This window comes from Perca flavescens, chromosome 8 (genome assembly GCF_004354835.1).
Source record: "Perca flavescens isolate YP-PL-M2 chromosome 8, PFLA_1.0, whole genome shotgun sequence".
NCBI classification, from domain to species: Eukaryota; Metazoa; Chordata; class Actinopteri; order Perciformes; family Percidae; genus Perca; species Perca flavescens.
The window spans coordinates 15,905,193-15,977,281 of record NC_041338.1 but is presented as its reverse complement, the minus strand read 5'-3'; positions in this window follow the sequence as shown (position 1 = coordinate 15,977,281).

Below are 72,089 nucleotides of genomic sequence, written 5' to 3'. Positions count from 1 at the left end.
ATCTCACAATTTGAAACTGCCTCTGAAAACGGGCAAATCTCAACGAGCCGCCTATTTGACGTCAACTCGGCGGCTCCTCCTCATTTGGCTCTAGAGTCTATGTTTGTTCTATTCTATTTACATAGGCTACACAACTGATCTGAGGTCAGCTTAGTCTTCTGAATAGGTCGTGCAAATCTCAGAAATTGTATACATTGTTCATCTGCTATTTTACCATTAAATTCACTTCTGAGACGTTTTTATGCGAGAAATCAACTATGTAGAGGTCAAATATGGGCCGTTTTCTAATTGCAAATTTTGTCCGACTGTGTGTCGGAGTTCAGCGGCCGGTGCTGCCTGTGTTGGTGCCTCGCTGCACGGCCTGCCTTCCTTCAAAGACACCGGCCTGCTGTGAGGTAGCTGGAGCTCCGTCACGGCTGGCAGCCCACAGCACTCCATACCCGCGCAAAGTTACAGTTTTTTGGGTTAATGGACTACCAAATGCCGCTACCCTGACAGAGCTCCAGGGCCTGCAACTCCCCTCTTCCTACTAAATGGCCGGTGTGTGTGAGTGAGAGCGCGGTCAGCGAGCTTGTTAAGCCAGCAATCTCTTAACACAGGTTCCAGTTAATCTTTTAATGTGTGTAATTATAATGTGTTGAGTTATTTAAACAAACGATCGGGTAAATAAACGCCTCTTGTCCGCGAGTCTCATTGATAGAGCCTGAGGCTGGATGGAGCTCTATTAATGAGAGCTAGCTAGCCTCCTCTTAGAATTCCTCTGAAATTCACAAAAATTCATTAAATTGAAATCGGACACTGTTGTTAGCTTTATAAGACCTTGAGGTAGATGTTATATAAGTGGCGTGACGAAATTCAAACTGTAAATATACTCTAATTACGCCAAAAATTAAGCTAACTAGCCGCGATTGGCACACAAAGCTAGGATTGAAGGGACAGTCGCAGCTAACGAAACCCCTAATGTTCACAAAAATTCATTAAATTGAAATCGGACACCGTTGTTAGCTTTATAAGACCTCGGGATAGCTGTGATATAAGTGGCATGACGAAATTCAAACTGTAAATATAGCTACTCTAGTTATGCCGGCAGCTGGCAGCCAGCCAGCTCCGCGGAGCTCCACGGAGCCCCGAGCATTCCAGTAGTCCAGTACCCAGGGAAACAGTGACTTTCACTGGGTATGGAGGTTGCCGCTTTCTCGTCAGACTGTGTGGAGCTCCTAGCTAAAGTCCGACGTGTCTTACCAAATTTGCAATTAGCCATACATTTTCATAACACGGCCCATATTTGAGCTTTTTTAGTTGATTTCTTGCTTAAAAAAGTCTCAGAAGTGAATTTAATAACGAAATAGCCCGACAAACAGTGTATAACTTTGCAGTGTCTGAAATATGAGACCTGCTGTCAAGTCTCCATTATGTTTCTATGGGGTTTGCTCAAACCAATCAGCGTGTAGCTTATCTAAATATTCATGAGCATACCATATTTGGAAGAAAAGCTCTTGTTCCAAATAGAGCCATATTCACAGGGTAGTTAAGGGCCTAATACAATAGCATTCGGGCAATTTTCAGCCCAACCAATGTTACATACCCTATTAGGAGACCTTAAGGAACAATGTAAAATACCCTATATAATCATTCTATCACCCCTTTAAGCAGCATTAAGCTTTTTCTACTTTGGCCACTTGGGGGCATAGTGTAACTTTACATTTACAGTATCTCACAAAAGTGAGTACACCCCTCACATTTTCTTTTAATGGGATAACACTGAAGGAATTACACTTTGCTACAATGTAAAGTATTAAGTGTACAGCTTGTATAACAGTGTAAATGTGCTGTCCCCTCAAAATAACTCAACACACAGCCATTATTGTCTAAACCGCTGGCAACAAAAGTGAGTACACCCCTATGTTAAATTCCCATAGAGGCAGGCAAATGTTTATTTTTAAAGGCCAGTTATTTCATGGATCCAGGATACTATGCTTCCTGATAAAGTTCCCCTGGCCTTTGGAATTAAAATAGCCCCACATCATCACATGCCCTTTACCATACCTAGAGATTGGCATGGGGTACTTTCCATAAGATCATCTCTCAATGCAAAACTAACCAGCTATTAGGCTAACCGACATAAAACCATGCCATACCATTGCCTTTATGTTCACCAGCTAGTTGCTAAGTGTCGAAACAACTACATTAGGATTATGCATTATGCTAAGGACAGGAAAACACGATAAAGTACATCACGATCTCTGTATATGCTTTTTTTCTCTTTTTTTTTAATAATACACCCACCTATTCAAGAAATGGTTTTCTAAACTTAATGTCCTGGCTCTTTAAATATAAAGAATATACTCTAGGTGGCCTGAACAAGCAATGTTATTTAGCAGCTGGTGCCTTCTGATATGATGTAAAAAATATTTAATGCTGCAGTGATGCTGTCTTTTTTCCTTCTATAAAGATGGATGAGTGAGCATCTCATCGCTCCCAGTTAGAATCTGAGGAGACACGACTGTCCAATAAATACAGTCCGAGGGTGTGAATTACATCTGTCCTCATTGTGTCTCATTAAGCCATGCTCTCTTGATTGAGGGATACATGGTACCAAATTATAGGGGAGAACTGTTAAAGATAAATAATGTTAGCATCTTGAAGGTGAGCACAATCCATCAGTCTCCTGTGGAAATGAATGCAGTTGTTTCCGCCCCTCATAAGAGGAATAAGAAAGCCAAAGACCAGACAAATCACACACTCCCCGGTGACAATAGCGAATAACTAAATTAATGTTCAATCACAGCAAAATGGCATATAGCCCTTAAGTTAACATTTCAAAAACTCTTCAATGACAAGTCATATACTGTACAGTGGTTGACGGCAAAGAATATGTTAGCGTGGACGCCACTTAAAATGTCTAATACAGTATCTTTTTTTTAAAATAATTTCAGCTTCTTTGAATGAAAGTTGAAATATCTGACACACTCATTCTCAATAAAGTTTGTGCTAACAAGCTTCACCGGGTGATTTCTTACTCAAATAAGCTACCTGTCAAAACTAATGAAAATTATTTAAGATACCAGCATGTCTGACCTCTTTTAAGACAGGAGTGTCACATGGAGACGTTGTAGATTTAAATTTAGATCATGTTGAATAATGGCACACAGACCATATCCTAGACAAATACATAATTGAAGTGCCGCTCAAGAGCACAAGATGAGTATGTGGTGTTTTTAAATGATGTTCAGCTTTCCCAGAGTTCATTAGTGCTGCCATTTTAGAAGAAAGCAAACAACCCGCACAACAAAGGCATCAGCACTCAAAGACAACAGACTGCACTTAAGCTTGCTTGCTGAGTTTCTCAGCAGGAGGCGTAAAGGGAGCTGCTCTCAGTGGGGTCAAACAACAACATCAGGCATAAAGGGCTGCTCGTTGAGAACGTATTTGGATTTTGGCTCTTGTCATCCAGACTGTTCTCCGCTCACTCCATGTTTGTTATGTCGTTGGATGTTCCATCAAAAAGTCATTATTCAGAGATATTATCTGACATTGCACAGACACACAACCCAATTAGTGAGGCAGTTCTGGGATCTTCTTTATTAAAATTCTCTCTAAAAGGAATGTTAGAGACTACTAGCCAAATAACCTTTTGGAGACCCTGCAGGGAGAATAATGTAGTCAATATCCACTGGCACATTGCTTGGTGAATGTGAGATAATGAGTATTTGCGGGTTATCTCGTGTGCTCATTTACATTGTGTTCATTTGAAAGCCAGTGGCTCAAAGTGAGAAGATAAGCATGCTAGCTTTGTAATGGCCAGTTGTCCTGCCCCTATAATTGATCCTCATCTGAAGCCACATGAACATTACAGTAATGAGCTGAGTAATCGGAATGCCAATTTGATTCCAGCTGATGAACCTGCTCACCTGACAACTCGTCTTGGTCTTTAGTCAACAGTGCATGGTGTTCAGATACAGCATACAGCATACACGTGTGCACTTCACTATGAGCATGTTTCCATCTAATTGTCAAGTGAATTTTAAGCAAACTTTTCAAATGTCGCAAAGAAAAAAGAAAATGCTAATTAGAAGCGTTTCCATCAACTGGTTTAGAGCGAATAAACTAGACTACGCAAAGCGTAGTTTTGTCACAAGTTGACGTTACGCATGGTTGTAGACTGCAAACCGGCTTGCCTAATCAAAAAGTTAAGAAGCTCTTTGGCTAAATGGAGAGAGGCAGCATTGTACAAGTTGGCCACCTGTGCAGAGTACAGGGTTGTGGCAGAGAAATTTGGTGTCAGCGAGACAACCATTCCACGGTGTGCAGGGTCATATGATTCTAGCTGTTGAACCAATTCGCCAATATACCCTACGTGTATGAGGCATAGGCTATAGCGCACTGCAATTCCACTACGCAACTTGTGCCACAAGTGTACTGTGCACTGGATGGGACCCATCTTCTGATCCTTCCCCCATCTGATGGATACCAGGACTATAGTCATGTGAGCTACATGTTCGCTACGTCACAACTTATTCTGCAAAGTAGTTTCCATCTTCCATTTTGCGCATTAACTCTTTTTCGAAAAAGGCAAATAAACACCTTAAGCGAGGGTGTAAAATCATGCGAAAATGCGAAACAAATACGTTGGTGGAAACATGACTTATGTCAGGAAATGAGGCTTAATTAAAAATGCGTTTACTTCACCAACAGCACTGTCTGTTTAGATTGCTTTATATCCGAGAAATATCAAAAGAGCACAGCTCACTTCCCTGCTGTGAAGCCATTTAATGGAAATCCTAAAATTAAAAAAACAACCACTAAAACAGTAATAAATAAATATAAAAAATTATAACCACTTAGATAAATCTGAACAGAGCCAAAAGGCAATCATATTTGACTTTTTTCATGCTTGACTGCCAAGCCTGAGCTTCCACTTTCAAAATAAATGAGAAAAATACATATTTGAAAAACATGATGTAAGGTCTCTAAAATCTGTCAGGCAGTACTGTAAATCCATTAGCTCTCCCATGGGGGAGACATCCACTGACAGTTTCCTCTTCCTCCTCACCCTGATAGATGCCACAATTACACATTTAGCGACAAGTCGGATCAAATTTGATCAAGCTCCTCTTTGCTGTCAATTTTTTAGGCCCTGTCAGTCATTTGAATAATGTTGAGGCAGTTTAGGGTGATGTAGTGATAGGATGTGCTGCTAACTTTCACACTATTCCATCGTATGAATCATTTCTAGGTTAAAAAAAAATTCTCTACCATCGTTATTTTTTATGTTTTTCTTGTAAGATGACTGGTTTGAATAATGAACAAAGTGTCATGTTTCTATTCCAGTTAAAATATTTTTGTTCACCTTTGGAGCTCAGTGGAGTTCATTGTGAACTAAAATCCTAATATGGAGCTTATTTAAAATGTAAGTTGATACAGCACTATAACATTGCTGGGGCGACAGTTCCCATTTATGATTTTTTTCTGCTATAGGTACATTATGAGAGAGCGTGATTCAACTGAAAACATATTATGTGTGAGAGCTAATCACATTAATGTGAATCGTTTGCCACATCATATTTATTCAACAAACTGCCTCTGACGCGCTATCTATCTCTTTCACTCACTCACTCACTCACTCACTCACCCACCCACTCACTCACTCACTCACTCACTCACTCAAACACACGCAAGGGCACGCAAATGTCAGCAGTGAATGTTTTAATTGCATTCCCACAATCAATAGAACACATTAAGTGAAGTTTACCAAAGTCCAATAAAGTACTTCGGACCCTGCTGACCCTCACAGAGATAATTTGCTTTCAGAGAACAAACGTCCAAATTACTCCAGGACTGCCTTTCTCTGTCTCCCTCTTTTATTTATTTTTATTTCAAAGCTCAAAGTTCACTGCAACTCAACAGTTTGACCCGTCCAGCAGGGGTCACTGTGGTCTTTAGAGAAGTCCTGCAAATCACATTCTCTAAGATGCTGCACTTCTGCTCTCATATTACACAAATACACCTCCTCAGTCTGGCATTACAAGTCACCCCATATGAAATTATTCATTAGCTAAAGAGCTAATTTTCCTGCTAATTGTGGCATGTATTGCATATATACCTTGGAATCTAATAGCTCAGGGACATTGGCAGCACCAGACATTTTCCTGTAAAAGGGTTATGTGTGAGAAGGGGGTAATTCTTTAATAATGGTGTTGGCCGGAGAATTGCTGCTGGTGGTGAATAGCGGGTGTATGGTGTAGATGCTCAGCCATGTTTGATGCTAAAAGTAGATTTAATAATGAGCTTTTGTGGACTTGACAACACTGTCAGAATAGAACTACTGACCAAAGGAGAAAATGCATTCATTAGGTTAAACATGAATGTCTTGCAACAACATGGCAGCAGCAGTACTTTTCGTTTTTGTTTTTTTCTTTTCAGTATACAATTTTCATTTAAATTGTGCATGTGAACCTCTATCATATTACCTGGATACAATTTAACTCAAGGTAATTTTACTTGAAGCTTGCAAGATGAAGAAACGAGACGCAGGTTATGGGGAGAACCCCATTGTCACTGTGAGATTCAAAAAGATTGTTCTATTACTAGTGTCAGATGAATGGCGGTGTGCTACCTTTTCGTAGCTGAGGTTGTTATATTATTTGATGTGTATTGATTTGCGTTGCCTATATATATGTGTGAACGAGAGTCATTTTAACACCGGCCTGAAATAACCATACATAAAACAAAAAGTGTGCTTCAGTTGAGCAGCAGAATATTTCAGAGCATGTGCGATAGAGTGTTTGGATTTGTTTTTTATGGGCAATCTGCAGCCATATGTGAAGGAGTTCCACAGAAAGACAGAAGAGAGAGCCACAGAGATGGATTTTGTGTCCTCAAACAGCTGTATGATCTAATGATGTGATAACACTTACAAAAGCCTGTAAGAGGTAGCCGCTTGTGTGTGTGCATTAATGTCTATGTATGCCCATGCATGTATGTGTTCAGGAGCATGTGTATTCATTCAATGATGAATAGATATTTGCACCTAATAAACAGGAATTTGTATCTGTACTTCTGCCACACAAATACTGGAACATCCAACACATACCTAATCTTTTACAGTTATTTTTTTATTACAGTTGCACAACTGCCAGTGTTTAATTGGTGCAGATCAGAGGCAAATGGGCTTTAGCTTTCTTTTTCTTTTTTTTTTAGGTTTTTTTGTCAATCTGTCTGTGTCTTGTTGATCTGGAAAGGTTGTACCGAGCTGGAGATTGGGACAACATAAGTCAACACCTTCTTACTGATGACCTGCTGTACAGGAACCTTGCCTGAAAGCCCTTTACAGCCCTGTCAGCTGGTGCTATAAGGGAGCCCTGTCAATGAGAGAGCAGGACATGGTGTAAGATCTGCCAGGAAGAGATGGTGAGGGCAGTAAGAAAGGACAGGAAACGAAGGATGGAGGAAGAGATAGTGAACATCAAACCAAAGAAAATCAATGTGGCCTGTTCTTGTCGTGTTTCTCAGGCATTGGAATGATAAGTTAATTGGCTAACGATCCTCCAACGTAAGCCTATGCATAATCCCCTGGTGCACTGCTCTGAGACCCCAGTGAGACTTTCAACTTGATGAGTACATATTCAGTAACATGCAGTTACAAAACGTGGGTTTAAGCTAAAAAATACGAGTAAATAAAAAAGGAACGGACCAAATGTAGCACTAATGTAGCAATAACGTTCAACTACAATTAATAAAGAATAGGACATGTTTAGGGCATTGAACCATATGTGCACAAAGTAAATGATGCAATAATAATATTTTGAGATTTATTGAATTTCATTTTTCTATGACTTAGTCGGTTTCTGTCACTGTTTTACTTACTTTTCAGGTTAACTTAAATGTATTAAACATTACACATCAAACATTACATGTATCATTTAAGTTGAGTCTAAGACAAGTCCAAAACCAAGCATAGTAGAGTCAGAGTTATGAAATGCTGCTGCTGGTGACTGCTGGTGGTGACTGCTGGTGGCTGCTGGTGACTGCTGGTGGCTGCTGGTGACTGCTGGTGGTGACTGCTGGTGGTGACTGCTGGTGGTGACTGCTGGTGACTGCTGGTGGTGACTGCTGGTGACTGCTGGTGGTGACTGCTGGTGGCGACTGCTGTTGGTGACTGCTGGTGGTGACTGCTGGTGGCTGCTGGTGACTGCTGCTGGTGACTGCTGGTGGTGACTGCTGCTGGTGACTGCTGCTGGTGACTGCTGGTGGTGACTGCTGCTGGTGACTGCTGGTGGTGACTGCTGTCAGCGGCTGCTGGTGCTGATAGTGGCTGCTGGTGGCTGTGCTGTTAGTGTTTAAACTTGCGTGCATGGTTGGGTTTAAAACATTACTGCCAAAGTCTAAGTAGCCTGTTTAACATCCAAAGTCATTTTACTTCTCAAGAGTTAATAAACAGTACAGACTAGCTCGCCGTTTCATTAATAATCATATATTTACGTTGTGTTTTCCTTTTCTGTGGGCGCATCTTTACGGAGCCACGGAGGTTACATGGAGGAGAAAAAAAAACGCTCCGTACATCTTGAAGTGTACAGACAACTCTTTTACCCGTTGGCCTGAAATACTCCCATACTTTGGAAGCTTTTGCTCTAACTCTCGGAGTCATCTCCCTCTGCTATTTTTCAAATCGAAGCAGTGAAGGCGGGGGTAGGGGGCGGGGCAGAATGATAGAGAAAGACAAAGAGGAGCAGATTAACCAGCAGGGCGCAAACAGCGCACAGACTGGGAGGTGAATTACAGTGAGTTTTAATGGAATATTGGGAAAGTTTAATAACAATAGGACAATTGCAGTCCAGATTATGAGGCCATTTCAGCAGAGCCAACAGCTTCATATGCCATGGACATGTGAATATGGTGCTGAATTTGCCAGTATTTTAAGAAGACAAAAGGTTGGGTTGATATACTTTATGTGAAGCACAGTGTCTGGTGTCAGCAGAAAGACTTCTCTTAGAAAACGGTACAGTGGTGCCTCTGTCTCCATTTCACCAGACAATCTTGGACGAGCAAGACCAAAGAAAGTAGAGGTGTTGAAATTAATCAAATAATCGATGCATTGAATCATGGGGGGACAACTGCCAAGCAAGGCCCACGTCAATTTCCAACAATTCACGGCAGTTTTTGGTGTTGCTTGTAAATTGCCGTGTACAGTCGTAAACCTGAAGTTCCTCAACAATCTACAGTGCCGCTTACTGACGAAAATCCCACTTTTCATGCAGTAATAGCAAAATTACCAAATTAAAGGGAAACACACCTAAAGTCTATCTTTCAAATGTCAAACACTTCCACACCCTAAAGGTCTCTGTAGGCTTGGAAACTTTGTAGTTTTGTCACAAACAAACATACATGTTTAATTACACTGAATTCTAATAGAGAGAAAGTTTTCCGTCTGTCCATAGAACTCTACCTTCCACTTGTATGCACACATGTTGTGTTTCTAACAACCATTGTTCTGCCAAAACATGGCAGTGATCTCTGCAATACTCCATGTTTCTGACTTGATGCAGGTTCTCTTCAACTGTTCAATTTGTCCAACAGTTCTGAGTCATGGAACACATTAGCCTTGGTGGACACATATTTCATATTTTTGAATAAACCCAACTTACCCGATGACGGAGCATTCTTAAAAAAGAAAAAGTCCAGAGAGAATTGTGAATATGTTGAATATGCATCTAACAAATTTCACATATCTGAACCCCTGTGGACTTGTAAGATAACAAAAATACTGGAGAAATTGTTTATTCTCAGTTCTGCAGCACAAAATATGCAGGTGTATATTGGTGTAAAAAATGGTGCAATATTCATGTAAAATTTGCCATCCAAACATGTAGCTGCACAAACCGTATTGGTGCATACTGCACCATTTCCCATCATCCTCCATTTATATTAGGACTGTTAAGACGGAAAGGTCTACTGACACCTTCTATAAGCCTCAGGAACGGATCAGATTCTGTGAAGAGGTTGTATGTAGTGCAAGAGTGCATACTATTTCCCAGCTTACAGCCTGAGAGATACTGTTGGTTCCAAAGTCATATTTACTATGGGATTTCAAACATCATGCCATGCAATCCTAAGGAAACATACCCTTCATTCACATTTAATTTGAAAGCTGTGTAGATTTCATGGGGCTTGGTATCACGGAAGGCAGGGTGAAGAAGTGAGGAAGAGAGAGAAAAAGGAGGAATAAACAGAGTTGCTGTTTGGAGGCTGATGCTTTTATGCAAGTAAAGCTCTCCTTTCAAAGGTGGGCGAGGGGGTCAGGAAATGAGGCGGTGGAGGTGGGAGAGTTCTTTGATAGATGCTTCCTCGTCCTTGCACGGGCTATAAAACCAAAAGCCCTACAGCCCACCACACATACACACCATCACCACCATCCTCATCATTTTTCTTTGTAGACTTTCTCTTTCTCTTTTACAGACACATTGACACTTGGATCATTCAGTATTTGCAAATAGTTTTGCTATATATCTATTTAGTTTCCAGATGAAGGAGTTTTGTGTCACGTATCAAAGTAAAAAGAGTTCCAGAAGAACTATCAAGTTTATTTGAAAGGTTAATTTTAATAATAAGCCAAATTTAGGTCAATATATCACTAACACAATACTACTAGAATGTGTTGGTATTTGTGTTTATAACTATATGATACCACACCAGAAGTATTCTTAGTGTGGCTGTTATATGTGCTGATAAAATAATTCTTCATCCAAACCACAGCGGAAAGTCGCTTGATTAGTAACACTGTTACACACAGGCCAGTTTTTGTGTGACACAGGGTTGTTATTGTGTGACATCCTAATTATTCCAAATCATACTATCAGTAAAACCTTAATTACATATTGGTTGGGTGAAGAGTTGTATTTTAATTCAAAATTATAAATCAGCTTCCAGACCAACAGAGTACAAAGCAGCTGGTTCAGTGATTGTTTGTGGCAACTGCAAATAATGTTAATAACTTGCATTATTGTACTAATAAGTTAAGCACCAGTGCTCATGCAATTTTTCACCATAGAAACATCAAGTACTGCTGCAACACACATAAGGTAACTATGGTTTTTATTTCGTATAGGCTTCGCCCTCTAAGAGCTGTCGCTATTGGGTTAATCCCAGTCTTGAAGATTTCTGTTGCGCCCTTGTGCCCTGAACGGGCCTCTATTACGTCTGCAGTTACTGTATATCACAGTTGCGTGACCATAGAACTGCAACCTATTTTTCTTCAGCGAGGACGGTTCCCTTCCCGGCTCTCCCTCCTCCCTGTTTGGAGGACTGGATCTCGTAACGATGGAGGATTACGGAGTCCCCCGCCACAGCTAACTACCGTTTTTCACAGCGGTGGGAGGGTAGGATACTCACTGCTGTGTAAACAGCCAACACACAGGCATGCACGTGCCGCTCTCTCAGTCACGCTCTACACATAACAGTGTACACAGACGCCTCGCTGGCTGGGGAGGCATGTGCAAATCACAGGTGGTGGGAGGGAGATGGCCAGTTTCTTCCCTCCCCCACATAAACTGCATGGAGCTATCCACGGTGCCGAAAGTGTTAAAGCACTTTGCCCAAGTTGTAGCAGGGAGACATGTCGTCGTGGGGACAGACAACATCACAGCAGCAGTTTACCTAAACCGTCAGGGGGGCGTGCGCTCGGCTTGGCTGTTAGAGATACCCAAGAGCCTCCTACTGGGACCCACATACACCTTTTGTCTCTCAGAGCGGTCTGATGGTCAGGTCCGCTTTCCAGCGCTGGTGTATGGAGAAAGGTGCAGAACCCACATCATGCCCTCTGCCGCTTGTGTTAACTTATCCTCAAACATTGGTGGATAATGACTTGGCTCCATCTACAGTCAAAGCCTATGCGGCGGCCATTTCATCCTGCCACGAGGACTACGGAGAGAGGTCAGTTTTTGCGCAATCCCTGGTCAAGCGTTAAACAGAAACCCATTGTGCGGTCTCTCACACCCCAATGGGACTTAGCCCTGGTGCTCCGAGCTCTGGGAAAACTCCTTTTGAGCCTCTGGCACAAGCCCCTTTCAGGATGCTGTCACTGAAAACAGCGCTTCTCCTCGCCTTGACGTCGGCTAAGAGGGTGAGAGATTTATGGTTTCACCGTCCTGCCTCTCCATTAACGGGGATGGCAGCGTGGCCACTTTACAGCCAAACCCTTCTTTTACACTGAAAGTTTTAACTAGCTCCTTTCGGTCGAGGATGTTCTCCCTCCAGGTTTTTTTCCCTCCGCCTCATAGCAACGACGCAGAGGAGGCGTCTCACCGACTCTGCCCGGTACGCGCGTTATCTCAATATGTTTTACACATAGCAGACATCAGACGAACACAGCAGCTATTCGTTCACTACAGAGAGCGCTCCCAAGGTGCAGCTCTTTCAAAGCAGCGGCTGTCCCACTGGCTGTGCGAGGCCATCACCCAAGCCTATAGCATGGAGGGAGCGGAACCCCCTCTACTCTACGAGAGCGCTATAAGCGTCCGCAGCACTTTTTAGGGGCATGCCGCTGGCTGACAGTGGCTCTCAGTGTCCTCCTGGGCATCCCTGTGCCCATTCATCCGCTTTTATCTGTGCGATATGTCAGACTCCATGACTCACTTGGTCCTATCCACAATTGATGGCGAATGAGGCGCTGTTGATGTGTTTTGGCTGCTGTCCCCATCCCTTCTGCACTTGGGTGGCTGTGAGGAATGCCAGTGTTCTGCAGTGTGTCTGCATGATCAGACATGGGCCTTACAATCAGTATAATCATGACAGGTTTTTATCAAAATAATATATTATTTGAGTCTATGTTCTGCTTGTGGACCTTGTGTCGCAGGTGGCATTGACTAAATCAGCTTTGCCCTTGACCCAATAGTGACAGCTCTTAGAAGGCTATGCCTATACGAAATAGAACGATAGTTACGTATTGTAACTCCAGATTCTATGAGTATAGGCGTAGCCCTCTAAGATTCAGGCCACCTGCTTCACCAACGTTGGCTGAAGAAAAATGCTGATGTTGGGAGCAGTTCTGTGGTCGCACAACTGTGATATACAGTAACTGCGGACGTAACAGAGGCCCATGCAGTGTACAAGGGCGCAAAAGAAATCTTCACGACTGCGCATGAGCAAAGGGATTTATCCAATAGTGACAGCTCTTAGAAGGCATAGAATCTGGAGTTACAATACGTAACTGTTGTTTAGGTAAGTAAGCCAACAGTAATATAAAGAAAAGTCCACAAAAAGCCATTGTCTTGGGTTTGATTGGTGACCTAATGGTTTTCCACCCATGGGTACTGGTTAAAGTTACCCCGGTAATGCATTTATTTACAGCAATTTCCAGTATGTGACACACACACACACACACTTACACACACACACACACACACACACTTACACACACACAAATGTATACACATAAGCATGAACAGAAATGATTTATTCACAGAGGTACAGAAAGATGTGAGACAAGAGGGGATTGACAATGTGCATTAACTTAATATGCTATATTTTTCTTTTAGTGCTTTCCATTTAAAGAGGTGAGTGTGGAATGAGGAAGATTAGCTACCATGCTTATTCTCCCTATCAACCAAAACCAGGATTCTGTTGACGTGGAGACACACTCCCACATGGCATTAGCCAATCACATCACTTGAGGGCACATCTAAGCATGCATTTTTATCAGGTCCCTAACATAAGTCCTTTGACTTGAATAGCGTTTGTCATATCACCTTACTTCATTCAATTTATCCTCACAGAGTCATGCAGTGTTCTTCAAATATAGTGAAACGGAACGACAAACAAACCGCATTTAAAATCAAATTGACCCTCAAGAGCTGATGAGACTTCAAATCTGTCGGTCGGAACTCGCCAAGCTTCTCCAACTGCTTAAGTCTCTTTCGTGCTCAGACTTTATTTGTCGGCTTATTTTTAGGAGGAAATAAACCACAGATGAGGGATGGGGCATGCAATTCACCCCAGCACCACAAGCAGCACAATACCTCAACATGATAGATTTATCTGTGTATAGCTGTGTATCTAGGTACTGTGTGTGCTCACTGACTAAAGCCAGCATGTGCGCTGTACAGTATGTGCGTTTGTGACTGTAAGCGAGTGTCAGTGTGTACTCTGCAAAAAGAAAACGCTATCATTTTTTTTCCCCCTCAGAAGGCAGGTATCACATTCCTCTTGTGCTTGCAAGCAAATGGAAACCTTAAGACCTTTCTCTCTCACTTACCAAGATGAGTCTGTTTGACAAACAGAAGAGCAGACATGTAAATAGCAGTATCCTTTAAATGTCCCTGTAAATTTGAAGTACAGCTATGTTGGTAACACTTTACCTATAATCTTGTTATAAGCAGCTATAGCAACATGTTTACATGTTTATTAATGATAGCATTTGTCAGCAATCGTAACTTATTACTTATTACATCTATACTCTCATATTCTAATACAACAGCCTCCATTTGTAGATGCCCACAGGAGTTACAGTTGTTGCCAAATAGATTAATAGGTACACATATATCTGCTTAAAATTATATAATATTGGGTTAAAAATAAGGGAGAATTAATGAAAAGTGTTGCTGCTATATTAAGTAATAGGTAGAAGCAAGTGCCTGTTCTTTTTCTATTCTCTTATCTGTGCAGCAGTCACTCTCAATCCTACAATACGTAGGGGTGATTCCATATGATAATCCAGACTGATCTCATGAAATGCCGTATGTAAGACACGCCAATTCATATGCCATTATTGGCGTGTTATAAAGATGCATACTCATTTTTTAGCGTGTTTATCAACGCCATTTGGCCTTCATTAACTTACATTACCTTGCGTTTGCATGTGAATTTACGCCATAGGGCGTAGTATGTTTACATCCGCTGTATACAGCATAGACATACAGTACACACGGATAGCTCAAAATGCGGACAGATAACATGCCACTTGGCTTAAGAAAGTCGGCATGTATATTTACGTGAAGTCATGATACCACGTTGGACAATCATATTATCATGTCAGCCATATGAGACACATTGACAGAGCATGGTAACTGAAAACACAATGTTACAGAGCCGTGTGTTGTTGGACATAGTTTTGTGTGTGCATCAGATTGCATGTAATTGATTTCCCATGTAGTATATAAGGAATAAATCAATGTGGATCATTCATATCATTGCAAATCAGGTTTCCTCTGCTGTTGTGATGCTACACAACATATTAGGCTTACAGGCATATCTCTATTCAAAGTGTGTGTGAGGCGTGTTGGCATGCACCTAAATGGACACGTGCAGAGGTTGCAGTGCAAGAACAATGGCACAAGGTGTGTTAATCATGAACTTTACACACATGCACAATACACATTTACCCAGGGAACCAGTGTCTCTTACCGCCTCCTGCTCTATAATAACCACAGTCTGCTTCAGATGAATTACAGCATCTGTGAAACAGCAGGGTGACTGAGCACACAACACAGACTACTATTACAAACGGACCACTGCACAGTGGGCCTGATCTTATACACCTGGGTGACCAGATAAGACTGAGAATACGGGGGTGGGGGTTGGGGGTGGGGAGATTAACCCATCAACCAGTGGAAATACTAGGCAGGGTTCAGTGAATCAGGGTGGTGGTAAGGGAATAAATAATAATAAAATAAAGAACAGAAAGTAGATCTACAGTGTGTAGATAGACAAATTGAGAAGAAACATAAAGCAGGAATGGTTTTTTAATCTGTATATTTTCATATATATATATATATATATATATATATATATATATATATATATATATATATATATATAGTTGCTATAATTGTTCCTGGCTGTTAACTCCTATGTTATTCTAGGTTCAATAAGCCAATGCAGGCAGGGAGGGAGAGAAATGAGTCGAAAAGATGAGAGGAGAGGGGTGGAATGCACGGTAAATCCTCTACCCTCTTTATCCTCTTACAAACTCCAGGTTGCACTTGTGCTTGGAGCTTTAGTCCATAGCTCTTCTGTGTTTGTGGAAAACAACTGCTTCCATTCAGCGTTGACTGAGATATACATTTAAATGTCAATGACACTTCACAATGAAGAGTTGATGCATTGTGTGGAATGGAAACATGACTGAATACTGAGGAAAGTTACAGTACATTATAAGGGTACAGTTACATTTCAGAAATCAATTCAATGTAGTTTTAGTAAGATGCTTTTAATAACTATCTGGAAATAACAATCTGAAATGTTGGTTCCATCCATCATCTTTACAGAAAAATTTGAAGATAACATGCAGTTCCTTAAAGTGGACATATGCTTTTTCGTATTTTCTGTCACATCTACAATGTTATAATGTTGGATTTTCAAATCAAATTTAAATAATGATGTAAACATATTTTAGACCAATCCCTATGAGCTAAAACGTTCAGATTTCAACATTTTTTTTCTTCTACTCTCGGCTAACTGTTACGCAACTCTAAGCCAGCCTGCTATTATTGGTCATCTGCTCCAGGTAGGCAGGACTGGAGTGTTTTTTTTTACCACGCTACTGCGGTGGTGTTAACATTGTCACATCTAACTACATGCTAACGGCAGGAAAAAAATGTCATCTTGGCTGCCAGTGTTGTTAAATTCTCCCCAATTCCGGGTCGCATTACTCCTAAACATTACCGGTCATGTAGTATTTGGTTAAAAAGCTTTTATCTGCAATTATTGACTGTAGAAAGTGCTGCTATATTTTATTAGTGTCCACTGCTAACTATTGTAGCTACATGCTAATGGCAGTAATAAATTATCATCTTGGCTGCCAATTTATTAAATTCTCCACAATTTCGGGTAGCATTCCTGCTGAAACATGTCCGATTGGGTAGTGTTTGGTTTTTACAGTAGAAAGTGCTGCTTCGTTCCTTTACAATCTAAAGTTAGCCTAGTCATAACTATGAAGTAGCTGCACGCTAACGCGAGATAACTGTAATATTGGTGGTCATTCCTCCCAAATTTCGGGGTCAAATTACTGCTGGGACATGTCCAGTTGTGTAGTTTTTGGTTTAGAAGCCTTTATTGGTGATTTTTCATGGTACAATGTCGCTATAAAGCTACTCCGTTGCAGTAGCTCTAGCTGCTACTAGTGTAACAACAGCGAGGCTGCAGTGCGGAGCCAAGGCAGAGCTCAGATTCCATTTTTTTTTTTACATTAAAGCATGTAAACATGTTTTAGTACAAACACAAAACACACAAAAGTATTATCCTGGAAATGCTATATAGTAGTTGCCCTTTAATCGAATAGAGTTGCATTGTAAATGTAGGCCGAAGTATCTTAGATCCTAAACTTGATACATAAATGTAATAAACAGTGAATAATAGGCAGTAAAAAACAAGATAGGAAACAAAAGGAATGACAAACTAAAATAAGATTACACACTAATGTGTAACTGTGTTTTGTTTACAGCATATTTAATTCCATCACAACTTTTACCAATTTATTGTACTTGTATTAAATTTATGCAAGCTTGATATCTTTGTTGTGACCCAGTTCATCACCACACTCTTCCCTCCTCTCCTGCCCCTCAAATTACAGATCTTTTCCATCAATTACATCCTGCCTCCAGAATGTTGGCATGTTACTTTTATGAGCTTGTTAAGTGGACAATATTGTACTTAGTGTCATCTCATTATGGGGAAATTTAGAACTGTAAACACATTGTTTGTCCATGTAATCAGAGTCAATGGTGAGCAGATTTTCTGAATAAATGAGCAGACAGGAGAATTGGTCAGTAATGAATCCTTTTAGGGTCGTGTGGAAAAAGGGAGGAGGCGTGGGCCAAAACAGTGAGTGAGATGGAGAAAAAAAAAACACACCACACAGGAGATAATTTGATTCTCTCAGCCACGGAAGATGATGGAAGATACACTTAAGGACAGGTGCTAACTCAAACAATTAAATGCATTTAAACAACTGAAGAGAGGATTCACATTTTATCTGACTGAATGTACAAGTGCTTGAGTGGGAGGAAAATTTGCCTTATTCAGTGGCATAATACATTTCTGAAGAAGTTTAAATATACACCTGGTGCTCATGTTAAAATATTATAGTTTGCTGCAATCTTTTATATTGTTCCTCTTCTGTCTGCATGGGTTTTGTTCTTGACGTTGGAAGAAATATAAACAAATCTGCACACATACAATCATGTAGATAAATGAAAATGGAATGGCATTTGCTCTACCCTCCATTTGGCAACCATGTATTACTCTTTTAACGCAGTTTTATTCACCGTCAAACTTTAGCACCATACTCACTTTTAGTTCTCACAGGGTTCATGCACAATTTAAAGATTACTCCAGCTAAGTTCCATCTGTACTCCCCAGGAGAAGCGATTGAACGTCTTAATCTAACTAGAACTGCAAGCAGTTATGATGGGGTCCAATCCTCCCCGGCACCAGTCTCCCCTGACGCAAGTCGCCCCTGATGAAAGCGGAGCCCACAAAAGCGGAGCCCACGAAAGCGGAGCCCGCTTTCGTGGTAGAACCCAAGTACGACGGCGGTGAGGTAAAAGTCAGGAAATTTCACTAAGTGCGAGCTCCAAAGTCTGTAGTCTAATGCAACAGCAAATTTCCCATTCATTGAGTAAAAGGCCAAAACGCTTCAACCTCAATTATAACGCTCCCTAAATGCTGATTATCACCAAATCTGGTATGGAGCTGCAGAGTGGCATGTTGAACAATAATCTCAAGTTTTGTGATGATAGAATTTACTGCGGCAGAGATATTGCCATTGCAAATTTCCCATTTAAATGCATTGAGTTATTTGTCATAACGCATTTACGTTCATTATAGCGCCCCCTAATGGCCGATCCTCACCAAATTTGGTACAGAACCTTGGAGTGGGATGTCAAACAGTAATACCCATATTATTATACCTATTAATTTGGCCGAGATATGCTAAAGTTTTGTGGCTAGCTAAGAAAATTTGTTTGGTCATAAACTGCGCATAGTTTAATGTAGCAAAATTCTTTTGATAAGTTTTGGTCAGGTCCATCTGGCGATGTTTCCTGCAGATCGGTCGCACAACCTAGGAGGAGATAGAAAAAGTTGGTTTTGCGCATTGCACGATATTGCGAAAAAACTACTTCGCGAAAATGTGCGTGGCCTATATCATCAGATTCACCTTGATTCAAGGAACACGTGGATGTAAGGTTTTTTCTAATGTGCGATGTGGAATGTGGGAGTTATGGGCAAAAACATGTTTTACATCATTATAGCGTCACCTAGTGGTCCAAATGTGTAATTTTTGGTATGTAAGGTCCATGAACCATTGTACATCTACACTGTAAATTTGAAGTTGCTCACATTAGTGTAAGTGTTGAATCCAAACCTGGGTCCCATATGCCATGCACACTTTGACAAATCAGTACCCCACTGTAGGCATGGCCTCATGACTGGCCCTAGATGATACCCTCAAAATTTCATAAAAATCAGATGAGCCGTTCATGATAAATACACTTTTTGTACTTGTAGCACCCCCTAGTGGCCAAACTTCATAATATTACATTATTATAATATACAAATTTGTTTGTGCGTAATTTGTGCAATTTTTATCCGATAAAAATTCATTTGATAACTTGTTGTCAGGTCGGTCTGGAGATGCTACTTACCATGTTTCGTTCAGATCGGTTGCACGGTCTAGAAGGAGTTAGAAAAAGTAGTTATTATTAAATAATAATAATCCTTAGAAAAACAATAAGGTTCCACAGCTCCGCTGAATATGTGGGGCTTGGACCCCTAATTAATCATACAATCGTTAGAGGTGAGTAGGGCTTTAGGTTTCATATGAATGCTGATACAAGGACTCTTTATTATTAGGAGCAAAATAAATTGATTTTCTAACCACTTTAATGTAGACAATTTGGCTGAGGTCATCATCTCTGAACACTTACAGAATCTCTGGTTTCAATAAAATAAATGAAATGTAAAAAATATTTCAGGGTTTAGACAGTTTTATACATCAGCCATGCATTTGAAATAAAATGTTCAAAAGTTGAAGTATAAAAGATAATGTACATGCACATTGACATCTGCCAAGTGGTGTTCTTATGGCTGCTTGACTGAATGAGCAGCTGTACCTCTATATCAGAGATGAGTCAGCGATCAAAATGTGTCAGTTGTCAATCAACACCAGAGACACGAGTTTCCATGGTAACAGTGGTCAGGCCAGTGATTGCTATCAACGAATTTTGAAACAGTGAAATATCAAGTTCTCGGTTGGCTTGAAATGCAGTCTGTTGGCATTTCTCTACCTTTGTAATGTGACAAAAATGCGGGACAAAAAAAGGACAAAGGAATGTCTTTCCAAAGTATTTTAGGATCAGTTGGCAGATGGCAGCATTAAACCATAATAATCATTAAGGCCTTAAAGGTCACATATGATGCTTTTCCATGTGTCTGTCATCTCTACAATGTCATAATGTTGAATTTTCATATTAAACTTGTCCAAAACTTCAAATAATGATGTAAACGTATTTTAGACAAATCCCTATGAGCTAAAACGTTCAGATTTCCAACTGTTCTGAACGCTCTGGTTTCAAGATTTTTTTTTCTACTCTTGGCTAAGTGTTACGCAACTCTAAGCCAGCCTGCTATCATTGGTCATCTGCTCCAGGTAGGCAGGACTGGAGTGTTTTTTTTTAAGCCTCTGCAATGTTAACATTGTCTCATGTAACTACATGCTAACGGCAGTAAACAATGTCACCTTGGCTGCCAGTGTCGTTAAATTCTCCCCAGTTCTGGGTCACATTACTCCTGAAACATTTTCTGTTACTAGTATTTGGTTTACAAGCCTTTATTTGTGATTTTTGACTGTAGAAATTGCTGTTACATTCTGTAAGTGTCAACTGCTAACTAAAGTAGCTACATGGCTAACGGCAGTAAACAATGTCATCTGGGCTGCCAATGTTAAGGGTTTTTAACATTAAAGCATGTAAACATGTTGTAGTACAAACACAAAATGCAAGTATAATCCTGAAAATGCTATATAATAGTTGCCCTTCAACATATCAAATTACAAGGAGTTTTCAAGAGCAGCTTGTGGCTCTTGCTCTGCCAAAAGGGCATGAACATTTTAAAGCCTGTGAGAAATAAATACCTGTCAATCGAAACACATCAGCGGTACCTGTTTGGGGCTTATTACAGCTCCCTTTCACAGTTAAGCTTTGCATGCCTCTCATGTCTCATTAATGATATAGAATGACCTGATTCACTTGTTCTGATCCTTTATTTTGGATGAGCAACAATGCACAAGAGGGAGAGTCCGAGAGTGTGAGTGAATTATGTAGGGAACTACTAAAGGAGTTAGAGTCTAAGAAGTAGCGAGTTAAGGGCTTGCAACTCAATTCATGTAAATTAGAAAAATAATGCTGTTCACACACTTGCCTTGGCTTTATTTTCCCTCTCTGTCCCTCTCTTTCTGACTCTCACTATCTTTCTCTCTCTGTTCCTGCTGACAAAGAGGTAACTAAAAAGTGCCAACCCTGTTCTCTCTAAGCTTGAACTCTGTGTGCAGGCGGAATATAGTTTAGTTTTTATTTTATTTTTATTTTCTGTGTGACTTTTTGTTCAATGAGATTTGGAGAAGGTGACTTTTATCCCTAAGGGAGGAAAAGAAGAGGATGCTCTTATGCACTCACACAGAGTGCAGCGATTGGTTGGCTGAGAAAAATAAAAATGGGGGGGGATGAAAAGCTATTGCATAGGGACCCATTTGCTTAGTAACTGCTATCTTTGATTCCTGGACTGCTTACTGGAACGAAAGCAGGCACAGGATATAATGAAATACAAAGATGTATTATGGAATATAAGTAATGGAGCCATGCATCCAGATAGCTCAAGGCTTACTCTCTGTGTTTAATTTCCTCTTCAGAGAATGAAATGACCCACAGTATTAACCTTCAAGGAGAGAGGGAAGATGATTTTTCTTAATCACTAAAAAGAGAGGATAATCATCACTAGATTGCGCAGTCACCAGGGACAGAGCTTTGCATTAAGCACAGGGTTACTCTTCCTGACTGTATCGTCCGAAAACACCGTTGCGAGTTCTGTATTTCAAGGTGCAAGCCCAGTGCAAAATTCTCTCCTTTGGCTGAGCTGATCAAAACCCTCACGTCCAGCATGTCTGACAGAAACACAGCATCCATTTATAATGAGTCCAATGGGGACACCTTCCTGAGAGGTTGGCTCTGAGTCTGCCCTTATGGGTCATTCCGAGATGTGGCGCGGGGATGCTTTAAAATTGTGATTAGCCCCACGGCTCACAGAGGGGTTGATCTGTAGTGCACCTTGAGGTCCGGCTCAATATACTACTCCCAAGTGGGTGTCCCGCTCTCCTTCATTTCCCCTTTTTTTTTTTGCTGTCCACACGTGTACAACTGCTCTAATTTCATCTCTCTCTTGCAGCACTGCTCTTTGAGCTTCATGTGCTTGTGGGGAATTTGGCTAACAGAAGGCATCCGTGATTCACATAATTTATTTCTGTGTCTGTGGTTCTGAGAGATAATGTAAGTTAATAAATGTTGCTAATGCTGATATTTTAACTTGAGTGAATTATAGTGAGTTTTTGACATTTTGTTATTAATACAGGATTGGCTAAATGTCTATGCTTATTTTCAGCACCACTGCTTTGGAGTTGTAGTACTCACACCCACAGCTCCTGGGCTCTGTCACTGGTCCAGCTATACAGTTTGTTACAATTCTTATAAAGTATTTGAACATTGTTGAGTAACTGCTGAGAAATCAATTTTTCTCTCACTTTTACTCACTCTCATTATACCAGAGCCATGGGTTTGCTAGTGTGGTTGTGTGCTAGTCTTGGGAGTGACAGTAATAAGAAGAATGGATTCTGGAAAAATAACACCAGTGTATCCGAATCAACACATTTTCATACCTAAACTACATTATCGGTCAATTTCCAAAACAACATATACCGTTGTATTTACTGCTGCACAGTGGCGGTTTAATCATGTGACTGTATGGGTGGCTGTGGCTCGGAGGTAGGGTTCAGGTACCCCCGAACCGTACTTTTTTCGGTACTTTCCCTATGTAATTACAAAAACAGATATTTCAGTTGTAAAAATAATTCCAAACCTATATACTTAGAACATTGTTATTTATTTAGAATATTTTACACTGACAGAAATGAAACACAAACAAAAATAAATCCCCTCCCTCTCTCCTCCCAAACCCATCCCTACAACCTATTAAATTGAATAATTATTCTACTTTTATTCTTGTATTTGTACATTATTCTATTTTAGTCTGTTTTATTTTCATCATGACTGTTTTTAATTGCTCTTTAATCTTTCATGTAAAACAATTTGAATTGCCTTGGTGCTGAAAGGTGCTGTAGAAGTAGAGTTGCCTTGCCTTGCAACCTCAGCCTGTCAGTCTTCCCCCAGGGCACAGAAACCACCGTTGTGCCTTCTCGTGTCAGAGGAAATGTAATGTCAACAGCACCGCGACCGCTTTCGGCTCGCCATAAATATCATATCACGGTGAAAGGTGTCTCCGTGAAGTTTTGAAAAACTGTAACCACAGTTCAAACCACTTTGTCGGCATTGCCGTGACTCACTGTGACTTCAACAAAACTGCAGAGTTTGCTCTTTCTGCACCCCTGCACGCGTGTGTGTCGGACCTCTGCTCTCTGTCAACATGCAGAAGACAGATAAGCTTGCGCTTACTCTCAGGTACCAAAATTTGGCACCGTTTGACTTTACGTGAACCAATACTCGGTAGTACTGACGTGATTCGGTCGATACCCAACCCTACTCGGAGGTAGAGTGGTCACCCCTCAACCACAAGGTTGGTGGTTCAATCACAGGCTCCTCCGGTCACATGTCAAAGTGTCAGTGAACCCCAAGTTGCTGCCCGGATGCTGTATGTATAGCTGTCCACTGCTCCTAATACTTAGGAAAGATTACACACAGTAATTGAATTTCACTACATTGTACTGTCAATTGTATGTGATGAATAAAATTTTAATTTTTTTTTGTCATCTTGTGACTGTTCTCTTTAACATAATTTAAGTTTAGGAAACAAAAATATTTAGGGTTAGTAAAACATCATGGATTATCTTAAAATGAGTCACGTAAAGATACTAAAATAAGGGTGTGACATCATTGCATCACGTACAATTTGGTTAATTCCAAAGTGACTTTGTTTCACATTGGACACAAACCATGGTCTCCTAAAGTCCTGAAAGTCCTGTGTTAATTTGACCCATCCACCACACTTACCTGCCTCCTTATGCAAAATTTGCCTATCACCCCGCTTCCTTGTTTGGTCTTGTAATATATACTACAGCCACGAGAGAACGCTGCCCAACAAGAAAAGTAATTGTGGGTCGTAATGAGCTGCATGCATAATTGACCTATACGGTTGTTTTCTCCTTTATCTTGGATGAGGCACAATGCGCAAGAGGGAGAATCAGGGAGTGTGAGTGAATTATGTACAGTAAGTGAAGTGGAGTGAACTACTAAAGGAGTTGTGAGTTAAGGAGGACAGGCTGGACGAGTTGATGCAATGATACATGTCAAGCAACCCCAGCGTGCAGGCTTGCACAGAAAATACTGGGTACATGTGATTTAGACATACAGTGATGGTGTGGGGTGCCCTTAAGTCAGTGCACAATGTATATTATAGGTATACTGACTTAGCAAGATAGCGTATTTAATTAGCTAAATTAATTGGGTATCTTCCAAAGATACAGTTGTTTGAGTACGTAATATGTATGTAATTCTAATTCCCTCTGTGTATTTTTCCTGACAGTGCTTCCTTGCTGAGCTGCATCAGACTGTAAATTGATGATGATGACTTGGATGATACTAACTCGATTTAGCTACCTCAGAATGTTGAAGCTTCATATTCGCTTCAGCAGAACAAGGGATGTGGATTTCTTGCAGTGTAGTCACTAGAATGCATTGACTTCACAGCCATTATGGACAGGAGCAATGATTAGAGTGACCAGGAACTCTTTCAATTAACATATTGGCATGTAATTATTGTATTAGAAAAACAAATCTTTTAACCCTATCCTTTTAACTGCTAACTGGTAACTATAGCAACTGCCTAATATGATGGTGCCTATGGTGGGTTAAATTTACAGCTACATAGTGGATCATCATTGTCCGTGTTAAGCGGCCATGGTATAAGAGTGATAGCGCACTCTGATATGTCCTGTTGTTGAAGTTTTTGAATTTGAGGACACCATAAGATGTTTACTCTTACTGCCACCCATCTGTGCCTGTCCTTATATTTAGGTTACTTATGTTTCTTTGTCTTTTGCTTTAAGTCTACTTTCCTCTGCTCTGAACATTTAAACCCTGTTTTTTTACTTCCAAAAGTCGTTCATGTTGATTCTCTCGAGGCCTTTTAGGATCCTTGTTTTGCCACTGTGCTCTAGATGAATAGTGATGCTTCCCCAAAGATGTGTATGCTTTTTCACAACATTGATTTAATAGTGCTTTAAGATATGTATTTTACAGTATTTGAAGAAGTTATAATTCTTCAGGTAATTTAAAGTATTTTTTTTCTATACCTTTTTCTATCTTTCAGGTAAATTGAATGCAACTGGGGAAGAAAAAATTGTACCAGTAAATTTCACCAATTATAATTGCAATAACTGTCCTGATGCAGGAAGTAAAACTATTCCAACTGAACTGAAGAGTGCATGAGGCCAAGAGTGTCTCCCCCCCTTTATATCTGCTGTGAGGAGGCTGCTCAGCTCACTGCACTAACAACAACAGTCACATTAAATTACAAAGCAGCACGCTCCATGTTAACAGATGCCTCTGATAGGATCTTGTCAAGATTATCCATGCTGCTCTGTGGCTGACTGTGTTTTTTAGGGGGGTGAGGAGTGAAGTTAACAAATGACAAAACAGGCAGAGCCAATCATGGTTCGGGCCCCCTGATACGGCGCTGCACAGACACGTCCTCCAGCTAGAGCCTTATGATGCATCTTCCTGGCTGTTTTCTGTTAACTCGGCTCTTTCAAGACCATCCATTCTACCGAGCTGCCTGATGTTGCAGCAAAGTCTTCCAAGTCAGCCCCCTTCCCCCAACTACCTTTACAATCCGTCTACAGCGTACTGCAGGTACACCGATTTTCTTTTCTGTGAAGCAAGGGGGAAATAGTTGTCTTCTTTACAAAGCAAAAAGTCCACGTTTCCATTGTCCCTGCCATATCACCGGAGACACCGTCTGGGAAAGAGAGATGAGCTATCCCATTGTCCTGTGTTCATGATTTTGTCTTGATTGCATGTGAGAAGACTCCCCGCACATGGTTGAGCACCTCTCAAATGCTGACCGTCCGTTTTCTTTCCCGCAGGGATTCCTTTTTTATTGCTCATTCACCAACCTCCAGCAATGAAGATTGCACTACGGCAAGATGGTGTGTATCCTAGCCTATTCAATGGCTGTCAGGCCACTTTATCATTCTGATGGTTTTGTCAAGAGTAGACCGGTGGACTCTAAATGCTGTCTTTCTGACCAGCAAGCAAGAAAACCCTTCAGTGAAGACGGTGTGAGGTTAGGATATTTTGCCCGTATCAACATGCTTTTTTCTTCTTGCAATGTTCAGCTGGAGTCTCAGAATTCAGCAGCTGTTGCATCCAGTCTGAGAACTTCAGTGTAAAGATCTTTTTATTTCCCCATTCAGTCAGTCATTCAGGACGGACACAAAGATTAGTTGGTCAGCACAGGGACTTCCGGTATGGCATTGTGGGGGTGAGACACTCAGTACGGAGCTCCCAGTAAACTTGTGAAATTTTACGGTTTTAACATCACCCTGGTTTTCAAATTTTGCTTTTGTGGGATCATACATACTGGAATGAGTGGCAAACCGAAATCCTTGCAGCAAACACTGTCGACACAGCAGGCTAGTCTTGCTAGTGTGGTGTGGAATATTTTAAATATATAAATACTGGGAGGGGGGACTAAAGACAAGGGGAGGAAACGTAGGGACCGACAACGCCACCTGGGGACTTGCACCCCAGGATATGAAAACCAGCTTATGGAATGTCTTGGGTTGAGTGTTTTCACTGAGCCACCTGAACTGGAGAGAGCACATAGATACTTGGCTCCTAAACCAGCGCACGGGAAGCCTGCTAGAGCATTTGTGGTGTTTTTTCGGAGCTTTCAACAAAAAGAAGCAGCGCTATGTTGGGCAAGGAGCCATGAGGTTAAGTTCCACGATGCTAGCCTTCAGTTCTATCCCGACCTAAGTGCTACCTGGGCGAAGAAACGCAGGGCTGTCAACGGAGTTAAACAAGCATTGTATGAGAAGGGAGTGAAATTCCGCCTGGTGTATCCAGCCCGCCTGAGAGTGATTCTGGGGGAAGAGACGCTTACCTTTGACTCACCAGACGAAGCACAGGAATTCTACAACAAGCGCATTTGGTCCATCGAGTGAAGGGAGGTGATGGACTAAATACGAGCTCAGAGGAATCAACCTAGACTGCATGATAACTAGGTACTCTTCTGTTAATTGATAAAAGCACACTCGCTTTAATTAGCTTGTAAAATGTATGGCACTTTTATACTGATGTAAATTGACAGATGTTGGGACTCTTGTAGATAACATAGTTCTTAAAGGAATACGCCACCGTTTGTTGAAATAGGGCTTATCACGGTCTACCCTGACTGTAGATAGGTGGGCCCACGCATTGTTTGTCTCAGTGCAAGTAATTATGTTGTTTTTTTGTCTTTTCTTGGCTCACTTTTACTCACAACATGCTAACCAGCAACATAGGATTCCATTCACTACGCTAAGCAAACTAGCGGCGGCGCTGCCGGTGTTGCACCGGACTAAAACGATGCATGCACAAAAAATGCGTTGGCCCACCTATCTACAGCTAGGGGAGACTGTGATAAGCCCTATTTCAACAAACGGTGGCGTATACCTTTAAAGGATGTTCACCGGTAAGGCATCTTTAGCGAGCCTGCCTTTTATCCCATTTTGGGATCTAGACATAGGCAGTTCACGTGCTATGGGTTTCAGTTTGTTATGTTTTTGTTGTGTGGGGTGTGGGGGGGTTTAAGGGTATGGGGAGGTGCGTCATATGAATACTAGTAGGCTTAATCTAGACTTGGGTGAAGCTCTCAGGTTTATAAAATGGAATGTCAAGGGGATGAATGTATCTGTGAAACGAGCAAGAATATTTGCACATTTGAAATTTTTTAAATGTGAAATTGCTTTTTTGCAAGAAACTCACTTATTGGTGAAAGATCAGCTCAGATAAAGAAAACATGTGTGGGACAATTATTTAATCCAGGATTTACTCATAGATCTAGGGGGGTGGCTATCTTGATACATAAAAAAGTTCCTTTTAACCCAACTAAGGTAATAGAGGATTCACAAGGTCGATATGTTATTGTATTAGGGTCATACTGGTGAACGTATATGCTCCTAATTGGGACGATGAGAGATTTATAGAAAGAGTGATAGCATCCATTCCAAGTCTCAATTACCATTCTCTAATTTTTGAAGGAGATCTAAATTGTACAACTGTTCCAATCCAAAATCTAATTCTCCCTCCAAAATGACAAAAAGATTGTCAATGTTCATGGATCAGTATTGACCTATGGCGTTTCGGTTTTCCACTGAGCAAAACGTATTTTAATTTTTCCCATGCACACGGGCCATGTATAGTAGAATTGATTATTTCTTCATTGATAGTGCATTGCTGTCTTTGGTTAAAAAAATTTAATATTCAACTATAATTGAAACAGATCATGCCCTGGTATTTTTAGACCTATCTTTATTACACAAAATTGCGGAGTATACTCCATGGAGATTGGACACTTCTTTATTGAAGAGAAGGGATTTTGCCAAATGATTTCATCAGCCATTGATGATTTTCTTGAATTTAATAGAGGTGATTAACTATTTTGTGGGAGACACTCAAGGTTGTTATTAGGGGGAATATTATCTCATATAAATCCATGCTAAATAAAAGCAGATGTTTAGAGCAAGAAAGATTGATCAAAGCTATACAGGTGATATATAGCCAATATTCAGCTTCCCCATGCCCAGAACTTTATAAAGAAAAAGTAGAACTTCAGGCAAAGTATGAGTTGTTGGCATCAGAAAAAACTGAATGGATGTTGTTGACATCACACAGCATTATGTATGAACATGGGAAAAGTCGGGTCATCGTTTAGCCCACCAGTTAAAAAGTAGAGCATCTGAGCAGCATATCTCGTGTATTATGAAAGATAATGGGGAACTTACAGTTGATCCTGTAGAAATTAATGATACATTTGAGGCATTTTATTCAAATTTCTATTCATCTGAAGCTCCTAAAGACGATACAGTTATGGATAATTTTTTCAGCAATTTAAATATGCCCACAATTAGTGCAGTCAGTAGAGCAGAATTAGAGCTCCCTGTTTCGCACACCGAAATTGCGGATGCTATTAGGACCATGCAAAATGGAAAGGCACCGGGCCCTAATGGGTACCCAGTTGAATTTTTTTTTTTAAGAAATCTGCTGGGCAACTAATTCCACGTTTACTTGAAATGTTTAATGACTCGAAAGCTAATGGTACTTTGCCCAGGACATTGACTGAAGCTGCCATAACTTTACTGTTAAAACCAGGGAAATACTGTTGTGGAAGGAGTAAAGTTTTGTAACTTTAGTAAAGTGAAAGACAGTCGAAGACTAAACCAAGTTAGGTTTTTGTATTTTATTAAGATATAGTTGCAGCTATAGGAGGAACACAGTTTCACAAAAAGCAGCTCAGCGTGGAAAAGTTTCTTCAAATGAGTGAACAGAAACACTGAACACTTCTTTTATTGCTTATCCGAGATGACAAACCTCCAAACAGAATATTTTTTTTCTCGCCTCCACCTCCACGATCAGCACCTCAACCTCAGTCGGGGAAGTTTGTTTTTTTTCGTCTGCAGCGGGATAATCCGTTGTGATTGGACAAAGAATGACGTTGGGGGCGCATTTATAGTAAGTTCCATATTCATTTATGGGAGGAGACAAGGCGGGGTCGGTCACTCATTCATGTGCACTCAATTTCATGTTGATTGTGATGTATAATACATGAGGCCCCTGATGTTTACATCTCGTGGCATCAATCAAAAGCTACCCATTCTATTATGTTGCTACATAATGTCTGCATATGCAGACATTTTTTCAATACCAACCTCCTCGTCAAAAAAAACTTTTTTGTATTGTATTATAAAAAAGCACACTAACGTTGGAAGCAAGCATCACTTAAAATTGGTGAGAGACTGCAGGTTCCTTAGCAACGAGAAACCTAAATAAATACAAATACAATTTCAATACCTTTTTGTAAAAACAACTCACCATTGTTCAGTTTGCACTGACATTTTCATGTTCACTGTATACATCATTATTTTACTTCTGCAGGAGGAGGGAAAAATGTCATTTTTACAGCACTGGTGTTAAACATTAGTTAGGCACAAGTAAGGGTGTCACCGAAATTAACGCCCCCATGTCACTTCCAGTCAGCTTGTCAAGCGGAAACAAAACATAGAAAAAAAACATAGACAGTATATAAACTGGACCAACAGATCCCGTTGCTCTGGACGGAGACCGGTGAAGGATATTAGAAGCACTTTTCCGGTGAGCGCTGAGCGTTACTGCGCAGCCTCGAACTGAGAGAGACAACGTAAATGTGACGTGAGCAACCTGTCTGAAAGTTGTAAGTCTTCTGGTATCTGTGCCAAGAGAAATCTCAATCATTCCCAATCTTGCAGAGACAGAGAGCGTAGGTATATGTAAGGAGATAATATGGACACAGGCTTATTATTGCTAACTAAAATGCTAAGTCAAAACTGCCTCCTCTTTCACTGAATTCACCGGTGTGGAAGTATTTTGGATTTCCAGTGAGTTATGTCGACAACGCAAACGTTGTCGACAAAAAAGCCACAGTTTGCAACCTCTGCTATGTGCGTGTACAACCCAGTCTCACGTCAGTTCGTGATGGCATTACGAAATTAAATCTATTAGAACGTGAAACCATTACGTTATTGTGAAGATTTACGTGTGATACCATTACGTTATTGTGAAGATTTACGTGTTGGGGTCACGTTTTTTATACTAATGTATTTCAATGAGAAGCATCTTACGTAATCACAGCACGAAACTTTCTGCCACTCGGCTGCAGCAGAGAAGCTGGATACAACTTTGATATTATTGGTATTTTTAGCCCAATAACCGCTGTTTTAATCAACATTTATTCACCAGATCTTATCACGGTTTATATGTATTTCTTTTGATGTTATTATTTCGGTCTATTTCGGCCAGGGAAGCTGGATTGCTTTGCTGTTTATTGATATTTTTAAAACTATAACGCTACATCTTTCAACATGTATTTAGCTGTTATCATGGTATGCATTTCTTTATTTTAATAATATTATTTCGGTCTTCTTACCGGTGAAATATTACAGTAAATAAGACAGAACAGTAGGCTATGATATGAGCCGCCCTGGGCGCATTCAAAGCCGATGTCCCACGATGCAATGCGGGCATTCATTCACAGAATCAGACGGCGATCAGCGTGTCTATATCGCTTCAATGTACGTAAGAGATAATGTAGAGCGTTGTTATAGACGAGTTTCCTGTTTACAAACATTACAGGGTGCGTGCGCATACCAGGGGCAGAAAGCCAGATTGGTGAGCTGGTCCGATAATGCAAAAGCATTTTTGTCTCAGTGCACATTGTCTTAGTCCCTTCATTTTGTCATGGCATTTATATAACACATACTCTATGGTCTTACAAATCTAACGTTTTTGACCGATTACAATTTAATCATTTTTTGGGAGCTGGAGAGCTCTCTTTTTGAGAAGCTAGCTATAGCTCTGTTTGCCATTCATTCCAATGGGAAAACCTCGCGGCTAGACTTTCGACATACATTGCATATATTTACACTTTGAATTTCGTCATGGTATTTATATAACACACACTCTATGGTCTTACAAAGCTAACGTTTTTGACCGATTACAATTTAATAATTTTTTGTGAGCTGGAGAGCTCTCATTATGAGAAGTTAGCTATAGCTCTGTTTGCCATTCATTCCAATGGGGAAACCTCGCGGCTAGACTTTTGACATACATTGCATATATTTACACTTTGAATTTCGTCACAGGTCCTACGTTGGCAACGTGGACGCAGATATAGTAAACTCCGAAGGCAGTCGTAATATTTACCTAGTAGGCTAGGCTAATACTGTTGCGCTAACGTTAGCAAAACATCGGCGTAGCTTTAGCTAGCTGTCTAAACTTATCTCGAGTCCGGACCTTTAATTGTCTATGGTCCGGACTCGAGTACCACAGCCCTGACAGGTAGATATCACTTAGCTGAAAAACCACAAGCTTAGGGTGACCAGATTTCCTGGAGCTAAAACCGGGACACTTTGCGCGTGACTGTAGTGTGTTTGTGCACGCACACGCTTTTTAACGTGAACATGTGCCAGCCCTGTTCAGACACAGACACAGACAGTAACTTCATTATTTTGATCCTAGGCTCCTTGTCTAATAATAAGTGTTTTTTCCTGTGAAATTAACAAAATTGCAGTAACAGCCTTTTTCAGTTTAGTGTGAGATTTTTTCTAAAAATGATTGTTTTAAGTGTTATTTATTCCAATAACAGCAAAGTAATTAAAATGATTTATTGAAAATTTTGAGCATTAAACACTTAATTTCCTGCATTCTGGTGAATTTTTATGCACCTATTTCTACCTTTTTCTGAATCAATGTATGCTGCAAATATGTTTATTTAAAGAGAAACAGATTACAATCCAAATATAAAAACATAATGGAATATATTGCAGTAAGGCTGTCAGGCATTCTGTATTGCTTTCAACTATTAATTCTCCTTTGGATGGACTTTTCGAATTATATCTGAGTCAGCACACATGTAGCCTATAGGCAGGGCTTGACATTAACGTTTTGAGGCACTTGTCCTTCGGACAAGTACATTTACGTTTCACTTGTCCATGAACAAAAGTCACTTGTCCGGGTAAAGATTCATCATTTTATAATTTTTTTTGTGTTTTGCTAATGCAGAATTTGAAGAAACCATTGAAAGCATCCAAACACTATCAATATTAATACAATTCAGTTTAAACAGTAGAAACAAATGTGTCCCAAGAACAGATTTCCCCTTCAACAAGAAAAAAGGATCTCCAGACTCATAATACAAAGTTATACTTTGCACGCCGGTGTGCAGAAGTTAATATATTTCTAAGTGAATATTTTAAAGTTTCTCATTACTTTCAGATTCCTAGTCAATATTCTAAGTTACTATGTCAATATATTGAGATATTTTTAGATATTGAGTCAATATATTGAGATTGTAAGTCAATATTTTGAATGTTCTCATTGCTTTGAGATTCTTAGTCAATATTTTGAGTTACTAAGTCAATATATTGAGATACTGAACCAATATGTTGAGTTACTAAGTCAATATATTACGATACTAAGCCAATATATTGAGATTAAGTCAATATTTTATAGTTTCTCATTACTTTGATATTCTTTGTTTATATTCTGAGATACTGAGTCAATATATTGAGATACTAATTCAATATTTTGACCAGAGGTAGTGGTGACTTGAACTTATACTATATCTAAAATAATTTTGTAGACATAACAATGGATTTTGCCACTAAATGTTGGTGTCAACGTGTTTTTTTTTTCTTTCTACAATTTCACATACCAAGGGATCCTTTAAAAAGGTGTAGCTACTTTACAGTTGATTATTTCCTGATATATAATCCGCTTCAAACGAGTAGCGGAGCAGCGTTACGAGGCAGAGAGCCAACCGTCAAGAGTCAAATTAACTTCATGCTTCATCCGCACAAAGCACACTTCTATCGCCACGAGTGACAGCTTTATTCGGCTCGTTTTCTGTGAACGATGTGGGGACGGGGTAACGTTAAAGCGGAGTTAGCATGCTAACGTTAGCTAACTAACACCGGCTGCCTGGCTTGCTGGTTTCGCTGTGCTTTCTTGCTGTATCGCTTACAGAGAATGAGCTGAACAGTGGGCTGGGTCTAACGTCAGCGGTCCGCTCACCCGCTGCTGCTGGGTCTAACGTTAGTTAATGTATTTGTTTCAAATCGGTAAAGTAAAATCTGTAACATAAACGGAATGAGTGGCACATAATAACGTATATAATGCTTCATCCACACAAAGCACAAAGCACACTAACACCGGCTAGCTCGCCGTGCTTACATGCTGCTTCGCTTTCGGAGAATGCGTTGAACAGCGGGCTGGGTCTAACGTTAGCGGCCCGCCGACCCGCTGCCCGGGATTGTGGGGTAAAATATGTATTTGTTTCAATTCTGTAACATTGACGAAATGAGTGGCATTTTGATTTGTTTGAGTTTTAACTTGTCCAGTGGGGCAAGTAAATTTCTCTTCCACTTGTCCTACAGAAAATCCATTTGTCTCGGACAAGCGGACAAGCCTTAAAGGAGAATTCCGGCCAATTTTTACGTTAATCTTGATCGCTATAGCTACGCGAGTACTTTCGATAGAAAAAACCCCGACCCGAATCAGTGCAGGTAACACGGAGAAGCTGCAGCTACGTACTACAAGCGTCCCCTGAGCTAAAACGGCAGTGCTCGGGGCAAGTTTTAGAGTGCCTTTGTGCCTCTTAACAGACACAAAATGCAATTAATATGTCTGTGCCACAAGAACAGGGCCCTTACGTGTCAACAAGATGCGTTTTCAACTCAGACATTGTTTAAATTCACCTACCCTGGTCCCTGTCTCGATCCTGCCAGTAGCTAGCTTGCCCTGCTAGCTGATAGCCGTTAGCTGCTAGCTGCCGTTTGGTGAGTGTATTCAGACAGGCTTCTGTGATAATCATCCCAAAAACAATCCACGGAGTGGTGGTGGTGTGGCTATGTCCTCCAGAGGACAGGTCATGTCATGTCTTGAAGTGTATTCCCCTAAAAAAAAAATAGTGCGGTAGTAGCTGTTAGCTGCTAGCTGCCCTCCGGTGAGTGTGTACAGCCAGATAGCTGTTAGCCGTTAGCTGCTAGCTGCCGTCCGGAGAGTGTATTCAGCCAGGCATCTGTGCTAATCATCCCAATAAAATCCACGGAGCGCCCGTGGGTTGGTGGATATCCAGCATAGGACAGATCATGCCTTTGCAGCGAAAGGTTTAGATTATTTCCCCTCAAAAATAGGTAATTGAGCACTGTAGTGGTTATGACCATATCAGTGACTATGTAACAACATGGAAACGGGATAAACGATGTCTGTGGCTTGCATAGTAATAGCGTTACTGAAGCCTAGCTGTTGCATCGCTAGCGGTCTCCTGGGAATTCAGTTGTAGCAGAAAAAGGTAAACAGTAATTTGCAGATTGGAGCGTAGTGTGTGTGAAGAGTGAAAAGCGGAGTTGTTTATAACGGAAGAAGCTTGGAGTATGAAGAATATAGCAGATATGCAACACACGGAAGAGCCTTTTTGCGTTTGATGGTCATCCTTATTTATTCGAACCAGAGTATACAGACGAAGAACTAGCCTCAAGAGTTGGAAAGAACGAGACTGACAGACAGAGGGGAAACAGGCAGATGAACTTGCTGCTCCAAGCACAAGCTAAAGCTAGCCTTCAGTAACTGGGGGACATAGCCACACCACCGGGCGCTCCGTGGATTTTTATTGGGATGATTATCACAGATGCCTGGCTGAATACACTCACCGGACGGCAGCTAGCAGCTAACGGCTAACAGCTATCTGGCTGTACACACTCACCGGAGGGCAGCTAGCAGCTAACAGCTACTACAGCACTATTGTTTTGTTTAGGGGGGAATACACTTCAAGACGTGACATGACCTGTCCTCTGGAGGACATAGCCACACCACCACCGCATGTCTGAGTTGAAAACGCATCTTGTTGACACGTAAGGGCCCTGTTCTTGTGGCACAGACATATTAATTGCATATTGTGTCTGTTAAGAGGCACAAAGGCACTCTAAAACTTGCCCCGAGCACTGCCGTTTTAGCTCAGGGGACGCTTGTAGTACGTAGCTGCAGCTTCTCCGTGTTACCTGCACTGATTCGGGTCGGGTTTTTTTCTATCGAAAGTACTCGCGTAGCTATAGCGATCAAGATTAACGTAAAAAAGAATTCTCCTTTAATGTCGAGCCCTGCTATAGGCATCATTTACTCTTACCTCCTGTTTTGCGTCTTTTGTTGGTAAAGTAACCTCCTTAATGTGCATCTGACAATTATTCACCTCAATGATACATTCATTCATTTTAATTTATTAATAAACCCCTGGACTGTAATATTTCAGATGTTTGAGCAAGATTTACTGCTCTTGTCCAAAACTTTGTGCACATTCAAAGTATATAAACACAGTAGTATTCTCTGTGATTTGGAGGAGTCGTGATATTTTGAGAAAAATAAAGTGATAATAGGCTATTACAAGAATAAAATCACAAGCTATATTTTAGAAAATAATCTATACCTGCACCATAGTCTGCTGTGCATTACGTAATTGCTCTGCTGATACGGTAGATCTCAGACCTTCTGACAGACACAGAGCCCCGTTTGGGTCTCTGGTCTCTGAATGAGACAAATTGTTTAGCTATGGAAGTGGCTGTACGCTGCTCTACGTCAGAGGTAGAAACCCGAAACTAAAGAAATACACGGAGCACAAACGAAACACATCTGCTGCAGCATGGCCACAGCTGAGCGCATCCATGAACCTGAAGCTGCGCTGCATTTTACAGAGAGCGGACACTAAGAGACCCACAGGTCTGCTTCAGAGCTCCGTGTGTTTGAGTCTGAACCGTAGACTGGAAACGTCACATCACGGGAACTTCAAACTAAATCATTAGTATTGCGCTCCTAAACTTTGTGTTGATGGCATCACTGTATTAGACTGATTTGGCTACGATTCCTCCGAAAACTTCACCCCTTTCACAGCTTTCCTCACGGAGAGACGGTTGCTAGGTGATAAATACAGACATGGTCGGACCCCGCACGTAGCTGCCCGTTCTTTTTTGCCTCGGAAAAATAAATGGACAAAGTTACATTCGGGGCTACACTCAAAACATTCGGGGCTGAAGACACGGCAAAATCGGCTGACGCCGCTCCTGGTGTAAACCGGGACATTTTAGCGTCCCGACAACCTTTTGTCGGGACTCGGGACAAGCAATTAAAAATCGGGACTGTCCCGGTCAAACCGGGACGTCTGGTCAACCTACACAAGCTGCAACTTTTCTGATTGATACAATGGGAGCCTGACTCTTGCATATGACCCCAATCTGCCCCTCTTATGGCTTGAAGCTATAACCTCCGCCGGTTTTTGGCAAAAGCATGCTTCCCCCTAGGTATGTTAAACATCAGGCACCCATCACTGGCTCTGTTTGTACAACTAACTACGCAACAACTCCTTGGCATTTTGACTTACGCTATGCCGCCTACTAGCTAGGGATGGCTGAAGTGAAACTGACGTTCCGAAGCTTTGTCGAGATCCCGAAGCGCTGATGAGATGTTTCGAAACACTGATTCAAAGCGTGATTCAAAACACCCATGTCACGTGACTACGGCTAAATGAAACATCGGAGTGTTTCACAAGTGTTTCAACAGGTGGCATGAATCAGCGTTTGATTGACAGGGTCGGGAACACACAATCGCACATTAGTATAAAAGTGAAGTCAAAGCATCTTGACCTCGTGGGTTTTTGTGAGAGGAGTTTGATTTTGAGATAGCGGATTTTTGGTGATATACAGTGGTGACATTCATAGTGCGAGTTGTTTAGTTATATTTAGGCTTACATTTAAATTTACACATTGACTGATAGGCTAGAGACAGACAGAGTATACATAGTGACACATTAACATATTGATAGGTAGATACATATATAGATACACAGATAGATAGATATATAGATATAGATATATAGATATAGATAGATAATTATGATTGAAATATAATAAACTGTTGGGACATTCATATTTTTGAATAAAGATCTATAAAGAATTGAGACATTGTGGCTTGATTTCTTTTATTAATATTCTTTTGTCATGACCAAAATAACATTATGCACAGTGAGGAGCCTACAGGTTACAAGCTTCACATATTAGAAAAATACAATAATAAAAAATGGCTCATTGTCAAGGTTGTTTTAGATCAACACCTGCAAGTGACCACTAGGTGTCATCGTTGAGACGGGTGTTGGATTGTTTCGAAGCCTCGACACAATATGGCACATTTGCTTCAACGGTTTCATTGTTTCACGAAGCCTCGATCTGCCCACCACTACTACTAGCTAGCTAGCAAAACACGTCTTCTTTCTGCCCCCCGGTTGCATGCGCAAGCAGTGATGACGTTGCCGAGAAACCCATGTATAGCGAATACAACAACGACGGGGTGATCAGGACCCCAACGCCAATCTTCTTCTAGCGGATTTATTGATAGCTCTCCTCCGGAGGGAACAGAACTGCGTCCTTGGCAACGCTCTGCTATGCATGGCAACGGTGTGTTATACTTAGCAATGGTCTGTTATCAAGAAAATAACAAACCGCATTCTACATTAGAATATAAGCAAGCCATGTAATAAATATATATAATCAGTAGTTTTGTCAAAAGCAACAACACGTTGCTCAGTTTTGTTCCAGTAAGTAATGCATCGTAATAACGTTTAAAAAAAATCAGCTGAAGACTCCAGAAGTGACGTCGTAATTACCACTCGGCGGATATAAAAGATACAAATACATAATATTCGTAATATGGATGTTTTTGTCTAACGTTGTATTTGAGGAGTTAAACAATAAAGATAGCATTAATAATAAAATACAGTTTCATGTATTTGTCTCATGTATTGTGTGCTCGGCCGGACGGCGGGCGGCATCAATCTGAAACGGAATGAAGCCCACTCACGGCAGACAGCAGAAAGAGGAGCCAAACACGTCCTCCCACCCACCCCGGAAGAACTACAAGTGCTCAAGCTTTGTAACAGATTCTGGGCCGCGTCTATAGTGGGAGTTGTAGTTTTTAAATATATTGGTATATTTCTCATAAGTAGAAGTTGGTAGTGTAGAATTTTGGATGCACCCTGGGGTTTTTGTGGGATGGGGAACACACTGGTGTCATCAGATTTAAAAAATAGAATCGTTAAATAGGTGAAAATAGCTTATTACCATATTTGACAGTGCTTACAGTGGATAAACTTTGGTGACCATATCTACATGATAGCTGAGGTCCAGAGCTTTCTATAACAGCTGGTTTTATGTGTGTAGCACCTTGTGTTGCTAAATGACAAGCCTTCAAACATGGACTGGGTTCAAGGTTCAGAGGTCAATATTTCAAAGCAGGAGTAATGTATGCTCTCCAGACTGACATATGTTACTCTCCTGGTTGAGACCTTTCCAACGATGTGTTTGCTATAGTCCTACGACAAGGTTTTAATTTTCACATAGGGACCATTTTGCAATACTTTATTGTCCCCAGAGGGATATTTGCCTTGAGTTCAAATGCTTCACAAATAACACTTGACATATTGTTTTATCATACAGATGACATACAAATAAACGATAGTTACGTTATTGTAACTCCAGATTCTATGAGTATAGGCGTAGTCCTCTAAGGCTACGCTATTGGGTTTATCCCTTCGCGCATGTGCAGTCATGAAGATTTTCTTTCCCGCCCTTGCGTACAGTACGGGCTTCAACTACGTCCGCAGATACTGTATATGTACAGAGCGGACCCGTTGTTCATCTCACAACATCAGCTTTTTCTTCAGCTAATGTAATAGGAGCAGGTGGCCCGAATCTTAGAGGGCTACGCCTATACTCATAGAATCTGGAGTTACAATAACGTAACTATCGTTCTATTTCGTATAGGCTTCGCCCTCTAAGGCTACGCTATTGGGTTAGGGCGAAGCTGATGTAGTCAATGCCACCTGCAACATAGACCTTTTTTTTTTTTTTTTTTCTCTCTCTCTCATGCACTGGCAGAAGATCGCATCAGAAGCGTTATTCTGGTAAAAGAGCTATGAGTGTAGGCGTGCATGATAGTGAGAGTTGTAAATGATTGACAATTATGGGACATCCATGTTCCTCTCAGCCACCCAGTGTAGGGGGGGTGAGGGTCTCAGACGAGTGACCTATACATGCAGCGGAACATATCATGATTGTAGGCGTGCATGGTTAGTGAGAGATAGTGACAACATATATATGAGACATCGCTCTCCTCCGTCGAGTATTATTCGACGTTGAGTGAGGATAGAACCGAGTGGGTCATAGAGGGCTCAGACATATCGCGCAGATAGAAACGGATGAAAGGGCATGGAGATGCCCAGGATGCCGCTGCGCAGATGTCGGCTACTTTCATGTCCTTGAACAGAGTCGCCGATGCCGACAGTGCCCTCGTAGAGTGTGCCCGGATGCCCGTGTTATAGGTCTGGGTGATACCCTCGCACAGCCAGTGAGACAGACGCTGTTTTGAAAGGGCCGCTCCTTGGGAGTGTTCCCTATAGTGTACAAACAGCTGCTGTGTCTGCCTTATGTCCGCCGTGCGTAAAACGTGCCGTGATTACGCGCGCGCCGGGCATAACCAGTGGAAAACCTCCTCCGCGTCGTTGTCATGAGGCGGGGGGAAAAACCCTTGAGGGAAAAAACACCCTTGACCGAAAATAATTAGTTAGAATTTTTCGGTGTGAACGAGGGGTTTGGCTGCAAGGCAGCTGCGCTCCCGTCCCCTCTAATGGGGAGGCAGGACAGTGAACTGACAGCGCACATAAGTCGCTCACTCTCTTGGCTGACGTCAAGGCAAGGAGTAGCGCCGTTTTTAGTGACAGCAACCTGAGAGAGGCTTGTGCTAGGGGCTCGAAAGGAGGCTTCCCCAGAGCTTGAAGCACCAGTGCTATGTCTCATTGGGGTGTGAGAGGGTGCACGGCGGGATTCAGTTTCCACTCGTTGTGAGAGGGCCCTCCCTTCGACATTAGGTCTGCCGCCCGGTTCAAAACCCCGGGGATATAAACAACTTTGAGCAGGAGGCTCCTGGCCATTTACAATAGCCGGGCCGAACGCACGCCGCCCTGGCGGTTTATGAACGCTGCTGCTGTAATGTTGTCTGTCCATACGACAACATGTCTCCCTGCTACCACTGGGTGAAGACCTTCAGCACCGTGGACAGCTCCAGGCAGTTTATGGGGGGGGGGGGGTTATCCTCCTCCCACCACCTGCGACTCGCGTATTCCTCCCCAGCCAGTAAGGGACGCGTCATGTGTGACGTCACTTTGCCCAGGGGAACCCCGGTTGAGAGGGTTCGGGGGTTTCCTCAATATGCCAGGTCTGACTGAAGAGAGGGAGGAATGGTCAGCATTCGCCACTTGTGGCGTATAGGCTCGATGCGCTGGCGGTAAGAACACCTCTGGATTATCCTCATGTGGAGGACACCCAGGGGGGCTACTACGTGACCCGCAGACATCATGCCCAGAAAAAGCATCACAGACAACGCTGACAGTGCTGCGTATGGCGTGGTGCGCGACAACAGAGAGATCAGCGCGTCTCCTCTTGGCTTTGACAGCCTGGCCCTCATGACAATCGAGTTTATGTCCACGCCCAGATAAACTATTGATTGTGCGGGGAGCAGTGAGCCTTTTTTGCCAGTTCGTGGCGAAGCCAGTGTTTGCAGATGTCGCAAACTTTCATAGTTTGCAGCGCTGCCTTTTCCAGGGAGGAGGCCAGAATGAGCAAACCGTCCAGATAAAACAGGGCCCTGATGCCTTTTTTCCGCAACGGCTGAAGTGCCGTCTCCATGCACTTGGAAAAAGTGCGGGGGGGCAGTGAGTACCCGACCAGCAGCCGGTTGTACTAGAATGGGCCCCTTGGAAAAGAAGCGCAGGAATTTCCTGTGTCTTGGAATAATTGGATGTGAAAGTATAAGTCTTTCAGATCCACAGACGTGAACCGTTCGTGGTGGCGCACACATTCCAACACGTGCTTGACCGTCAGCATGTGGAATTGGCGCCCTGTAATGCACCGGTTGAATTGGGGAAGGTCGAGAATAGGACGCAACCCGCCTTTCTTTTGTGTGTCACACTCATCCATGCTGCGCTGTGCTCCGAAAGCGGGCGTGCGCATGTTTGTGTTTACAGACATGGCCAGCAAGAAGCGCAGAGCCCGTTCCGCCGCTGAGCGAGACATGTGATCGTGTCGCCCAGCCCATGGTAGGGCTCTGTTGAAAGGGTGGCGGCCGGTCACCGCCGACTGGGGCGGGAGCGGCCACCGGGTCACTGTCGTCCTCATCCCGCTGGCATAGCCAGGGGGAGAAGAATGACTGAGTGGCAACGCTCATAGCGCGTGAGCGTTTGCTCCCGCTGTCTGCATAGTGAGAGAGCGGTGGAGCTCTGCGTGCTGCGGTGGGCTGGTGTGTGCTTGTCATAGATATATACACATATGTGTGCTTGTTTGGGGAACGACTGTCATGTTGTCAGCGCATTGTTCAGTGGGAACGAGGGCTGTTGTGTCTCCGGCACTTAACCGTAGAGGGACAGACGTTACCCGCGCCCCGACATACACCGTTGTGGCTCGGGGGTCGGGTTAGACCAGGTGGGGGACACCTTCATGGTCCTCCGGCTCCGTGAAGCCTGCCGGTAATGTGCCAGCAGCCGCTGCGGAGGGGGGCCGGGCGGAGGAGCGGGGCTCGAAGCCTGGGAAGACGCCGCCGCAGCATTTTATGTCAGTTGTCATGGCGCCTGCGCTGCTCTGGTGGAACGGGCTTCCCAGAGCCAAGCCTTCGGAGCCGCTCCGCGTCTTCGACCGCTTGGTGAGGAGGGACGTGGCTGTCTGATGACGGAGCCCAAATAGTCCATCGGGAGCTATGGGGCCGTACAGAAGCTCGCGCCTGACGTCAGTGGGTAGCTGCGGGGCATCGATCCCCGTCTCAAGGTCCAGTCCTCCCAGGGGGGAGGAGGGACAGCCGGTGACGGAGGCGTTATCCAAGGGAATCGAGCCATCGGGCTAGTGCTCGTCGATAAAGCCTTCCTCCAGCAGATCCAGGGTGTTGACGGATTGCCGTCTGTCTGCCCAGCTGCCATCCCCTTCCCTGCTAGCCTGACAAATCAGAAAAGCTTCCGCCCGCCGGTTAAGCTCTTTAGATTAAGAGGTCCGGCGGCGGGATGTAGCCGGTCCGGCAGTTGGAGCAGAGGCGAACACCGCTGGAAGTCGAGTTTGTCTTCATACTGCTAGCTTGAAGAAAAAGTGGGAGATGAACAACGGGTCCGCTCTGTACATATACAGTATCTGTGGACGTAGTTGAAGTCCGTACTGTACGCAAGGGCGGGAAAGAAAATCTTCACGACTGCGCATGCGCGAAGGGATAAACCCAATAGCGTAGCCTTAGTGGGCGAAGCCTATACGAAATAGAACAAAGTGATATGTAGTCAGATTGAAGCACATCACACAGTCACAATCTATTGCTCATCTTTCACAAACAGTGAGCAACACACAACCCTATATGCATCATATCATGAAGCTATTCCCTGCAGCCTCAATCAACATTATTTAAAGTTTTAATAGAGGTAGGTCCAAATTAGGGCTATAGTTTAGAATTATTTAGTTTACATTAGGATACCCATTTCTTCTGCCAGAGGATAAGAGCTACTTGGCATGGAGAATAAAGATTGATCAGACCATATTATCTGTTCTCCCCTGAATAGTATGCTTTAAATGAGATGTTTTTAGATATTGCTGACATATTAAAATGCTCTGTAATGTATAACATAAACCCTCTGATTCACTGTGAGTGTCTGCTCTAAATGATAAGACACACTTTTGACACGGGCCTTCCAGTCAAAGGTGTTGTATATACACACCAAGGTGCAGGAGCAGAGCCGATCGATTGGTTCATCATTTATGACCTCTGATATACCCTCTGACCCATGTCACGACCAACTCCACGAGCAACTATAATCTGTCCCAGCCACGCTCGCGTCTAAAGTCAAGAGGAGACCGTGCCTTCGCTGTTGTTGGTCCTAGGCTGTGGAATAGCCTCCCCGTATGCCAAAACACGTTTGTGTACACATACCCATACAAAGCTATACATCTCTGTGAACAAAAACCTCAGCAAAAATCTGCTTAAAATCCTTCCTAAAACTAGCCCCTTCTTAATTTTGAAAAGGTAGTCTCAGTAAAGGCTACAAAGGTTATAGCTACAAGCTGTAACCATAGGCGCGGGAAGTAGGGGTGCTGGGGTAGCTGCAGCACCCCTTGTTGGCGGCAGCACCCCTTGTTGGCAAACTGCGATCAAGCCCGTATTACCCAATGGGCATTAATCATTATGGTGATAATTATCCAATCAGAATAAAATACAAGTTGTTTAATGTAATGATTGGGAGAAGGATGCACTGTGTAGATTGGCTAAAGATAAAGGTGGGTGGGCATAGAGCAGGTTGTTTACATCGCACTGATCCAAGATCAGCTTTCTAAGAACGCGTTGAGATTGAAAGAGTGGAATTAATTTGTAACTGATCCCAGTCAGATTGGGTTGCATCAGCGAGTGAAAGTGTGGAAAACGGAGAAAAAGCGGCTGCTATAAAAATGTCCCGCGAATAAATAGCTTTTTAAAAAGAGCTGGGAATGACTAAGAGGAGGCTGTCGAGGAGCTAGCCAACGTTAGCTTGGAAGAATCGCTGCCTTCTACCAGCTACACTCAGCCACAGCTAACGGTGGCTAACGTTAACTTTAGCGAAGTTGTGGAAAAAGACAGAGATGAGGCCGGAGGTCATCAGCATTACAGAACAAGGTAATGGCCCCTCAGCTACCATCATCTACGGGCACCGATTACAGAGACCGTCCGGGAGGAAGTTATACCAAGAGGGATATTAGCCTTTCAGAATCGGGCAGCTAAATGTCCAGCATCTCGGAGGGAGAACAAGGCTGGCGGCAGAAAGACCCGCTCTCTCACTAACGAGGCACTGAGCCGACACCTTTACAACGCTGAAACGGTACCACGGGAGTGGATTCTATATTCACTGTCCACCGGAGACATTTGTTGCGTTGCCTGTAAAGTGCTCCCAACACACAGCAGCGCATGTGTAGTAGGGTTTAGCGAGCTGCTGAGGGAGCTGGACTTTGAGGATTTGATCTGCGAATTTGCAAAGAAAAAGACAAAAAATTATAACTTCTAAAGGTAAGAGCTATTATGCTATCTGTAAATTGAGTAGGTTAATATAATCTGTTGTGACCGTGTGACCAGATAATGTACATATTTTGTTTAGTTTATTGAAATGCCATGCATATCAGACGTATTGCATCATAATTTTGTGATGCTGCTATAGGCCTGTATGAGACAGTTGTCAAGTGCAGTATATGTTGGCTTTTGCAGTTTGTGAAGTTGCAGCTGACTAAGTGACTGTTATTTTGCAACCTGCACTCAGCTGTGTTGTGTGATGGCATTGTTGTATCTTCAGTCAATCACGTTTCAGAATTACTATTGTGCCTTCTGCTTGGGTGATTTTGGCCTGCTCAGCTGGACTAGTCATTTATCTTTTTTTTTATTATTTTTTATTCGATAGTGACAGTGGATACAGGAAAGGGGGAGAGAGAGGGAATGACACGCAGCAAAGGAACCGCAGGTCGGATTTAAACCCGGGCCGCTGCAAAGGAATCTTTTGACCAGTAGTGATTGGCATGTGATTTAGTGCCCCTTTAGTTTGCACCGTATGTAGCGTACTTCATGGAGGGGGGGAGCACCCCGCACCCCCTGCTGAAAATGAGTTCCCGCGCCTCTGGCTGTAACCATGCTGATTGATATGAGGATCATCTTCTGAATAATAATTAATATAATAGGCCTACCATAAATTATTTTTAAAAAGTCAGTTATTTAAAACAACTAATAATGCAGTGTGATGTTAAATCAAATTAAGTCCCACACATATCCTCATGTTTTTTTTCCCCTTTAGTCTTTGCTATTAAAATTCATCAACTGCAAAATTAGAAAATTGCGTTTTTAAATAACTATGCATGGAAAATAAAATGAAAAATGCTTCTCTTTGTAACAGTAGCCTATAAGTCAAAACAAATGCCCATTAGTCAAACAAGCCATAGGCTGTAGTTCTAAACACTCAACTGTAGTTTGTTTATAGGCTATGGGCCTAGTATTTTTCTGCGACAAGGCAAATCAAAGTGCTTAGCATAAAACACAATTTTTTCATAATTGGTATTTTTATTGTATAAATTCTCACATACAACGTGCAGCAATTTGTTTTATTTTTTTACATGCAGCAATCTTTTCTATCCGCTGAGTGGTAATTACTACGTCACTTCCGGAGTCTTTAGCTAATGTCATTTAGCAATAGAAGGTGCTACACACATAAAACCAGCTGTTATAGAAAGCTCTGGACCTCAGCTGTCATGTAGATATGGTCTCCAAAGTTTTTCCACTGTAAGCACTGTCAAATATAATAATTAGCTATTTTCACCTATTTAACGATTCTATTTTTCTGATGACACCAGTGTGTTCCCCATCCCAAAAAACCCCAGGGTGTATCCAAAATTCTACACTACCAACTTCTACTTATGAGAAATATACCAATATATTTAAAGACTACAACTCCCACTATAGACGCGACCCAGAATCTCTTACAAAGCTTGAGCACTTGTAGTTCTTCCGGGGTGGGTGTCAGGACGTGTTCGGCTCCTCTTTCTGCTGTCTGCCGTGAGTGGGCTTCATTCCGTTTCAGATTGATGCCGCCCGCCGGCCGGCCGAGCACACAATACATGAGACAAATACATGAAACTGTATTTTATTATTGATGCTATCTTTATTGTTTAACTCCTCAAATACAACGTTAGACAAAAACATAAATATTACGAATGTTATGTATTTGTATCTTTTCTAACCCTAACCAAGGGGGTAAGCTTCGCTTCAGAACGCAAACCTCCGATGGCGCCATTTTGTTGCTACAAAGGTATCACCTCTTGTTAGCATTCCACTGACCGCCATTTTTTTTTTACGTCACTTGACTGCGAATAACTTTACATCTGAAGCGTTTAAAGACTCTATTTGTCCATTGTTTAATTCTAAAGAAACACGACAATGTATAAAAGGCTCCATTACCTTGTACCTCACGTTATGGCTCCGTAGCAGACGTTTTTGTAAAAATACGCTAACGATTGTGTCATAACCAAGTGACTTACTGTCGCACAGTAGAGGAATTACCGTATAGAAGAAGAAGCGAGAAGCTCGCAGGCAGTTTCGACTTACATTAGCTGTTTAGGTTTAATTACGAATGTTAACTAGCATGTTAGTTAGCAATAATTAGCCTGTGCTTATGTTATCTCCTTACATATACCTACACTCTCTGTCTCTGTAAGATTGGAAATGATTGAGATTTCTCTTGGCACAGCTACCAGAACACTTACAACTTTCAGACACGTTGCTCACGTCACATTTACGTTGTCTCTGTCAGTTGGAGGCTGCGCAGTAAGGAAACAGATCACCGGAAAAGTGCTTCTAATAGCCTTCACTGGTCTCCGTAAAGGGGGTAAGCTTCGCTTCAGAACTCGAGCCATCATGGCGCCATTTTGTTGCTAACTGGCCATCACCTCCTGTTAGCATTCCGCTGACCGCCATTTTTTTTTACGTCACTTGACTGCGAATAACTTTACATCTGAAGCGTTTAAAGACTCTATTTGTCCGTTGTTTAGTCTCCGCATAGACAGTATATAATGGACCAATAGACCCCGTTGTTCTGGACGGAGACCAGTGAAGGCTATTAGAAGCACTTTTCCGGTGATGGCCAGCTTTACTGCGCAGCCTCCAACTGAGAGAATGTGACGTGAACAACGTGTCTGAAAGTTGTAAGTCTTCTGGTAGCTGTGCCAAGAGAAATCTCAATCATTCCCAATCTTACAGATACGGAGACTGTAGGTGTATGTAAGAAGATAACATGGGCACAGGCTACTTATTGATCACTAACATGCTAGTTAACATTAGTAATTAAACCTAAACATCTCATGTAAGTCGAAACTGCCTGCGAGCTTCTCCTGTACTATACGGTAATTCCTCTACTATGCGACAGTAAGTCACTTGGTTATGACACAATCGTTAGCTTATTTTTACAAAAACGTCTGCTACGGAGCCATAACGTGAGGTACAAGGTAATGAAGCCTTTTATACATTGTTGTGTTTCTTTGGAACTAAACAACGGACAAATAGAGTCTTTAAACGCTTCAGATGTAAAGTTATTCGCAGTCAAGTGACGTAAAAAAAAAAATGGCGGTCAGCGGAATGCTAACAGGAGGTGATGGCCAGTTAGCAACAAAATGGCGCCATGATGGCTCGAATTCTGAAGCAAAGCTTACGCCCTTGGGTCTCCGTCCAGAGCAACGGAGTCTTTTGGTCCATTATATACTGTCTATGGTCTCCGTCCAGAGCAACGGGGTCTAATTGGTCCATTATATTTATGTAAATGACCCTAACCCGCCGAGCTGTAATTACGACGTCACTTCCGGAGTCTTCAGCTGATTTTTTTTAAACGTTATTACGATGCATAACTTACTGGAACAAAACTGAGCAACGTGTTGTTGCTTTTGACAAAACAACTGATTATATATATTTATTACATGGCTTGCTTATATTCTAATGTAGAATGCGGTCTGTTATTTTCTTGATAACAGACCGTTGCTAAGTATAACACACCGTTGCCATGCATAGCAGAGCGTTGCCAAGGACGCAGTTTTGTTCCCTCCGGAGGAGAGCTATCAATAAATCTGCTAGAAGAAGATTGGCTTCGGGGTCCTGATCACCCCGTCGTTGTTGTATTCACTATAACAACGCTCTACATTATCCCTTACGTACATTGAATTGATATAGACACGCTGATTGCCATCTGATTCTGTGAATGAATGCCCGCATTGCATCGAATGCCCGCATTGCATCGTGGGACATTGGCTTTGAATGCGCCCAGCTCAGCTTATATCGTAGCCTACTGTTCTGTCTTATTTACTGTAATATTTCACCGGTAATAAGACTGATTAAAATAAATAAATGCATACCATGATAACAGCTAAATACATGTTGAAAGATGTAGCGTTATAGTTTTAAAAATATCAATAAACAACAAAGCAATCCAGCTTCCCTGGCCAAAATAGACCGAAATAATAACATTAAAAGAAATACATATAAACCGTGATAAGATCTGGGGGAATAAATGTTGATTAAAACAGCGATTATTGGGCTAAAAATACCAATAATATCAAAGCTGTATCCAGCTTCTCTGCCGCAGCCGAGTGGCAGAAAGTTTCGTGCTGTGATTCGTGCTACGTAAGATGCTTCTCATTGAAATACATTAGTATAAAAAACGTGACCCCAACACGTAAATCTTCACAATAACGTAATGGTATCACGTTCTAATAGATTTAATTTCGTAATGCCATCACGGACTGACGTGAGACTGGGTTGGCGTGTACCATATACCACTGGCAGCACGACTAACATGGCAGTTAATCTGTGTGGTATACAGTATGTTCAACTAAAGAACAGAAATAGTGAGAGAAGACGGACGTGGCTGTTTTATTGTTTTTTGTTTGTTTTGTGGTGAACTTGAATGTCATCTTCTGTGAAGAAGACTGCAGTTACAAAAGAGAAACTAGATGGCAGGTTATAGATATAAATTATTGCTACCTTATGTTGTTAATAAATGTTTTAAATTTGACAATGTAGTGTGGTACATTGCGAACAAAGGTCAGATATTATATTGTATAAAAGTCTAGTCTAAAAATGGCATAGCAACCTGTGCTTTAAAAAAAAAAAATTTAAAAATTGAGAATCAAATCAAACCGTGACCTTAGAATCGAAAATGTAATCGAATCGAGGATTTGGAGAATCGTGACACCCCTAGGCACAAGTAAAGAGTCACATACGTCACCAATAAGTTTAGCTCTGTTTTTTTATCACAGCATTAATGAACAGATGGTAAATTGATCTTCATGAAATTTTGCAATTGCTTTGACCTACACGAAGGAGCCTTTTACTTACTGACTAACGGGTCATATTAAATTACCTTTTTCATTACAACATGCTTCATTCATGAAATTTCTTTTTAGCAATACTAGCAGAATAATTATTAATTATTTTGGTAAAAATTATTTAAAGGTTTAAATATTTTGAACATGAACCTTTTTTGTACACTCAAATGATCCATCTCTGTCTGCATACGGCTCTTACTGCAGCAGTTTGCAAATAAGGTTCTAACATCCTTGAAAATGTGAGAATCCAATTGTATTCCCTGAATGAAAGCATCAGTGAGAGAATTTGAGTTACTTATAAGATCAAAGAGCAGCAGGAAAACAAGATGCTGGAGGCATGTGTGTGGTAAAGTTTAATATATTTATTTTGGGGGGTGATTTAAATGATTTAGCACAAAGAATGATATCTCAAAAATGCAATTGAGGATCACAGGCTTGTAAAGATATTTAAATTTGTACAAGTTCAAGGAAGTTGCTAAATTCGTTTGATGTTCTGATTCATTTTACTGTCATTTAAAGTAGAACTTTGCTCACTCTTTCATGCTCAAGGGACTTCAGCCCCAAAATCAAGTAGTTTATCATCTGCACCCTTCAACTGACAATTTAATACTAAAGACCAACATACCAGATAATGTTGATAAAGGTGACTGAATGTTTTTTTTTTTTATGTGACCTTGTACACTTATATGGCATCTACCCACTGTACTGCACATTTAGATTTGTCTTTTCCACTGCAACGTCACATTTCAACAGAAAATAATAAACCTAAAATTATAGAGGGAAGATGCTTTCTAAATGCTGTTTCACTGTTACTTTAAAGTGAATCCTCCCCACAATGAATTGCAGAAAACAGGAGATGTTACAGAATGAATTATGCCAGTCATTATGCAGAGAGCAATTTCTCTGGTCCATTCATCAAAGCTGTTGAGAGGAGAAAAAAAGGAATCACAATGCTTAAACAAAGCAATGCAGACAATACATGCATTCCTGGTTGTAGTAAAAGGCGCAAATCATTACGGTAGTTGCAGCTGTTTCCAATTGTGCAGCTGACTCATTGAGACTTTCATGCAAATGAAGTCAGCACTGTCTTTTCATCTCGTTGCCAGATGGAAGGATCAGGTTGAAAGGAAAATAAACTTTTGCAGGTGTATTCAAACTAGGCATGCTTAATAAAATGCATAATGTGACAGTAAATCAAAAGCTTTCTCCCTGTACCTGTTTTATATTTTCAAATATTCTAAGTTACAAGGATGCTTTCTTTTTATAATCGAAATATAACAACAGTTTTATATTTGGTGGATTTATAACCTTTAGTGAACATGTAGAAAAGTGAATATATAAATGGATGTGGAGCGCATATACAATAACTCTCAACACACTTTGTTTACTTAGGGCTGCAACAAAGGATTTGTTTCATCATCGATTAGTCCGCTGCATATTTTCTTGATAAATCGATGAATCACTTAGTCTGTAAAATGCCACAAAGGTGACCCATAAACATTTCTTGTTTCAAACTGGCTTGCTTGATTATTTTTAGATATTATCTCTGAAATACAGGCCGATCTTGCATATTTTACTGCTTTCTGGTAGTTTTCCATATATGTTAAGAGTATTGTGACTTAGTTAACTTTCATTTGTGTTCAAATTTGTAGTGCAGTTGTTTTGGGGAGTATGATAATTTAGCCAGGGAAGGGTGTTTGATTTTATATATGATGTAAAAATTAGATAAAATTACCAAATGAAATGAGATGGCACCTAAAACACTGAACACCTAAAAAACAGTGAAACCACTGAAGATGAAAATGTTTAAAACCAGGGGAGGTTGCCTCCACTAAGGCAGCGGAGTCTGCTGGAGCCAACCATGTCTTAGATACCAATAGGGTAGTCCAAAATATAATCCATTCCTTAATCATGATCAATTTGTTACAAAGTGACCTTGCTTTCAGAGGGCCCGTTTGTTTTGGTGTTGTATTCAGATTTGAGAGCAGATGGGCAGATACCCCGCTGAAGTGTCGTAGGTTGCAAGAATTAGCTCCAGCGGCCTCCCTAGGTAATAAGGCCCGCTGAGTTCAAAAGTCCAAAGCAATTGGTTAACCCATTCTAAATAGCAATTTCGTAAATGGGAGAATTGATAGGGTTGCTACAGTCCTGGCTCGACATGAACAACAGAAGAGAAGCACAAGAAACCAATCAGACTGGTAATAGCATCCTGGGGACCGCAGTGGTAGTGGACTAGTCAGAACCAGTGGATGTTAGGGAAATGTTTTGGCTGCCTGACAGAAGAACATCTGGGTATCTTGGGATGTTTGTGGATAGAAGTTTTGCCCCTAACCAATTTGGATATGTGCCATTATTTCTAAATAGCCTGTGTTCCCAGAAGAGTTTGAAATGATGAGAGCCTATGTGCAGCGACAGAAGCCTTCTGTGAACTGCCCAATACCGGGACCACGGGAGGGAATGGGACCACATACGTAGCTATGACTCACAAATCTTCTTTAGTGTATTTAACAGATTTACACAGTCACATTTCAGAAGTTCAGACTGTTCTTTGTGAATATAATTTGTGCCAATGTGGATGATGACCCTGGCATATCAGGTTAATTTCAAGGGCTTTATCAGCTATATTGCAGTAGTAGCATCTGGGAAACAACAAGTTATTGCTGAATTTGTTCTGACATTCCTGATGATAAAGTCATCTATAACCAGGGTGGTGAGCATACGTAGACATTGACTTGGATCTGTTTGCCATGGAGGCAAAGTGCCAGTTGCTGTTCAAGGGAACAGAAGCTTCTGGGCTCCACTTCTTGTAAGTGGCTGCACTGAACTGGCTAAAGCTAAGTTCACACAAGACAACTTTCAAAGTCATCAGATCTCTGTACTTTTTACACAACACAACATGCTGTCTTGTAATTGGAAGCCTTAGAGTCGTCTTGGTTTCCATTACATGACTGACCGGCAACAGGACAGGGCACACACTACAGGATCTCTCACCAGGAGGAATCCTCAATGTATTCTCTCCAAACTATGCTTTTTTTCACGAAAACACGCACAGGAAGTGATCCGAAATGGGATGTCTGCCAGAAACAAGCACTCCAAGTTGTTGCTGCACAGATTACCAGTGATAACACATAGAAGAAAAAGAAAGGAAGGGCTAGAAGGAGTTGTTGTTGTTGGCACACATGTTCACCAAATAGCCTGTTTCCACACTTCTTCACCATTTTATAGCCTTTTTCCACTCAGTGCAACAACAACTTTGGTCTGTGTTGCAAATGCAACATAAACAGTTCCCTGTTGTTGTTACAGGCGTCCTCTTCCCCAGGTTTTCCCTCAACCCGTGTCTTGCACTCTCATTGGCTCTCAGACTCCCTGACAGGTCCAGATATTTAGGCTGTTAGATACCTGGAATGCATCTATGATGCAGCGGCAAGCCTCTCGTCTCACGACTTTAAACAGTCAACACATGGCGCTTGAACGCCGATATGCGTGCGCCAAAAAATATCCTACAGGAACTTTTACTCTGAAAGGGGGTTCATGGGCAAATGTGTACATTTGAAAGATTGATGCATCAATCTGGTGCATTTTGAGAGATAATTAAGAGGCTAGATCTATGAAGAAGGTTCACGCCTAGCGGTCGTCCATTAATACCTGACAATGGACACCTTGTTATGAATGATTATGAAATCACACCGACAAAGCATGGTAATTGAGATGGGGTTTCAAGACTGGTGGGCTGGGTTGCCGACATTGCCGCAGACCCTTGACACACTGACTTAACTGAAGGAGTGGTGAGGACCAGGCGGGGGGGGTCACTATTTTGTCAGCTGTCAGCGATGAGCCCCCTTCACCCCAAGCCTTTCCAAGCTGACCTAGAGCCAGTTGTGGCACACCACCATAGAGTAAATTGCAAGTTTTCCCTTTGTAAAAAGAAAAAACAACCAGGAGAACACATTTCTGTTTCCATTTGCATCAGGGGACTGTGGCACACAAACAGTACTTTGTGGAATAGCTTGCAGCAGGCCTGTATGTACTGTATCTAATCAGGGCATCTCTCTGTGCAAGCTCCATCTGTCACTGAGGCATGCCACTGTGTGCGTGACCCAGGCCATGTTGGTGAGCTTTGCTGAGACTTTGGTGTTTTGAGTTCTCAGGCCCAAAGCCTGGGAGATAGAAGGAGTTGAAGACCATGGCAAAAGAATGTTCATGGCTGACAGAAAGGGAAGAGGAACAGATGCCTGGGAAATCTCCATGTCATCTGGGGTATTTCACTCCTCAAACATCCAATGTAGTAATACAAAGTAATCATGATTTCATGAATGAGACAACAGTGGATTAAAGTAGTTGGATATTTGAAGAGAATGCAGTAGAGTATGATATTTCTACGTGTATTAGATACTGGTTTGATGGTCATTTAACAGAATATGTTTATCAGTTTAAGATTCTGCAATACCCCAGATTACATTCTCTTATAACTTTGAACATTGACATTGGATGTAATTTATGAGGCATGAAGTCGTCCAATATGGATATAATTTTCAAGGATACTGGGATGGAAAGCACCAGCGTATTTCTATTTCTGGAATAATGCAAAAAAAGCCTGGAAAGCGAATCCATCAGACTGCCGATCATGTCATGCCAAAGCAATATCCACAGCTATAGGAGTGTTTAATCTTATGTTACTAAGGTTGGGTACCAGTCACATTTTTTCCGCTACGACACTAGTACCTGAATTTCGGTTCTGGTACCCAACGGTACCTTTTTTCTGTACTTTCCCTCTGTAATAAAAAAATATTAATTTCAGTTGTAAAAAGAATTTCCATCCTATTTACTTAGAACATTACATTTATTTAGAAGATTTTACACTCAACACAAAATAAAACACTTCCCTCCCCTCCCAAACCTGCCCCTTCAATCTATTAATTATTAATTTCTCACACCACACTGTAACTTATATTCTTGTAAGTGTATCTTATTCTATTTTAGCCTGTTTTTATTTTCAATCTCTTCTCAACTGCTCATTAATGTTTTATGTAAAGCGTTTTGAAATGCCTTGTTGCTGAAATGTGCTGTAGAAATAAAGGTAACTTGCCTTACAACCGCCAGCCTGTCAGTCAGTCAACAGGGCATAGAGAACACTGGTGTGCCTGCCTGTCCTTGGAATTGTAACTGCACTGCAACCAATTACGGCCTGCCATTAATATTATATTGAAGTCAAAGCTGTCTGCGTGGAGTTTTGAAAAGTGTAATGACACTTGCAACCACTTCACTGGCATTGCCATGACTCACTGTGACTTGACCAAACTGCTGAGTCGACGTTGTTGCCTCCTCCACAAAGCCTCTGACTGGCTGCTGCAGGTCGACCTGGGAAAACAGCTGAGGTTCCCTCAGCATATTGCAACAACAAGTCTCCGCCCAGGCATGATAGTTACCTCTGAGGCTTCAAAACATCAGATCATGCTGGAAATTACGGTGCCCTGGGAAGAGCGTATTGAGGAAGCCAATGAGAGGAAACGTACCAGGAACTGGTGGAGAAGTGCAGGGAGAGAGGCTGGAAAACCTTCTATGAGCCTATAGAAATCAGCTGCAGAGGCTTTGCAGGACGTTCACTTTGCAGAGTCCTCAGTCGTTTGGGTGTGACAGGGGCAGCCAAGAAGAGGGCCATTCAATCCGCAAGCGAAGCCGCAGAGAAGGCCACAAGGTGTTTTTGGATTAAGTGGGCTGATCCGGGGACTGCTACTGGGATGCAAGTCGGGGCTTGATCAACCCCGGCTGGGTCACCTGGGCAAGGGTGTATGATGTTGCGAGACCTGAAACACCCAATGATCCCAGGATACATCACTGAGGATGCGTCCCAGTGCATCCATGAGATGTTTCTTGCATAGATATGGTCCTCTGTAGTAGCCTACCGACTTATTTGGGACCCAACCCTATATGCTACAATACTTCGCAGAGGCATTTCAGCATTCGCTTTGCGGCCCTCTATCAGCAATAACCGCTCTATGCAAGTTTGCCAGATCGGGTAGCGGATCTGTAGTTCGAATGAGACATAAGAAACTGTAATGGACAATTCCGCTTCCAACCTGTAGCGGGACTGAAGAGGAAAAGTGCTTTGGTGTTGCTTTAAGCTTTACATACACATTTCAGTATGTTGTTCGTGTCTTGTATAAAGTACAACTTTGTTTAAATTTTAACAAATGAAAAAACTGTAATCTTCTGCATTGCTTTGCTTTCCCCGATGTGCCGAAATGCGCCCCTAAAACCAAAGAACGCATCACAGTGAAGTTTGTGTACTAGCACACCTCTAATGTTTATCTATCGGCAGTTAATCTGCAGTTGGAACAAACCCCTGAATTAGCTTGTCAGGTTTGGCTGCCCATAGGAAGACTTTGATAAACTGCTTCACACAGTAATGCTGAATCAACAGCAGCTAACATATAACTTCAGGCCTCCTGAATTGGTAATCCTGAAGTTGAAGCAAGACCTCAGTTTGATCTTTCAGTGCCTTATAGTAGAGCCCCCTTGTGTGTTCAGTTCTATTAAACTGCAGCTTTAGATTTTAGGTTTGGCCTGGAGTTAACAAGAAATCACAGCAGGGATTTAGACCACCATCTACTTCCCCTGTGATCTCTATTTCCCTATTTAAGGGCTTCAGCACTTTGTGTGCGAAAGTGTATTGTATACCAAAAACTCGTAGAAAAAAAATTACACCAGAAGGATACAGTGAGGAGAGGCTAAAAAGCAATCAAATCATTATGACTTTGATCTGCTGAGAGGGAAAATAAACCTTCTCTTTCTGAGTTTCTCATTAAGTAAGTATTTTACATCTCTCTAGAAAGAATAGAACTATGGGTTTCTTTCTGTCTTTCTTTCTTTTAAAACTAGAATAATGCATGTGCAATTAAACAAAAATCTCTACGTTTTTAATTTGTTCTAAATTAATTGCAGTCTCATAGTCCCACAACACAACTGCTTTGTTTTTTACAACCATTCACGGACCCCGTGATATGATGCATGCAGTTATCATGGTTTTGAAGTGTTATGACATCATATGAACAGTCGATTGTGGCAAATTTTTTATGCATGTGCACTATACTGTATATACACAATTAAAAGACAAAATCACAATTACAATTTTATTTTTCTGCCTGATTATTACCGGTGATGCCAGTAACACGTTACTTAGTAACTAAACCAGTAATCAGATAAAAGTTACTTATCCAAGTTACTGTGCGTTACTAATTGTCATTTTCCTTAGTAAAAATATATATTTTGCTTTCTTCTTGCGTCTCGGGGAGTAAAGTCACGTATGCGACAAGTCACGTTTTCAGCATGTGGACAGTTCACATGTACCACGCAGCGACACAAACGTAAACAACAATGGAGGGAGGAGAGAAATGCACGTTTTCTAGCTGGAAATACAGTCACTATTTTGAGTTTGTGTCAGCTAAAGATGGCAATATTAAGGTTCGTTGTACACTCTGTGCTGGTGGCGACAAAGTGCTATCTAGCTACAAAAACACTACGTCAAATTTGAAGAAACATTTGGAGTCGCAGCACTGCGGTCAAACTTACGGAGCAAGTCCCACCAGATGGTGCGAAGCAGAGAGAAGGAGGTCCCCCACCACCCCAACAACAAAAGCTGGACTTCGGTGCAAAACCAGTAAGTGGGGGAGAGTTGAAGAAGTTGGTCGGGCAGTATGTTGTAGAGGAAATGCTGCCCTTAAACACGGTTGACTCGCTCTCTTTCGTGCCATAATAAACAAGATCCCACAGTAAACCGGTTGTCATTTTTATGTTGAGGCTGTGGGGGTGTTGTCGGCAGTTGCTGAATGTAACTAATAAAGTAACTTGTAATCTAACTTCGTTACTTTTACAATCAAGTAATCTGTAAAGTAACTAAATTACTTTTAAAATTAAGTAATCTGTAAAGTAACTAAGATTATTACAGAACACAATATTTCAATGTATAATGTAGCATTTTTTTATTTAAAGCTTTACATGCATTATGTATCCCATATTTCATGTATTCACTGCTTTATTTTAAAGTGAGTTATGTTGTAATGCACTATATTGCTGTTGATATACTGTATATTCCATCATTCTAGCCTTTTAAATGAGATTATTTATCATTAAAGTGCTACAAATAGAAATGAGGGCCCTGAGCTTGCATTCTTACATAGATTGCAATTCATTTGGTAATCAGCATATTTCTCACAGGTCACTGACCTCACTTTCCTTTAAGCAAATGCAAACTTTCTCCATGAAGATGTATGAGCAAAGATCCTGTATGTGCTTTTAAGCAGGGGTTTTCAATGTATTTTAAGCCAAAGACCCCTCAGCTGAAACATATTTGGAACAGGGACCCCTGATGATATTGTATAAAATTGAATTGCATATCAAACTGGGCCTACAATAACGTGTAGGGCGAATTAGAGCCTTTACACATTCCTTTTTATGGTGTATACAATATTAAGCTATTTAAATAATAATTGTTAAATGTTTTAATGTTAACATATGGCACAGTGAATCCTTAAGCCTCACTGTATCTGTGGATGGCTACCTTATGTCTATCTGCCTATAGGCTAGTAAGCCTATCATCAATGTTGTGTAAATAAAAAAAAAAAGATTTATATTTACAAATAATAGCCCTAGGGGTCAGGGACCACCTGTTGAAGATCTCTTCTCTAAAGTGAATAATTCTAATCACAAAGTGTATTTGTGTGAGGTTGTTTTGGGATCACTTTGCTCTTTTTAAATAAATTGCTGCTATATGCTGTGTGTGAGAGATCTACTCCTGAGATTTGTCTTGTGTGTGTGAACAATCAATGAGAACATAACCTGTTTAAAGCAGGTTGTTGGGGTTATATTGGAGGGCTGCTGACATTGAGAGCAATGTTTTCATTTGCAGACGAAAGAGACGAATGAAAGACAATTTAAAATTTAAATGACTCACATTTGACGCTCCGGGTTGTGAGAGAAATAATATATCATTAATCAATATGCAGGTTAGTTAATATTCTTCAAGCTATAATCCAGGGTGAGCGCTAATACATCAGCCAAGTTCACAGTTCATCTGAATGTAATGCAAAAATGCAAATAAATACACTAATAAAGAAAAATATATGCCACCTTTTAATATCATTCATAAAGCTATTCTTGGCAAATTATTTAGACCACTTTTCTGTACTTCTTCCAGTGTGTGCTGCTGAGAACACACATGATTAACCACATCAGTTACCCTCTGCCACTCTTCTTTCTTCTTTGTGTTTGAAATGCCACTGCTCAGGCCTCCAAACAATATTTGTTTTTCTTTTCTCTACTTCCACTTTAGTTTAAATCTCTTCTTCTTCAGAGTCTGTCTCTGTTTTGTGTGCTTAAATTTAGCTGGGTGGGCAGCGTCAGCACTTGATGTAAAATTGGCAAAGCTGCAGCAGGCTCGTTGCCCTGATCCAATGTGGATACTATGTGAGATATGTTGATGGAAAAAAACATTCAATAACTGGGCTTCCCCAGGAGCATGCATTTGATCAGAGTTCCCTGTTTAGTTTTCCCTGTATGTATGAACATTGTTTCAAACCATTTTGTGGTTACACCATATACGTATACTGTATGTAGCTGTAAAATGTACAGCATTCTTGATAAATATTAAAATCACATTTTTACATAAATGATTTTCAACCTATATAAAGGGATAGAGCTAGCAGTTGTACAATAAAGGGTCTAGGTGTAGGAAATAGTCTTCCTGATTGAACTAAATTTTTTCCCTAAAGCGATGAATACATATGCTCTTAGTGTCTATCCAGTCTAATTTCATCCAGCAGCCTTTACAAGTAACTGCAGTAGTTTTATTAGTCATCTTATCTTCATATGATCCACTCCCCACCAACTCCATAGATGTGCTGATAATTACTGTCCCATAGTGAAAACTAAGTGTGAAATAGTGCATCCTGTCATATGCTGCCAATCTGTGGTAAATTTGAATATCTTTCAATGTTTCAAATTCAGTATGTTCTAACTTTGTTAAGTGCTATGACCCTGCAGGAATCAAAAGCATTCGGTGATACATTATCAGGTACAAACACACATGCATTTGGGAGGTCCAAAAATAACATATAGCTCACTGAGGTGTTAATGTGAACTTCGATAAATGCATTTACTGTAGGTGCGGTCCTGCTTTGTCAACACAGATGTCAAACCGCAGGCTGCTATTAAGATATTCTGATTTAAAAACATCATAACAAATAGCTCCATACCATCTTAAATAGTGATGAATGTGATAAATATTTTTTTTTTTATATTTTTTACTTCTCAGGTTGCTTTAAATGATGGATCCACTAAAAGAGAAATGTTGTGTCACCTGATTCTAAATAAGCATCAACTGAGTTTCACTGTTTGATCACTGTGTGTAAAAAAACAAGGTAAAAGCTCTCAAAGCGGAGAGAATCACACCAGCAGAGTTTAGAGTGTTCTAAAAGTGCATTATATCCACAGGAAGAGGCCCTGCTTAGACATGAAATTCACTCCTGCTGTTTGCAACTTCTTCCACTCAGCTGGAGTCCTTCAATCTAAAGAGCCTCGGGTTTCTAAAGCCCTCTCTGCTTCTACCGTTGGAACTGCAACCCAAACAAACAGCAGCCCTGAGAACAGTGATGCCAGCAAAAATGCTAAATGTATTCAAAACAGCAGCTATTTGCATCCGCTTTTGAAGTAAATTCTACATGATAGCGTACAATATATTTTTTTATTTAATAAATGAACAAAATACAACACAGCATTTTATATAAACATCAAAAGCCGAGGGTTGTTCATTTCTCACTACTTTCTAGTAGCTGTTAGCATTAAGCTACTAAATGCCCAGCCTGCTGATGAAAATTTCAAATCAAAGCGCTAAATGATCACTTTGACATTATGTATGCATCAATTTCAACATGGTTTTATTAATAATTCATAATGCAGCTTTGCTTTTGATTTAGTTAAGCATCAATAAACATAAAGTTGGCTAAAACTGACAGTTTGCCAGAATACCTCTTAGTAGCATCCACTTGATTCAGCTGATCCTTTTATGAGGAATAAGCTACAGCGTGGATGTAATTATACATAATTCATTCAAGTGCTTTTTATTGGAAATTTACTATACATGAATGGTTGTTTTATAAACACAGAACTCATTTCTGCTAAAGTAGCAGAACAGTGCTGCAATATTTATATTTCCTTTTCATGTATATATTCAACAGCTACAAATTTAACAACAAGCCAAAGTTACATCAACATGCATGGCATGATTTCTTTTAATGCTAAACCAAACATATCATCGAGACAGCAATTTTTATTGTCATTGATTTAATTGAACCTATTCGTGGGCATCTCTGATTAATAGATTTTATCCATTATTATATACATATCATTATGATGACTCTTAACTCAATTTACCAGTTGGTTAGCACTCATATCAAAACATGTTCAACAACCCTTTAAAAGGCTTCACAAAAGCTATAGTACAATACTAAGTGGAAAAATTACACTTGTTGCACTGATATTTTAGAGCAATACCAATTATATTTATTTATGCCTTGTAGTTGTATCTGTCCCTGATTTTGTTTCACTTCATTTTTTTTAACTTAAGTTCTGCTTTGTTTTTTTCCTTACTTTCATTTTTGTGGGCTCTGCTGCTTTTTGCAATTAGAATGCAGTCTGCTCAATCTGTCACTGTCAGCCCATAATAGGGAAGGCAGAGTGTATGAAGGTAGAGTAGTCATGGAAATAGAAAATAGGTTGGTGATGCATCTGTTGTATGACAGCCTACCTATCTATACGTACTGTATTATATTTGCTTGGCTCACCACTGGTCCAGGTCAACAAGCCCACTGGTAAAGAAAGCCACACTCCCTATGTTAAAACCCTGTACATAAATGGCCTTGGATAACTCCATTAAGCCCTACATAGAAATTACACTCAACTGAGAAAAATGTGTGGCACACCCAGCAAAGACTGCGGTATGCTTTCAAACCCTGCCTTGCTTCTGGTGGAGGATGTTGACTTAGTTTAATGCACAAAGAAGCTTTTCATAACTCAGTCAACGCACAAGGTCTAAGTGCAAAATGGACTGTTAAGATAAAAAGAGTACAATCAAGTATTAATTATCTCTATCGAAGTATTTATTCAGAAAGAAAATGCTTGCAACAACTACAGATGTAAGTCTACCAGACACTTGAAACACAGTTATTAAGACGTTTATTAAGACATTTCAATAGACAAACATGCCATGAGTGCAAAGAACATCTCCAGTAAATATTTTATGTTCATGTCTGGCCATGGGGTCCTTTAGTTAAAGGCGCAGCAGAGAGTTTGAAAAGTGCGACTGAACAGATGCAGTTGCCTGTCTGCTTATTTTAGTTCCTCACAGCGGATGTTTTTCCCCATCTCTGTTCTTCCAGGGCTTTATGCCATTGATCTAAAATACAGCATACATAAGCATATCTAAGGCAAACTTGTTTTATTTTTAAAGATTTGGAGATGGAAAGTTGTGAATAGGAGAAAATAAATATAATTCATGTTATGTTGGGAGCTTGAAATGTAAGAATATTGGAATCGTGGGAATTTATGACTCACATAAACATAATCCAAAATAAGGTTATATAAAGGCAGGAATAGGATTTGTCTGTTGTGGTTTGTAAACACAACATTCAAAGTTGGCCCCTCCCCGGCTCAACAACACCAGAAGCACACAACCCCTGACCGCGGTTGCTTTTTATCCCCATCCTCTCAGTCAGTGCTCGCCAGCCACTAAGGCCAACCATTCACTCTCCCTTTGGCCTATTTGCCTTTTCTTTTTTTTTTCAACACTGTGTCTGGCATTTCCATAGCTTCCTCTTGGAATGCATGCTCATGATCTGGCACCTGGTCGCTACATTTTGATAGTCCAGCCCTCACACTCTGCGTGCTGTGGCTGAGGGCTACACACCCAGTGACAGACATAAATCTGTGCATGGGCAGGCATTTGATTTCCGTCAGCAGGCCCAATGTAAACATAATAGGCTTATTATACAAATAAAAGCACATCCTCCCTATCTATAGGTAGTATAAGCAAGTTGCACAAATTCATATGCTGTAATGCATTTCCTGGGCTAAATTTTTACTGATTTGAAGTCATTGACCATTTACATATTTAGCAGGTCTGTAGAAACAGCAATTTTCTGAGGCGCTGCCAAGATGTGGATACGATTTTGGACCAACAGAGGGATAGCCTTAGACCAGTCGTCTGTTAGGGGGTTCGGGGGGGATCCTCCTGTGGGAATTCTTTTGATAAACAAGGTCTATTTTGATGCTTTTTTAATGCACTTAAATTGTTCAGGGTTAAACCCTGACAGAATGACCTGGCGACACCGCTCCCGTTACCATAGAAACACACTTCTGCCTGCCGTGCACACGGCGAGAAAGGAGATGGAGGGAGCCGCTGACTGAGATTACTCTGAGAAGCAAGTTGCAAAAAGGGAGAAAGTCGCCAGTTAGCAACACTGTGTGTGCATGTTATATTGGGGGTGGGTACATGACTCAGTGGGAGGGCCCGCACCACCAATTCCTGTCCATGCCGCTAGGACTGTACACACCCAGTGTCCAAAGGCTGACGCCCAGAAACGTCCTGATCACAGCAAAAAGAAAGGAGCAAATACAGGCAGATGGTCTCATACAGACACCGCCATACACTTCTATTGGTCATAAGTCATGATTGAGAGGGATTCATTTTGTATTAGTCTTGACCTTGTTGTTTTAGGAAAACCCTACTCATTCTGCCTTTTAAGCTTCATAAGAAGAGATGATAATTACTTTTGCTTATATGATCATTAACAGCTGATTTTGTATTTAAAACATTCTCATCTGTAACAATTCTCTTTAATCTATTATTCATTACAAAAGTATTCCTTTCACAAGAAAGAATAAAGGCTATCTATACTTCCCTTTCTGTGAGTCATACATATTTTGGCTAAAAATAAAGTTTAATTTGAACTTAAATATAAAATAAATTACGTTCATAGGAGTTTTTGGACAATGTAATTATTTAAATTGAACATGTACTCTTGTATTGCCGGACTGCAGGATGTCTGGCTTTTGCTTCAATCATGCAGAAAGCATGACTTGAATTTTCATCATGTGTGTAACTTGTAGTATCAGATTTGACTGGGCTTGCTGTGAGGCAGAGGCAGCTGTGTTTTATAATGCAGTTTGCATTCTCTGTTCCCCATTAAATCCATTCCTCGGGACAGACTTCAACTTGTGACCTCTCTATTAGCCCTCCTGCACCCGGCCTGGTGATTAGAGGAACATTAGGAAATTAAAGGCAAATTGCATTACCAGAGAAACAGATGGAGGTGGTGCTGAAGACCCAACATACAGGACATGGAACCTGCTGATGCTCAGACTTTCCACCCTTTCATCGGCCAATGTATACCAAATGTCACCCCCAGGTAGCAAATTCTCTGGTGGCACATTCTGATAAAGGATGACACCTTTTAATTGTGCCCAAGTGTTTTGATCGTGAAGTTTGGTCAGGTGTTTGGAAATACTTTCATGTTATGTAAGCCCTTATACTACTCAAGCATATTAATTAAATTTGAATAACTAAACAACACACAACCTTTTTTTAACAAATTGGAGTTTGAGGAAAGATGACTAACTGTTTTAAGCAGATACAAAGATGATGATTCAGCTGAAGAAAATGTAGTTTGACCTCCAGGAGAATGAGATTGTTTAGTATAAGAATAGGGCTGCCACAATTTCCATTTTAAATTGAAACTTGACTGAAATGAGCTTTGAATTTCAATAGTTGAAATCAAAAGCGGTATCAATAATACCCCCAATATTTTTTTTCTCTCCACCCCTCGTGTGCCATAGAAGTTAGGGGGAAAACATAATACTTTTTCCTAGGAAACGTGTTTGTGTCCTGGAAATACTTCTTAAGGGGACTGGTGTTTTAACCCAAACCACAAACTTTTCTCTAATCTTAACTAGTCGGTTTGGTGCCTTAACATAATTGTTGTTGCCATATGACAGTCCCCTTTTGATGGCTAAACTTAACTGCAATGGCCGCTCAAGGTCATGGAAACTTTATTATCCCTGAGGGGCAATTAGTTTACCACACACCATATAAGCAATGTAGAAATCACAAAACACAGGTAAAGAATAAAAAAAATTGAAAAACAAGTGGAGCATATCATTCAACAAGTAAATAGATGAATAAAACATGAAACGACAATGAAACGTCTGCGTGCAACAGGTTGCTCTGTCCACAGTAACCTTTTCTTGTCTAAAAGTATCTGTAAAGACCACTAAACTTAACCATCATGTGACTGGTTGTCACATGACCGGCCGGCGCTCACTGTAATTTCATAGGATATCATACAAATTGTTGTGCATAAGACTTTGTACAATATCACACAAACCCATTCATGAAAACGTGTTGAACTGTAAATTGCTAAATCTTATATACAGTACATTAGCATGTTATTGTACATTTATTGTTCTTGAATATCTTTGGAAACAAATCACATGGTGTCTCTAAGATAGTCCTATTGCTTCGGTTTTGGCTTTTACTTCCTCAGAAAAATGGGTGCAAGTGGAATCATAAAGGCAATTTAAGACAAAGTCTCCAATCTATTTGACCTTAAATCTTAAGAGATGGACTAGATTTTAACCAGTGTCATAAATTAGGAAATAAAAGCACCTACAAGTTTAGCCTACATAATTTGTTCCCAATTTTCTCCCCTGATTGTCCATTCCCCTCCTGGAATAACTTATGAGACATATTAATATTTTAAATGTTGCCCCAGTAGAGAGGGCTCATTGCTCATCTTCAGACGACACAGGATTGGTAATAAAAGGTGCCCATTGAGCTTTGGAGGTAAGAGCCTGTATCACGTTGTGCACCCATAATGAACGAGAAAATGCTTTTTATGACTGATTTAACATAGGCTCGTACACATGCCAAGGTTTAATTCATTCAAACAAAAATTTTCCATCTAGCTATTCTGCTGCATTTTTTCTCTGTCTGACTTTAGTTTTCCCCCTCAGACTCACAGGGAACAGAATATCTTAAGTTGTATAGTTCTGTGCTTTTATATTTCACAGGAACTAATACATATGTATTTTTTTTGTACTTTCGCTCTTGGCCGATGCTTAGTGCCTGGAGATATGGGAGTTGGGCTGTTGCTTTGACAGTGTGACAGGTTTAGTGCTGGAGGATTGTCAGATGTCTCTCTTGCCAAATATTGTCCTCAGTATCTACTCACAGATTTCCCCTGAGCCCACGTCTTCACAAATACAAAGTACACACAGGAGCATCACCAAGGTGACATTTGTAAACAAATGCCAGGGACTAAAGTAATTATGGCTTCCATTATTTTATATCTACATATATTTCCTAGTATGCATGTATGTTAGCTCAAAGCTGCCAACGTTTAAGTAGCTTGAATGATGAATGTGAAACCATGGCTAGCTGTTTACTATATGCTAGATCCTTTACATTTTAATTAACATGCAACAAACCATAATCTGATTAGTAAGTGATTAGTCAACATTACATTACAACAGCAGACTTTTCCTGCAGCAATTTAATTCCCATCTTTCTGTCACATTGCTAATATAGCATTCCCTTTTGACTGCTTGCAAATTTAGAAAAAAACGTATTGTATTATTTTACATTGGAATAGGTTGACCCAGTACATAGTGGGTTTTAAAACCGTCTGCTTGCTCTGCATGTCACACACTGCAAAGAAAAGACATAAAACTCAGTTTAGGTCAGCATATGTCAAAAATGCTCTTCCACAATGAAAATTTCAAAATTTCAATGTTTCAGTTTGATCATTCCTACTCTCACTATAACCTTAAGTCAAAATGCGCAATACATATTTTGGCTGTCACTTGAAGGCAGAAGAACTTCACAATAAACTGAAAGACACAAAGCCTGACATTATCGCATTAGAGAGTTGTTAGGGCTTAGCAAACATCTTAGTAAACAGTCTCCTGTTTGCATATTTTTTTTGCAGTCCTGTTTCTGGTCACATAATAAATATAAGTCCAATATTTATTCACCTTTTAGCTGCATTTTAGTCTCCACTTACTCCTAATAAAATATTGCCTGATTCTGAAGCTTGGTAGTTGTTCCAATTTGTCAAATAACTTGTCTGCAGTTCATTGTTGGGCAGCTACTTTACAATCAGTTTGGAGCGTATTTGCTGAAATTTGGTTGATAAGACTGCTGTAAACCTATTGTAAACACTATTGTTTCAGGTTGCCTTTCTTACTAAACAGTGCTCTTACTTTCCAGCCACCATATTCCAGATGAGAGAACATTTGAGATGTTGATAAATAAATGTTGAAGATGTCCTCGTCTGAGTCACCTTTAGTTATTAGGGCTGAAAAGAGGTTCTTTGTTTAAACAACACTTAAGGTAAGCTCCATTTTTGGGGGATTTAAAAACTCTATCATCAATAAAAAATAAGATTTAACCACCAAAGAGCTCTTTGTAGTAATGTTTAACATGATTTATCAGAAAGTGTCAGGTTTAATATAGGAAAATAAAAATGATTGTATGTTTGGTTACAATGTTAAGTTTTACTGTGCTTTTCTTTTGTTATACTACCTATTCTACATTCATTGTGGTTGAACAATTTTATCACAATTTCTTATAAATTAACAAAACCTACCAAACCTACACCTTTGGGCCATGAAACCAAATTCAAGAAGATACAAGGTGTGCACCTGGATAGCTCAGTTGGTAGAGCAGGCGCCCATATATGAAGGTTGACTCCTCGACACAGCAGACCCAGGTTTGACTCCAACCTGCACCCCTTTGCTTCATGTCATTCCCCCCTCTCTCTCCCCTTTCATGTTTTCACCTGTCCTGTCAAATAAAAGCCTAAAAATAATCTTTAAAAAAAAGAAGATACAAGGTTTTGTAGAGCTGCAGAGGCTTTGTCATTTTTGTTTATTTATTTGAATATAAACATATTGATTAGTGTAGCTTAAAGGTAAAAGGCTGTATGCATCAGAGTTATGGAATATTGCAGTTTGTGTAAACGTAGCTACTGTACTGTATTTATATGGCAGGAATAAATTGTTCTGCTAAAACACACATATCCGGCTCAGTCACTAATGCACTTTGAGCAGTGTGGACAGTGAGTATAAAACCTTTTAAAACAAAGGATCTTCCTACTGTGTGACCATGCTTCAGTGATTTCAGCACATCTCAAGGGATCTAAATTATGTAGGTGTACTTGATCCCAAGCATCATACAAGGTACAGGTACAAGTCAAGCAGCAACGTATGTGCCTGAAAAGTGAAGCTCATGTGGAAGTGCTTTAAACCGGCATTCTATCTTATTAGTTTTCAGCAGGGGGCAACTCCACTGTTCTCCAAAAAGAAGTCTGTTTCTATAGAGGGCTTTTGGGAAATGAACCTACTTCTTTGTTGTTTTATAACCTCAGTAAACATTTTTTATAACGAGTTCATGGCCTCAATCGCTAGTTTAGTCTTCTTCAATACAGCAGGATGACCTTTTGTAAATTATGGTCCCATTTATAAAAAAAGAAAAAAAAAAAGAAAAAAGACAATAAAGCAGGGGATGCTTTAGGGGCATGGCTTCAAGCCGGGCTGTCAATCATGATGGAGGCTTAGCAATGCGTATCCATGGCCCTGTGTATATTAAAATAGCCGTAAACTTTTTTTTTTGGGTGTTGCCCATGTTTTCATATTATCTTCTCAACTTTGACCCTCTCACTGTGTGTTTTCACTTAATCAAAGTGGATTGGATTGGGTCACATAAAAATGTGTTGTTCAGCATTCTGCTAGCACTAGCATTAGCTGGTAACTCAAGAGAAAGTCTGCTGATTTCCAACCAGCTTTGTGTACTGCTGTACATGTAAATAAAGGAAACCAGTTTGTTCATCTGCCGGTAAAACTCAGCCAGATGACTTGCATCAGAAGGGTTGAAAATCAGCGATTCTCTGATGCGTTTAGCATGGCGCAGCACCATTGAAACCATACACAACACTGGCTTAGACATGGCATCCTCCACAGCTCAGCTCTTTTGTCCAAATATGGTCACATAGCTCCAAATACCATGGCACAGCCAATGGGTGATGTCACTGATGCTATGTCCATTATTTTGTATAGTCTATGGTACAAGTATATAAGCTATAAGTGCACATTAAGGAAAGTAATTAATTTATTCCATTTATGTTCCACATTTATTAAGATTCAATACTTTATTGCCATGCAACTAAGTTGCTAGGAATTTAGTGCAGTTTGCTTATAACAAAAACAACAACAGAAAGCATTCATAACAGGACAGTCACTACCCATTAAAACACATGTAAACACATATTTATCTCAAGAGCTTATGTAACAATATTGGGGACTTGGGTTTTATTTCCATAAAAACAAAGGAAAGGGAATGGAAAAAAAACACAAGTGGTTATAGGTATGATATTAAAAGAGAACGATTAGGTGGGTTTAAGGTTGGAATTTACAATTAAAAAGATATGGCTTCTGTGACCAAACTGTAAACCTTATTTCTGCAGCTCTATAAGTGCCCTGCAAAACATACATTAAATCCACATCTACTGCAATAATCCACGTGGGAAGAAATAAAAGCATATCAGGTTAAAGAGAGGCTGTCAGGATTGAAACCTGGCTTATTTTACGCTCTGGAATATGTTTGTTATGTTCGAGTGAAACAGATTGTCTCCCACAGCTACAGGCAGCACTCATAACTTGTGCAGTAAAGATGAAGTAATTCTGTATCACAGCAGTTGTTGAAGGTAAGAAGAGACTCAAACTCCCACTTGAAATGCTGTAGTTACTTCTCCAAAAGATCCCATTACTGGACTGTCAGCTGAGAGTAACTTTGTCATTTTGTCACACTCTGTATGCTACTAAATAATCACTCCACTTTGATGCAACTCAGGAAGAGAACTAAAGCAAGACACATTTTAAAAGCAGCAATTTATATAGCTTTTGAACTTTGAAAGGCACATCTGAGACTTTATATATTTTTTCTTTGTTTTTTTTCTGTGCTCCTCCGTCCCCTTCATCAGCCCTTCTTTTTTATAATATCTGGATAGCCTAGAAGGACAGGTTTTGATAATGATGATTGACCTACTACTGTATGTGGGTTTCAAGCAGCCAAGTTCTCATAGATAATTCTTCCTCTCTTTCTCTGTTCTTGATTAGGTAGCTGGCACATGGACAACTCAAATGGTGCCCAGAAATGTAATTGTGTTAACGTGATTAGGGTGAGGTCAGGCAATGCTAAAACCCATGGAAATCATCACACAGGAATAAGTGATTGCTTAAAAGTAAATCAAACTGAAAAGACCCCTTCTCTCCTTAACATGTCCCTGATTCAAGCCATTTTATGGGGTTTTAAGACACATCACATAGGGCTGTTTACTGCTCTCTCTTTTTCCCTGCCTTTTATTTCTCTCTTTTTTTCCGTGTGTGTTTGTGTGTAGGATTGTGGGTGTGTGTGTAGGTGTGTGTTTGTGCATGTGTATGTCCTCACTCAGGTTGATCTCGGTCAGGAATTTTGGTACTTAGGCATTCATATTTTTAGCATTTTTCCGGCACATATTCTCAGTGCGTTGTATTAAAGTATTAAGTCTCTCTCTTTCCCAGAAAACCATCTAATAGCCAATTTCATGCAAGAATGATGAAGACAAAAGTGGAGGGTTGTTAGTGGAAAGGAGAATAGTTTGGTGTCTTTGTGGTGGGATCTTTGATAAGAAGTGAACAGGGATAACTATGGGCAGTGGCAGAGCTGTAGCAGGGGCTCCTTGTATCTTCGTGATAAAGTAAACAAACCCACAACAAGGCAGAGGCAGGTCTCAGATTAATACACACACACAAAGAAAAAGGATTGACAGTCTTATTTGTGTTGGAGCTTACCCACGCAGAGCTACGGACCGGGATGACATTTCAAATGTTTACATTAAAGCATAAAGCCTGGGTGAGTGGTACACCCATTAGCCTCTTTACATATGTCAACATTCAGGAAGAGCACACCGAACCCATTTGAGGGTACTTAAAACGGAGGTTCTTCTTCAAAGTAGACAAAGGGAAGAAAAGGGAGAATGAGCATTTAACAAGTAAGAGACATTCATTAAAAGCTTACACATTTTCCAACATGAAAATGCTTTGCTCCTCCACTCCTATCAAAAACTATTTGATGTCTTTCTGATGCTGACAAAGCTGGCTTTTGGGTCACACTGTTAATTGGCACATAGTGAATTTAAGATGATCTGATCACAAGTGAAGAGCTCTAAATACATTTTTGATTGCAACCCAAATGTTTTGAGCCTGCTAGTTGCATTTTGCGCCCATTGCATTTTTGGGTATTGTTTGGATTTTTACGATTCCGATGCCGAACCGGTACTTTTAAAACGATTCCGATTCCTAAACCGATTCTTGAAAAACAAAAAAATTACATAAAAGAAAGGCTCTTTTATATTTTTTTTCTTAATTGAAAACTATTTCCATTTAACAATATATTAACATTTTAAAGTACTTAAATATATAATAAGTAAACCTAAGTCACCTAACACACAACTACAATAATTTTACAATAAATAACAGTATTACACTATTAACAAGTAACAACAAAATAAATTTTGAGTTGGTATGCTAACTAAACCAGCTTCAAACTTTAGCAGTTATTTTGCAGAAAAATGACCATATTTGCCATCTCTGGCAAGATATGTATGTGATTATTTTTGTATCTTTAATTCCAAGCAAATACTTGAGTTAGTGTTTTTTGTTTGATATTTGAGAAGTTTTGCTTGGAATTAAAGATAATCCCATAGATAAGACATCTCTCCTGATTTATGGCATGTCCTGCACAGGAGAAAACTCTCAGATGGTGTCAAAGAGGCCTGTACACACAGGTATGAGTTTGAAAGGGCAGACAATTTGGGGAGGCTGTCCCGCTTCCCCCACCATCAGGCTACAGGGTCTTGTCCTGAACAATAGAGTAGCAGAGCAAGTGTAATATGTTTCTAGCGATCACGTGCAGTGAATGGTTAATATGCTTTTA